Source organism: Rhinoraja longicauda, chromosome 22 (assembly GCF_053455715.1).
Source record: "Rhinoraja longicauda isolate Sanriku21f chromosome 22, sRhiLon1.1, whole genome shotgun sequence".
Classification (NCBI taxonomy): Eukaryota; Metazoa; Chordata; class Chondrichthyes; order Rajiformes; family Arhynchobatidae; genus Rhinoraja; species Rhinoraja longicauda.
The window spans coordinates 35,427,043-35,499,131 of record NC_135974.1 but is presented as its reverse complement, the minus strand read 5'-3'; the positions used below and the strand labels follow the sequence as shown (position 1 = coordinate 35,499,131).

The window sequence follows — 72,089 nt, the reverse complement described above, 5'->3', positions numbered from 1 at the left end:
TGAAACAACCATCTCTTAATCTTATCGAAACAAGGAACTGCAGATGCTGGCTTACTGTGAAAGCGCACAAAGTGTTGGTGTAACTCAGCAGGTCAGGCAGCAGCACTGGATAACATGGATAGGTGCCGTTGTGGGTCAGGACCCTTCTGCATGTCCTGACCCAAACTGTCATCTATCCATGTTTTCCATGAATATTGCCTGACCCACCGGGTTACTTCCACACTTTGTGAGTCTCTGATATCTCTTAATCTTATTGGACAATAGTTACGTTGTCTATTTCTGATTTGAAACCACGTGATTGGTATAGCAATTTGATTAACAGGCCATCCATCGTACTATAAGAAAGAAAATAGGTTTCATCTTAAATGATTATGTCTTGAATGTTATTGATTTTCATTTTCCTACATCTTCTTTTATATAATTTAAGACATTCTGCAAAAAAGTAATTTGAACAAGAACTCCAAGTAATCAATACTTCAGAATTGACAGTTTTTGTAATAGTTTGAAATATGAGCGTGGGAGTATTTCAAATGATTTTTTGAATACAAGCTGCAAGTTTTTTTGACAGAATAATCTTCCTAGCAAAGATGATGCCTATCATTGATATATTCATTGAGGAGCAACTGACCAGTGATAGGGTTGATAACATTGAACAGGATGGTATTCCCACTTCTGATGTCTCTGCTTTCTTCAGATCCCACTTTCTCTTCAGATTTACAAGCCACAAATGGCATTATTCAGGGGATTGGCAGAATAAATAGGAGGGGAAGGGTGCAAGTGGTTGGAAAGGAACTGCAGATGCTGGTCTACATGGAAGATAGACACAAAACGCTGGAATAACTCAGCGGGTCAGGCAGCATCTCTGGGGAAAAGGAATAGGCAACGTTTCAGGTCGGATCCTTTCTTCAGACTGGTCTCGCCACGAAACATTGCCTATTCCTTTTATCCGGTGATGCTTCCTGAACCGCTAAATTGCTCCAGCATTTTGGGACTTTTTTCTGTGCAAGTGGTGAGCAGGGCTTGAGCAATTTCACGATTTAGCTGCAGATCAAATAATAATGTAGGAATAGGAATGGGGCACGGGACTAGAATTTTTTTTTTAGGAGTCCTAGCTGAGCAGTAACAAAATCAAAAGGAGATAAGGACATAATCTCTCCTGTCTCAGGTGCAGAGATCACACTGGGGCTGCAAGGTGACTCATTGCTGAAAATGCTCAGTGAAATGACTAGTGCAATGTGAAACGACCAGAGGTGATTACCACATGTTTCACTCAGTGAAAAATTGGAATTCAATTAAAATTTGTTGAATCTAGTTTAGTTTAGTTTATTATTGTCACGTGTACTGAGGTACAGTGAAAAGCTGTTCTTGTTACATGCAACTGAATGCTAAGGCAATGTTCTTTTGGCAGAATCGTTGGACTGTTTATATTTCCAGAAGTTTCACAAGGCAATACATGGGCGACACAGTGGCGCAGCGGTAGAGTCGGTGCCTCACAGCGCCAGAGACCTGGGTTCGATCCTGGCTACAGGTGCTGTCTGTACGGAGTTTGTACATTCTCCCTGTGACCTGTGTAGGTTTTCTCCGGGATCTCCGGTTTCCTCCCACACTCCAAAGACGTACAGGTTTGTAGATTAATTGGCTCGGTATAATTGTAAATTGTGCCTAGTGTGTTAGTGTGCAGGGATCACTGGTCGGCGCGGACTCGGTGGGGTGAAGGGTCTGTTTCCGTGCTGCATCTCCAAACTAAACTAAACACCACAGTTTATGTCATTATCAATAATCATCCTTTCCTTATATTATACACTACTTAACATAACTTCTTAATTGAGAATGGTAAAACAGCATTCAACATGCCAGCAAAAGCTGCAGCAATCACAGTAAGGGAACCCTTGTGTATTTACCACTCTGATTTGTTGTTGTTCTTTTTCTATTCCACGTAAGAGGCTGCATTTTGCACGTTACTGCAACACGGCAATCTCAACTTTATCTCCTTCGTTAATGAGACAATGTCAAAAATCTGCCTTTTTAAAACTAATCTTACTTTTATATTTCAGTGCGGCATAACATTTGAAAGAATCATGCCCTTAGATATGTTGACTTATGAAACAGCTATTCAATCACTTAAAGTACGATAAAGGTGAAAGAAATTGGCAGCTACTATTATTCTGGGAGCAGACAAGCAGGCTGGCATTTTAGTCCTTGGGGAGGTTTCAGTGAAAAGCTGTGAACTTCTGGTAATTGTGTTCTTAGGAGAAGACTGCATTGTTCAGCTTCAAGTGCAGTTTGTTGATGAGATCAGAGCAGTTGCTGTTAGCCATGAGATGGCTTGCTGAGTGGTCTGTCTGCACCATAAGTAATACGGAGATAAGGAAATTAACCCGTTCAACGTGTGACTAATGCAAAGTATTGACATTAATGCAAAATACGATGTTAAGAACATTTCATCATCTCATGCCAAGAGTTCACCATTTTTCTTGAGACAAAATGAACTATTAACAATATTTAACAGCAACATTGAAGCCCGGCGAGCACTGGAATATGTTTTTAGAGATAGAGAAACATTCATAAAGAGTCATCATGAAGGCAATAAGACGAATCTAGGAAATGGGAGTGCAAAGGTGAAAGATGTGACCACACAAAAGCCTGAGAATATTTGTAAGGGAAGAACCTAGTGGGCTTGGCTGTGTTGGATAATAGAGTTAATGACATTTAGAGAGATACAGGTGGCAGTGGGGTAGCACAATGTGCAGTTGGCAGAGCTGCTGCCTCACAGTGTCAGAGACTCGGGTTCCATCCTGACCTCAGGTGCTGTCTGCGTGGGGTTTGCACGTTCTCCCTGCGACCGTACGGATTTCCTCCGGGTGCTCTGGTTTCCTCCCGAATCCCAAAGACGTATGGGTTTGAAGGTTAATTGGCCTCTGTAAATTGCCCTTAGTGTGTGGGTAATGTTTGTGAATGGAATAACATAGACCTAGTGCGAATGGGTGATCGATGGTTAGCGTGGACTCGGTGGGCCAAAGGGCCTGTTTCCATGCTGTATCTCTCAATTCAATTCAATAGAGCCACGCATCTTGAATTGTGCACCACCTTCTGTGGGAGAGAATTGCACAGATGCACTCTTGCTGGGCAAAGATATGTCTCCTATCTCTATTCGTAGCCTCAGCCATCAGAGACATCCTCCCTGAACTCTGAGCATGTAAATATACCCAAGATGTTACAATCATGTCTGTGCAGTGAACTAGAAGGTCTTGAAGATGGCCACGGTTCCAAAACCCCATTTCAGATTAAAGTTAAACAATAATTGTTATCGTAAGTAGACTTCCAGCTAGATTAGTAAAGTACATCCACAGGTTCTTACCTTTTTGAGAAGTGTTCCAAGCATCTTTAATATAGCTATTGACTGATGTGTTTCTTTCCAATGGATTTTCTCCCTGATAATACAAATGCATTTACTAGGATGTATAGAATGCTTTCTATTCATCACAAGATGCAGCAAAATAATATCAGACATTTAAATGATAATCTATTGTATCAAGGGAGCAATGATCCTTTCAAAGTGTGGCACTTTAGGTAGTTGCAATCCTGACATCAATCGAACCTGCACTTTTCAAAACAGCAAGTACCTCGATAATGATGTTGGAAATGAGCAAATGATGATCGAAGTGCTGGTGACAGTTAAAATAGACGTTGCAATTTAATATTCTGTGCTTTCCGTGAGTCAAGCCAATCAAATCATCCAGCTGAATTCCAAACACTCCGATATAAATTGCAGAACCAAATGAGTATGTAACCAAATGAGGGTCTGAAGCAGGGTCTGCACCCGAAACGTCACCTATTCCCTCTATCAGGAGATGATACCTGGCCCGCTGAGTTACTCTGGCATTTTGTGCCTGTCTTTGGTGTAAACCAGCATCTGTAGTTCCTTCCTACACATTGAGTATAGTTTACGAATTCACCCGTAGAAATGCTGTATGATTTGTGGTCTGAAAGATCTGTGGATCGTCACGCATACGATGGTAAATTCAAATAGTGATGTGCTGGTTTCAAGAGTCTCATGCATCATAATCATAATTCACATGTTTGCATTCTTGACTACCTATCAGTGGTCCACACACACTGTACCAGTCAGCATGCAGCCTGAGCCCCATACTTTAGCACTGAGTGGACACACCACTTACCCAGCTCCCTATATCAACCCTCTCTGGGTTGTTTAGTAAGGAACTGCAGATGCTGGGTTACACCGAAGATAGACCCAAAATGTTGGAGTAACTCAACGGGACAGGCAGGATCTCTGGATAGAAGGAATGGGTGACGTTTCGGGTCGACACCCTTCTTCGGACTGACAGTCAGGGGAGAGGGAGACACAGGTTTGACCCTCCTCACACTGAGACTCAAAGACACTTTGACCCTCTTCACAATAAACTACACATACCTAATCATGAAAGTTGAATTAAATCAGTTGGACGTTGTTCTTTTAACATAGTACTACTATGAGTTTTAAATTAATATATGAATTGCAGGTATTATCTCAATATTTAAGAAACATTTTGACAGGTGCATGGATAGGACAGGTTTAGAGGGATATGCAGGTGGGACTAGTGTAGATGGGACATGTTGGTCAGTGTGGGCAAGTTGGGCCGAAGGGCCCGCTGTATGACTATGACTCTATAAATTTACCGACTTACTCAGATGAATAGGGTCTACAACAACAGACAGTAGAAAGAAAGAACTGCAGATGCAGGTTTACAGCACAAATTCGTTCCCTAGAATTAAAAATAGATTGTTAGGGAAAATAACAGTACGTATGCGATCAAAGGGTTATCATGTGCCTTTCTCTACTGCAATCTGACCTATTCTGATAGCTGCACACAATTTTTTACTACAATCATGTGTGAATATCAGCTGCTGTGTAAATGTACATTGAAATTGTGGGTATTAGCAAACAGATCACAAGTGGTGCGCCACTATTTTAACTGTTGGAGACGCCATCTGCATTTTTATCAGGTATAACAATAACATCAGGAAAACTTACTGCATTTGGTGACATGCATTTATCCTCAAACAAACAAATGTTCGTAATGATATTTTGGCCTGTTTCCATGCTTAGCAAGGTTAATAGGAAGCAACAGTGGCCCTTTTCCTACTGTTAATAGCATGCATCCCCACTGGACAATGCCTTAACAGATCTATCTGGTTAAAGTCCAATAGGAAATTTCCTATGAGAAGGAGTGTGAGAGTTCAGATGCATGCACCTTCCCATAGAACACTTTATCAGGTCAATGTTACATAACCTTGCATTCTTAACAAAGGGGATATATAATTATATCAGAATTCTGGAGGTCATAGACAAAGAGTTCTCTGAAGTCCAAACCCTTGAGTTTAGTTCTTATATTTATTCAATATCAATATTGCTCATCTAATCGCATTGTCCAAAGTACAATCAAATTAAGTTACTCTAAGTACAGAATTAAGATAACTACATCAATCGAATTATGTCCTTTGAGTTTAGAATGCTCCTAATAACTTACCAATACTGAAACCACAAGTTAAGTTACAAGAGATAAATTATGGAGCTTCTATTCATACCATTTTGTGTATCATCTTTCTTTCCAAGATGAATATTTGACAATTGTTTTTTTCTCTCTACAGTTGAATTCCTCCTTTCACGTATTAAACTAATGAAAGTCTACAGGGACACTTTTAGCTAAGATTGAACTACTTTTCAAAATACATAATGTTAGAAGCATGCACTGAAATTAGAATAGAAGCTGAAATATGATTTGACAATCTTTGCAATTCAACCAAAAGCATTTTATTTGATGAAATTATGATACAGAAAAACTTTTTTAAAGAGAAAGATAATTTATGAAGTAGTAATTCTGGTTTAGTTTAATCACACTTTGTTGCATGAGGTTAAAATAACATTTCAAAGTATTCTGTTTAGACATGGTGTCCTGAATACCTGGAATATTCACCAATTCACTGATTTCCCCTGTTTCACTTTAAAAAAACACTAATCACTAATTTCCGCATTAAATTGATTGAATTGAGTCACAGCATGGAAACAGGCTCTTTAGCCAAATTAATCCATCGATCACCCATTCACATTCACATTCACATTGGTTCTATGATATCCCACTTTTGGATCCACTCCCAATATACTAGGGACTATTTACACAGGCCAATCAACCAACAAATCCACACATCTTTCCAATACGGGAGGAAACAGGAGCACCCGGAGGAAACCCACACAGTCGCAAGAAGATCATGCAAACTTCACACAGTCAGCACCCAACATCAGGATCGAACTGGGGTCACTGGCACTGTGAGGCAGCAGCTTTACCAGCTGAACCATTGTGCCACCCTATCTATCAGGCTGAATAACATTTTTCATAACCCTAAATTTTCACCTGAATGTGTAGCCAATTTGGAAATTTTACTTTGATTGATCAATGTCTATTTTACCGGACAGATTTTATTGTTTATATTTTTAACGGAGGTTCAGAGGCCCTCAGTTGACAAATTACTGCATTCCTTTTCAAAATTAATTACCTTTAACAGCAACATATGCTTTGGCAACCTTCCCACATCCTGTTAAAATCAGGAGGAGCCAAGTATAAATCACCCTCGATGCATTCAAGACACATTCTGGTTATTAAATCGTCATTCCACAGTCATGGAATTTGGTTAGATTCCATAAAAAATATAAAATCGTTAAAATGAAATTCACATTCTTTCTCAGGGACAAAAGAAAAAAGTCCTGCGGGGGAATTTTCTTTGCATTTTTCCTGTGCTATTTCTTTTTCATTGCAGAATTGAGACCCCCATCTTTACGAAAGATAACTGCTGACAAATGACAACCTCCACTGCAACAGGACTGCTAAATCATTGCCTAGAAATACGTCTTCCCTCTTCTTGTAGTCTGCCCTTTTAATGTGCTTGTATTACCTATTGAATAAAGATAACCCACTGTTATTTGAACAATGGAACAGTATTGAAACCATGCAATACATAGACCAATTTGCAGATGTTAAATTAGGAGTTAGGGCTGCAAAACTAAACTTCATGCGGGCCATTTAGCTTGAATTTAAGCATGCTGACCACACCCTTTGGTACTTGCATTGCCTGCCATAATCTGGAGGAATAGTGTAGTGCAGCATTAGAGTTGCTGCCTTTCAGCGCCAGAGAGATGGGTTTGATCCTGACAACAGGTGCTGTCTGTATGGAATATATACATTCTCCTTGTGACCACATCGGTTTTCTCTGGGTGCTCCGGTTTCCTCCCACACTCCAAGGACATACTGGTTTGTAGGTTAATTGGCTCTGTAAATTGTCTCTAGTAAGTAGGATAGAATTAATGCACTGGGTGATTACTGGTCGGCAGGGACTAGATGAACCTGAAGGTCTGTTTCAGCGCTGTTTCTCTAAACTAAACTAAAGGTAGCATGTGCATCATATACGAATGCAAGAGGTTTTTCAAGGTAGGGAGATTGTGACATTGTTCCTCGTGTCACACTCATTGGTGCTGGCCATTCAACTTGACCCGATCATCCAGGTGTTAAAGACAAACATAAACTGTTGGGAGTAACTCAGCAGGTCAGGCAGCATACCTGGAAAACATGGATTGGTGATGTTTCAGGTCGGGGCCCTTCTTCAGACTAATTGCATTTTGATTCAAGATGTTAATTAAGGTTACATGGAAAATGTAGCATTTATCAACAGGAAGAACAACTGCACTGCATTTTGTGTTAAAGTTATCATCAATAGCTACAAGTTTTTAGTGACAGAAGGGAAGAAGAATAGTTGGAAAGAAAATGGTCATGGACATTAGCTGGATGCTGACTTTTTGTATAATATTGGAGAGTTTTGGAGGAAAAGCTGTTACTGGAGGTGAAAATATTATGTAAAGCTTTTGCTATGCAAAATGGGAGTTTTTCTGGCTATTTCTTTGAAAGTGGACATGTTGGGAGGGAGAAGCTGCTGCAATAAATGGTTACATGGCTGAAAGGAGCAGAGGAGAATAGTATTTTGCTGTCTCCACCCACAAATGTGTTAGGGTCTCAACCTGACCAAAAAATAATGCACAAGGATAACTCACTGCCTGTGGGATGTCCTCAGAAATCAGTCCTGCTGAAGAGTAGATCCACATCAGAAGAGTAGAACTAGGATGCTTTGCCAGTATTAACATGAAAATCTTGTTGCCAATCAATTTCTATACTCTGGCATTTTCAAGATTGTTGCTCGTGCAATTTGTAACAATTCCCAAATAGGTGACAAAGACTTTTTTTGCATTGGAGTGCTAATGCTATTAACACGATGACACTTTTCACAATTCATGCATCTTTTGTTGGAAATAAACTAAAATAGTAGTCATATTTAAAATGGTAAATGGCATAATTCTGAGGGGTGGTTAGTAAGCCGCTCGCTTTGAAAAATTAAATTAGGTTGTTTGGAGTTTAGCTAAATTTAAAGTATAAATGCAGCCAAAGAGAAACACCCAAGCCGGGAACAGATCAAGCAACGCAATGTTTACATAAGTTCCTACAGGATCTAAATTCTGGTAATGACAGAAATATGTTGGCACTGTTAAAACAATCATATCAAAAAATGCAAAGAATGCTTCCCTTTTAAAATTTCCTTAAGTTTGATTTTATGCCAAATTTATCAGAAATCAAGAATAATATTGGCAGTGAAGTTGGTTTTCCAAAATGGAGATATTTTCCTAATTTTGTCAATATTCCAGGCCTGAATAATCATTAATCCTTTAAATTATTGTATTCATAATGTTAACAGGAATATGTTGAACAGATACATAAATAGGAAGGGTTTATGGGGATATGGACCAAAGGCAAATGGGACTAGTCCAATATGCTAACTTGGTCGGCATGGATTAAGCTGAAGAAACTGTTTCCATGCTGTATAGTATGCCATGCTATGACGCTATGTTCTTAAAGTTTCACCATTTTATTTAAACATTTGATGAGACAACAATCTTGCTCTGAATGCCAGCAGGAGCAAGGATGGGAAAGCTGAGGATCGACGGACCTGTCTTCAACGATGGGTTGATGGTGGAGAGTCAACTTCAAGTTCCTGTAGTTGCTTATCTCTGAAGTTCTGTCATGGGCCCAGCACATTGATGCAATCATAAAGAAAGCCATCAATGCCTCAACTTCCTTAGAAGATTGGGGAAATTTGGTATGTTGACGAATACTCTCTTAAACTTCTACAGGTGTATGATAGAGAGCGTATTGACTGGTTGCATTACAGCTTGGATTGGCAACTCAAATGCCTTGGAACGAGGAGATTACAAGGCGTGATGGACACTGCTCGGTCCATCACAGATCTCCCCATTATGTTGTAGGGCTAACAATGGAGAGAAATTTAGTTCCTTGTTTCTGCCCTGTTAATAGTCATGAAGCCTGGAACCAGGCCGTTTGGCTCAACTTGCCCACGCCAACCAACATGCCCAATCTATACTAGTCCCACCTGCCTGCATTTGGCCCATATTCCTCTAAACCTATCCTATCCATGTACCTGTCCAAATGTTTTTTAAACATTGTGATAGTACCTGCCTTAACTACTTTCTCTAGTAGCTCGTTCCATATGCCTACCACTCTTTGGGTAAAAAAGTTGCCCCTCAGGTTCCTATTAAATCTCTTCCCCCTCACCTTAAACCTATGTCCTCTGGTTCTTGATTCCCATATGCTGGGTAAAAAAACTGTGAATTTACCCTATCTATTCCTCTCATTATCTTATGCACCTCTTACACTCTTCATACTCCTGTGCGCCAAGGAATAAAGTTCTAACCTGCTCAACCTCTCCCTCCAGTGCAGCCCCTTGAGTCCTGGCAACATCCTCATAAATCTTCTCTGCACCCTTTTCTGCTTAACATCTTTCCATAACAGAGTGACCAAAACTGAACATAATACTGAAATGTGGCCTCACCAATGTCTTGTCCAACTGTAACATAACCTCCCAATTTCTATACTCAATACTCTTGACTGATGATGGCCGATGTGCCGAAAAAAGCTGTACTTTACTGATTTCATCATTTAAAAGTGGCGTGCAATGAAAATATTCAATAATTATAATTTTACTGGAATATTGACCATGCCATCCTGGGTTGTAAAAAGACGCATCAGTTCCTAAGTTTACTGATAGCAATTCAAACCAGCTTCTCACGAATGACTCAATGGGTTTTTCCATGAAAGCAGGTTAACTTAGGCTGAGGTGCGGTTTCCTCCAGCCATGAACCACCCAAACAGAAGCATAAAGTACAGAATGTCTGCTGCACACTCTAGGGGTTTTTCTTAGAGACACAAGTCTCATATCAGTGGAACCTGATGACATATACAATTTTTGTTTTGCTTGAATAACTTCCTTTGTCGTCTCATAAAAAGCCTCAAAAGATTGTTATTTATCGGTTAATTTCTGTTCAGTCATTAGACACTCCCTTCCTACTTCTTTCCTGGGGACATATTTATAGCTTATTTTATATTGTAATTGTTTAGAATCCAATTCACTTTTCATGATTAACTGGTCTTTATTGATAGACCACCACCAAGATGGAGCTGATATCCCATCAACCAAAACAGTTAAAGACTCCAAATATATGCATTTTCCATGAATGCAGAAGCACTTCATTGCAGTTATCATTAAATATTAAAATACTAGAATAAAATAAGCTTAGTTCAAAACAAGAAATAAGAGAGAAAAAAAACAGGAAATTACTGATCTTCATTTCAGCTTTAAGGAAAATGTTGGAATCTAAAATGAAGGATGCAACAACAAAACACATTAAAAAAAATTAATAGGATTCAGCAAAGGCAGTCTAGATTTATGAAAGGAAAATCATGCTGGCTAATCTTTGGGAGTTCTTTGAGGATATGACTTGTGAATTAGATAAGGAGAACTAGCATCTGTGTTATTTTTGGATTTTTAGGAAGTATTTGATAATGTCCTGCACAGGAGGTTGATTAGCAAGCGTACAAGAAGCTGGGGGTAATATACTGAATATTACTTGAGAATTGGCAATTGGATAAAGAGCGGGAATGAGTGGACCATACTCAATTTGCCAGCTGTGACTGGTGGAGTACCTTGGGGATTGGTGATTGGCCCCAGAATTTGCACAATCTTCATCAATAATTTAGGTGAGGGACTAAATATCATATTTCCACCTTTGTTTAGTTCCGTTTAGAGATACAACGCGGAAACAGGCCCATCGAGTACGCACTGACCAGTGATCCCCGCACACTAACACCATCCTACACACATTTGGGACAATTTACAATTTTACCAAGCCAATTAGCCTCCAAACCTGTATGTCTTTGGACGAACTCTACCACTGATAACAGAAAATAGAAGTATTAATTAAATGGCAAGAGGTTAGATGGTGTTGATGGTAAAAGAGCTCCAGATGTTCTTGTACATACATTGCCAAATTTCAGCATTTGATCAAGAAGAGAAATTGTCTGTTAGTCTCTACTGAGAGGATTTGAATATGTGAGTAAAGAAGAATTATGCAGGAATCTGGTAAAATTGCACTTGGAGTATAGTGAGCATGAGGTACTTGCATTTCAAAACTGGACTAGCAATGAGATTTCATTGAAATGTACACAATTTAAAGAACTTAAGAGGATAGATGACATTTTCATTTGCTGAGGCGATTCAGTCCACTGGTTCAAAATAAGGGTTGCCCATTTAGGCTGAAGATGAAGAGATATTTCATCAGAGTATGGAATTATTCAGACATTTTCTGCCAGCACAGGGCAGCATAGTGACATGACTGGCTGGCTACTGCCTCACAGCTCCAGAGACATGGGTTCGATCCTTACCTTGGTTGTTGTCTGTGTGAAGTTTGCGCATTCTTACCGTGACCGGGTGGGTTTTTTCCGGGTGTTTTCTCCCACATTCTAAAGCCGTGCATGTTTGTAGGTTAATTGGCCTCTGTGAATTGCCCCAGGTAGGTCAGGAATGGATGAAAAAGTGAGCTAACATGGAACTAGTGTGAACGGATGATTGATGGTTGGTGTGGTCTCGGTGGGCCAATGGTCCTGTTTCCATGTTGTATCTTTCAATTCAATAGTCACACCTAATCCTTCCTCACTGATTGATGGACAGACCAGACTCAGTGGACCGAAAGGCCTGCCTCCATGCTTTGTCCCTAAACTAAACTAAAGATTCAGTTTTGATGTAAAATATAATACTTTTATCGTGTTGCTAATATTTTTGTGCAATTTCAGCATTTTTGTGCAATTCAGCATTCCAATTCCAAGTTTATTAAATGTAGAGAAGAATTAGAATTTAGACAGCAACTTAAATCACTTTATAAACATTCACACAATTAATTGTTCATATTTTAGTTGTTCAATGAAGTGGAATGGGCTTGTTTTTACATACGGAGGCCTGAAATTTCCATAGCTGCTATTTCCTGGTAAATCCACTCTCACCAAGAGTGGTTAACTTGGAGAGAACTTTGGAAGGAATTAGTTCCAGGTTAATGGTAAGGAATGAAAAACTCGACAGTTGGTTAAGCCACACATCCAAGCAAATTTAGTTGCTAAAGCTACCAATGGGCTTACATGATTATAAATGTCCCACATATTCACAAAAAATAAATTAAAAGATAAATTAAAAAATAAGGCGGACATGGATTAATGATATATTAGGTCCGAACCCGAAATGTCATCTATCCATGTTCTCCAGAGATGCTGCCTGACCCGCTGAGTTACTCCAGCACTTTGTACCTTATCTTTCCAGTGTTATGTTTGAATATAATTCAATGACAAATATGAAACAATCTATGCCTTAAAGCATATTGAATTTGCATCATAAATTAATTCTGAAAATTAAGAGCTTCTCAAAGCAATTGATAAGAAAGCAAAGTCTTATGTGACAGAACATTTTCAATTATCCACTAATATTTGCCAATAAAAGGTAAAATGCTGCCATCGTGTGGTGTCTCTTATATCTAGCAAAATATGTAAAATAGACTATGTTTATATATTTAATTAAAACCATTTAAAAATGGCTCATTTTAGTTCTGGTGTGCAATTTAAACATACTTATTATCTTCATCATTAATAGTGCTCATCTGTAAGTACCTTTAGAACATTACAATGCACCATACCTGTGCGTCCAAATCACGTCATATAGACTTGAATACCGCACGCCTTTGTTTTCATTCTCTGTGTTCTATTTATGTTTGACCCGGGTGGTGTTCCTGGCCATGTTCTTAAAACCTGGCAGACCAACTGGCTGATGTTTGGTGGAAATCTTCAACAGCTCACTACTGAGGACCAAGGTCCCCATCTGCTTTAAAGGGGCATCCTTAATACAGGTGCCCAAGAAGAGTAAGGTGACATGTCTCAACATTTACTGACTGGCGGCACTCTCGTCCATTGTGATGATGTGCAACCAGAGGATAGTTATCCTCAAGAAGGCAGCTATCATCATCAAAGACCCACACTGCCTTGGCTACACTCTCATCCCGCTGCTACTATTGGGAAGAAGGTACTGGAGCCTGGGAGGTATTACCTCCAGTTCCAAGTACAGCTTCTTCCTATCCGTCATTAGCTACTGCACAGCCTTAACCACAACCTGGTGCAGATTGCACTACAGACATTGGCTTGCACTATAATCTGGTTACCTAATAAAACGAATAATTTATATTATTCTTTATTGTATATTTATTTGTTGTTGTTATAAAGTTCCCATGAAATAAAATGTTACATTTTCAAGGCAACTTATTGCAAAATTGATTCATAATTATTTAATTTTTTACCAATTCAAATGGCTTGCCTTCAACAGGTTGGGAAAAGCTTCAAAACTACATGATGATTTTCCTTAAACTTGATATGGACTAAAGTTGCTGTCAGTTCCATGGCGAATTGAAGGCAATTGTTAACAGGTTTAGTGATATTCAGGAAGAGTTATAATTAAAGGCAACTAGGGTTGTCTTTGCTGTCTTAGCAGCATCAACTGATTTCTATTTGGTTTCTCCATTGTAGAGGAAACCACACTGTTAGCTCTGAATTCTTGCTATGGAGGGCGTGCAGCGTAGGTTCACTAGATTAATTCCCGGAATGGCGGGACTGTCATATGTTGAAAGGCTGGAGCGATTGGGCTTGTATACACTGGAATTTAGAAGGATGAGGGGGGATCTTATTGAAACATATAAGATAATTAGGGGATTGGACACATTAGAGGCAGATAACATGTTCCCAATGTTGGGGGAGTCCAGAACAAGGGGCCACAGTTTGAGAATAAGGGATAGGCCATTTAGAACGGAGATGAGGAAGAACTTTTTCAGTCAGAGGGTGGTGAAGGTGTGGAATTCTCTGCCTCAGAAGGCAGTGGAGGCCAGTTCGTTGGATGCTTTCAAGAGAGAGCTGGATAGAGCTCTTAAGGATAGCGGAGTGAGGGGGTATGGGGAGAAGGCAGGAACGGGGTACTGATTGATAGTGATCAGCCATGATCGCATTGAATGGCGGTGCTGGCTCGAAGGGCTGAATGGCCTACTCCTGCACCTATTGTCTATTGTCTATTGTCTATTGAATGTAATTCACAAGGTTGGATGAAGTGCATGTGGACTGTTGCTCCTTTTGGAATGATTGTTGTGAACCCTGGATGGTGGTAAGGGATGAAGTAAAAGTTGTTGCATCTCTCATGGATGATGGAAAAGAGTTGTTTGAAGTGGAAATGGAAAAACAAACCTGAGTCACAAAGTAGAACACTCCCTTCTAAACTGAAAGCAGATTACATCAATTGGTTGTGTAAATTATAGATCTGATGAATGTGGAGGCCTGGGCAAAGATGGTGACAAGGGGAACCCTAATCTTGTTTTACCCAACAGGAGCGGGAAGCCCAAGTGCAAGAAATGGAGATGATCTGGTGGAAAGCATATGGTAGAAGTGAAACGATGGTAAAGGAAAAAGGAAGAAATCTGTGGAGAAAGTCTGGTCTCCTATGCAGATACGATGGAGATAAGAGACTGGGAGAATGACACTTAGACCGTACAGTACAGCCAGGTATAGTCATGACAGCAGTGGAAATTAGTGTGCTACAATAGATTGGTCAAACCTACCCAAGAGACAGAGATTAAAGACAGCATGAAAGATTGGAGATATGCTGAAAAGAGCGCAGAGAAAATTTAAGAGGATTTTGCCAGGACTCGAGGGCCTGAGCTATAGGGAGAATGGGCAGACTACGACTTTATTCCTTGGAGCACAGGAGGGTGAGGGGCAAACTTATAGAGGTGTACAAAATCATAAGGGGAATAGAGGGGCCACAGTTTAAGAATAAGGGGTAGGCCATTTAGAACTGAGATGAGGAAAAACTTTTTCAGTCAGAGTTGTGAATCTGTGGAATTCTCTGCCTCAGAAGGCAGTGGAGGCCAATTCTCTGAATGCATTCAAGAGAGAGCTAGATAGAGCTCTTAAGGATAGCGGAGTCAGGGGGTATGGGGAGAAGGCAGGAACGGGGTACTGATTGAGAATGATCAGCCATGATCACATTGAATGGTGGTGCTGGCTCGAAGGGCCGAATAGCCTCCTCCTGCACCTATTGTCTATAAGGGGTCTTTTACCCAAAGCGGGGGAATCAAGAACAAATAAACATTGGGTTTTAAGGTCAGCAGGGGGATGTAAAAGGGAAATAGACATAAATACAGGTATGTAGGTTAATTGGCTGGGTAAATGTAAAAAAAAATAAAAAGATTGTCCCTAGTGGGTGTAGGATAGTGTTAATGTACGGGGATCACTGGCCGAAAAGGCCTGTTTCCGGCTGTATATATATGATATGATATGATACTGGAGTAACTGGAGTAGCAGGTCAGGCATCTTTGGAGAAAATGAACAGGTGACGTTTCAGGTCGAGACCCTTCTTCAGAATATGTGAGTTGTGGATGAATGATGAGCGTATGAAGGAGGGGGAGGGAACAGGATGACAGGGGCGGTAGAACTGAGTGCACATTGGAGTGGATGGAACAGGGGAAAGAGAGAGTGAGGGGCATAACAGGGAAATATGTGACTCGAGAATGGAAGATGAGTTTACCAAGGAGGAGAAAGGAGCAGGGTGGGTGACCGTCGGTGGTGGTGGTGGGAGATGGAGAGGGAGACGGGTGCGCACTAGTGTGGGTGGCCCAGGCAAGAGAAAGTGGATTGGGGGTGGGTATGACTTAAAACCAGTAGAGAATTCAACGTTCGTAACGTTAGATTGTGAGCTACGCAAGTGGAATATGAAAATCTCTCAGTGTTTTTTGTTAGTATCCGTAGCCATGGGCAGCGCCACAGCCTCCACAAACCCTGATTTAAAACCGCAACAAACCGCTCACTTCGCCAGCACCAGGACGTGAAAAGGGTTTTCCGGAACACTAGACGTCGAAATTATTATTATTATTATTATTATTACTCTCCGACGTGAGGCGAATGAAGGCTCCTCACCTAGAGACGACGACTGGGGGAGCCGGGCGGCGCGGTGCGCGCCGGGAGTTGTAGTGCGGCTGGGCGAGCGCGACGGGCGGGGCGGGGCATCGGGGGCGCAGATAAGGACTACATCTCCCAGCAGCGCTTGCGGCGGCGCCCGGCCAACGGTCGCGGCCAGCGCCATGTACAAGAGGGAGAGGAGAAGCCCGCGCTCTCTCCCGGTGCTGATGTGAGCGGCCATTGCGTCCCGTTCTCCCCTCTCTCCCACCCCCTCCCTCACCCTCAAAAACAACAATACAAAACCCACGACGGAATGGGAAAGTTGGAGGAGATCGTGCGAATCGCCAAGAAGATGGATAAGATGGTGTCGAAGAAGAACACGGTGGGTGATGGCGCCGGGCTAGGGATGGCTCCTGGCCGCAGTGATGTCCACAGCACAGCCAGATAGAAGCACTAACCGGACTACCCGCCTCTGCTCTGGGGAAGGCGGACAGAACGGTGCATTAATATTGACATTGAGGATGGTGCCACGCTTGCAGTGTAAATAAACCTTGGGTTGGAATGCCCATGGGCTGAATTTTAATGCTTATGGATTTATTGGAATGCAATTCAACCTGCCTCGGACTGGAATACTTCTGGACTGAATTTTAAGTCTCAAGCTTAATTTGTCATCTGAACTGGAACAATTATTTTGTTTTAACTTGCTGTAGGAGAAGCAACAGCGATACATATACAGTAAATTATTGGTTATTCTAAGTAAGCTAGACCATGGTACAAAAACCAAATGACAACGATCAACGACAGTGATGCAATGGAGAGACAAAGAACTGCCGATTTTGGCATCTTGAGCAAAACAAAGTGCTGGAGGAACTCTGCAGGTCAGTTCAGTTTGCTTTATTGTCAGTTCTGAACTGACCTGCTGAGTTCCTCCAGCACTTTGTTTTTTCTCAAGATTCCAGCAACTGTAGTTCTTTGTGTCTCCATTGTCTTTCAGGCAGCATCCGTGGAGGGAATGGACAATTGGTCTGCTGAAGGATCACAACCTGAAATGTCATCTGCCCATTGCTTCCAGAGATGCTACCTGACTCGCTGAGTTCCTTCAGCACTTTGTGTTTTGCTTTAGTAGTTCAAAGACTGTAGTGATTCGGTAAGGTTGTGCAGTGTGGTTCAAGAACCTGATGGTTAATTGGAATAAGTTGCACTTGAACCTGGAGATTCTTGTACTTGGGCTCTTTTACTTCTTTCCAACAATAGCAGCCAGAAAATAATGAGGCCAAGGCGGTATGGGTCTTTGATGTTAGATGCTTCTCAGGGTAGTGCTTCATGTAAATCATTTCAGTGGTGTGGAAATCAGTACCTGTGATGGACTGCGGCACGGTTCATCACATTCTGCAACCTCTTCCATTCTTGAATGTCCATTTTCTGAACCAGGCCGTGATACAACCAATATGTTCTCCACCATACAGTTGCAGAAATTTGCGAAAGTATTTGGCATCATACTGAATCTCCTCAAACTTCTGAGGAAGTAGAGACATCAGTGAGCTTTTTTGCAATTATAATAATGTGCTGGGTACACCAAAGGGAATTAGAGAGGTGTGTGCCTTGTAACTTGAAGCAGTTGATTCTCCACCACCTCTGCGCATCTGCATTATATATATATGGCTCTAATTATTTAAAATAATGCAAACAGAACTTTCAGGTTTATTTTCAACTTTAAATTTTTGTCGTGATCATTAAACCCTTGCCAAAGATGAACATTGTAGAAGATGGTGCATGTTGTTCTCCACAGTAGTGTAAAAAGGCTCAGGAATTTGTTGTGGGTTTTGGTTTTAGTTTAAAAAAAATGCTATTTGACCTTTCCCTTTTAAGTAAGAGGGCATTTAACTATATTTGGTTGATATTTAAAGATGAATTTTGTAGACTTTGTTCCAATATTGATAAAAGAGCCTTTGCTTAGATACATTGTAACCTATTGGTTTGCTGAGCATTAAATGAAACATTGAAATGTTTCTGTAGTATCCAAAGGGGATGAAGGCCACCAACAATACGCTGAAACAACATTGCCTTCTATACCACTGAACCTCAATTCCAGGGTTAATGTTGTAAACTCATTTAGGAAAGACAAAGCCCAATTACCTTGAGAATGCGGATGAGGAAATGCTTGTGGTATATATATTAAAAATCCCCAAACAACTGATGTCAGTCTTTTGAATTTAATCATAAGATGGGAGCTCGTTCGTATATATGGAAGTCCGTAGGTCATGCATTCATAACACAGGGATGGTCTGTGTAGCTTTTGAGTGGCTATTCACAGACATTAGTTTGTATTTTTAAATACTTTTTGGATATGTTTTTCTGCTTAGACTTGATTATCTACAGCGCTACAACTTTTCTACCAGTAATAGATTATAATTAGGCGACTAAAAGCTGAGAGACGACTGACTGCTTTGTCTTTCCAGCTTTTTCAGTTCTTATTTATTATCAATACTTGTAATTGTTTCTTATTTTATGATTGCAAAATAATAATTCTGTAAGTTATGGGGAAATTACTTCCTTTCTATTAGTAAAGAGTGATTTCACAAAAACTTTTGGTTTATACCACTTCAACTAATACTCTGTTTCTCTATTAATTCTGCAGAATGGTGCTATCGATTTATTGAAGGAGCTTAAAAGCATACCAATGACTTTGGATCTTTTGCAGGTAAATTATAAAAATAACAAACAGTAGGAGTTGGACATTTTCAATATTGAGTTTGCTTTACAATTTCATAAGATCTCAGCTGATCTTCTGCCTTCTCTTTTGACTCCTCACTTCATTCAAATCAAATCCATGGTCACCTATATGGTCCCTAGCTACGCCTGCCTTTTCACCGGCTACTTGGAACAATCTCTGTTCCAAACCTTCTCTGGAGAACTTCTGGTTCTCGCTTCTCTGTAACATTGACTGCATTGGTGCTGCCTCCTGCACCCCTGCAGAACTCATCAATTTCAACCCCTTTGCCACTATCTTTCACCTTGATCTCAAATTCACATGGACTATTTCTTGCCTCTACAGATGCAACTTGACCTGCCGAGTTCCTCTAGCAGATTGTTTGTTTCTATCTTGTATACCATTTTCCTGTCATATCTCCAGTTTCCTCGATAGCAGTTAAATAAACAGAATAACCCTCGCCTTGTACCTGTTCCCAGTTTAGACTCTCCAGGCAGAGGAGTCTACATGGTCCAAGGATTGTACTGCCCCTACAAAGGTTGTCATGTAGCACAATCCATTAAGGCTTGCATCATTGACAAGCATCAATCCAATGCCACTAGTAGATTTGACTTAATCTAGCGTGGATTTCTACCAAATCCAGAGTACATAAAATCAATAAGCTTTGACTTGCTGCTGTAGAAATATTCTGCTGCATATATCTGGTCTACTTAAATTATGAATGTTTGTATTAGATTAATCCTGTAAAGCCTCTTCAGAATCTTGTATGCTTCATTAAAAGTCCTCCTGTTCTATTCTCGGAGTATCTGTCTATTTTGCTTGATCTTTCCTCGTAGGATAAAATTCATGTCTGGTATCCATCTCTAGTGCAGTTCCACCTCAAAGGCCAATGCATCCATTATGGGGTTTGAACCTCGTAATATTCCAGGTGAAGTCTTATCAAAATCCTGTTCCATTGCAATGAGACTTTCTAACTTTCCAACATACTTGCAACAACTTACAACTTTGCTAATTATTTGCATATATCCAAAACACAATTAGGCAATTTTTACTAACATTACACATTTAAAATGTTTTTGTTCTTGCTCGATCCGTTAATTTATTTGCCTCTCAATGTTGTCTGTACCTTTTCATCTTCATACCTGCTTTTCCCATGAGCGATGTATTATCTGTAAACTTGAGTGCATTATACTTGGACCTTGTTCTAAGTCATAATGTTCATTACAGATGACCATGCTGCATTTCCAATAATGTTACCCAAGTAGGATCTGCCTACCGACCTAACAATTTTCCCTATTAATCCGGCCCTCTGGGCTATTTTGTTTATTAACCAATCTTTTGTATAGGACAATGTCAGATATTTCTCAAAATAAAAATAATTTTTCTATTCATGGAGAATAGATTTTTAGAAAAATAATCTACAAATGTTAACATTGCAGGAGGAGTTTATGCTAAAATGTTTGTTTACTTAAGATGCTGCCTAACCTGCTGAGTTACTTCAGCACTTTGTCTATTTTAGTTTAATTAATCGAACTTTTTAAAAAAAATGCCATTGATTAATATCTACTCATCCTTCTAGTCCACACGGGTGGGGATGTCTGTGAATGCTGTTAGAAAACAAAGCACAGATGAAGAAATCACAACACTTGCCAAATCACTCATCAAATCATGGAAAAAACTATTAGGTAATGTTGGGTGCTCTAATCAAAGATAGTAGGCTCTAACAATGTATACTTAAACCAGCAAAGATAAGTAAGCATTTTTGTCATGTGCAGTATATGATCCTGATGGATTTATTTGTAATATGATTGAATGACAGTAAAGTCACAGGAATTTCAGTTGTAAAGTTAACTTTTTATCTTAATTAAAATCAAAAATATTCCGGAAAAAGGGGAATAATTGTAGCATAGTGATCTTAAAATGCAAATAATAATTGGGTAAGACTAACAACTTAAAGGCCATTTTACGCTTCCATTTATTGTCTGTTTTCAAGACCTGTGATCAAGTTGGACTCCACTTTTTGTCCTACAATTGCCACTGTCGTTTTTGTACTGCCATTCTAATTTGGTTCTTATCTTTTAAAACGATGCAGGATTTTATTACATTTAATGTTGAATTTGTATCTTTGCAGTTGTAAATTAAATTCAACATTTAACTTGAATCATGCATTATATTGTTCCAATCAGGACAGATTTTCTGCACTTGTATCAGCATAATAATTTAAGTATGAGTGTCATCCTATTTGTGAATCATTGTAATGTTAAGTATTTGTCCTGATGAGCACATTGTTGTTACATTACTCAAAATATTAAATTACCTGTGTGTGTGCATATCAGTTTACATTCTAATGTTTAGTTTTATATTCCAAAGATTTTTTTAGCAACATTTAATATGGTGCTTAAATCTTTCTGTGTTGCCTTTTGTTATATATTTTTATTGGTGCATTTTATTAACATTTAATATTTTAACGAGTTCATGTTAATACTTTCTGGTGCATTTTACCAGTATTACTTTGTAAAAGGTTTGACTGAACAATGAATTGTGTAAAATTTTGATTACCTCTTAAATTATTTAGAAAATATATCTTTTAAAAAAAAGTTATTAATTTGCACCATATATTGCACTACTAATTCTAATTTCAATCCCTGGATTCTGAGTTTGCTGATTTTTTAAAATTAAGGATACATAATTAATTTCAGTATTTCCAGTTTAAGGAGGGGATAATTTGCCCAGGGTCCCCCCCTCCTGATTGCTAACTATTTACCGTCTGTTGGAAAATTTGTGGTGGATATTTGGCATGGAGAGAATCAGTTTGGCTGTGATAACCTTGGATTAACAGCATTCAAACTCCTGTCCAGTCTCCAACGCAAATAGTGACCACACTGTAAAGCTTTGGCAACTGCTGCTGCTTGTACCTCAGTAAAAGTTGAGGGCCTTCAAGTGAGGATGAGTGATGAATAAATCACAAGGGGGTCAGATTACTGTTAAAGATTTGCACTGCATGCTGCTTAAAAGTTGGATCCATTTTTTTTGTTTTGTTTTATTTTGTGGGAAGGCATGAAGTTTCCTTGGGCTGATTTCTGACATTGTCGAACTACAGCAGCTGTGTGATGCTTGTCATGGATAGAGCTGGTGAGGCAAACCTTGCTTCCAAAAATGGCGTCTTGAAAATCTCCAGACCATTCCCAGTGGCACTCATCAGCAAACTCAGGTGAAATGTTAAAATAAAGCACTTGCATCATTTTTAAACCACCACTGGATTGAAGAGGTCCAGAAGAGCAGGTCAAAACTGCTAAAAGATAGTTGCAGTGAAAATAACTTGTGTTTAAGTTTTTTGTGAATTTAATGTTTATGTTAACTCTCTTAAAAGTCCTCTGGTAACAATAATATATAAGATTGTAAGGATGGTCAGGCATGTTTGCTTGAATTGTAACATATTTTACAACTGGTGTTTTATGCCAGTTGTTTCAATAAACAGAAACAGTCCACAAGAGGTTTGAGCAGTGGATAGATTATTTGAATTAGATGCAACATGGAATATCAGGCTCGAGCTTTTGGCCATCGAGGCTCTTATCCCCACTCCCCTTCCCTTGGAGTTCCCAACTCCCAGTTTCCTAGATTGATTATTTTATAGATAACGGGATCAAATTAATTGTGCTGATTTCTATACCAGTTGGATTTGCTTGGAGCTTGATTATTTGAGGTTGCAAAGTGATACAGTGGGTAGATCAGCCATATCACAGCTTCAACGGACCAGGTTCCATTCTGACCCCCTGGTGCTGTTTGTGTGGAGTTTGCATGTTTTCTTCTTTTTTTTTACTATGTGGGCTCCCGCTGGGTATTCCCATTTCCTCCACACATCAAAGATGTGCAGAAAGGCTAACTGACTGCTTTCAGTTTCGTGCTTTAGAGGCGAGTGGTAGGAGAATCAAGGGGTGTGGGAAGGCAATAACGGGCAGGGAGAATAGATTAGAGTGAAATAAAGGAAACTAGATCCTTAAAAAATTGGACAGAAATGGCATTGTTATTTATAGTGCAGCAACTCTGGGCCGGATTAAATGCCAAGCCATAGATGTTGTCATCCCTATCATTCCACTTTGTTTTGCTATTACTTTTGATAAGACATTCTATTTGCTTCTCAATTATGCTTGCCAAATCTGTTTTGCAAGATATAATGCAAATCGGTCATTTCAAGCATTATATGTTCTATAAAATGTGTGCAATAATGACTGTAACTTAACCATTAATTACAGTGTGATTTTATACTTCCTCTTCTTGTGTATCATGTTGGTTTTAGTGTATCTGATTTACACTAAGTTCTTCCCCTATTCCTTTTACAATCCTCCCTCCATTTGTTCATTCAGTTCAGATCGCATGGATACATTGCTATGTTGATCTGTTCACTTCCAGCAACTTAATGGACACATTGAGCTGTAGAATGCAGGATATCTAAATTAAAGCATAAATCAGATACCATAAGAATGCCCTGTTGTAGCAAAATCTGGGCTGATACTTCATCATAGTAAACATCCTGGTATTGGAGACTTTTATTAAATGCCTTAAAGATATTAAAATTGCATAGTATGCCTGTACTGATTACTAAGTTAGCTTGGAATTGTAACCAACATGGGACCCTTTAATTTTATAGAAAACTAGTTAACAATCAATTTTGATTTTATTGTTATGGTAAGCTACTCTTTAATGATATGAATAATATTGTGGAATTTCACTAAGGTTTGTTTCTGAATATAGTTTAGGACAGAACAAGAGCTGCTATTGAAGCAAATAAAATTTCATATTTGATGCTTGATATACATCAATTGGCTTGATGTAAAGTTAGAAACATGCTAACACTTAATTAAATAATTAGTTGCGGGGAGAAAAATATGACGGGCTGTTCAGAAGAAATAATAGATAAATACCTGTAAATTCAAATTGCATAAAAGCATAAAGTAATGTATCTCACTGCCATGTACTTTATTCTGTTCTCTTTTTAAATTGTCTTTTGACTTTATTTCATTTTTAGAGAAGAGTACAAGGCCTGGACCTTGCTGGTAAATGTTGATTGTTCCAAACAGTACCGATGGCATTTAGTTAGCACTAATCCAGGAGCTCTGCACAAGTGCAGGCAAAGGTGGACGTTGCAGAGCAGGGCAGAATACTGCTTGTCTCCAATTCTACACCAAGTTAGACATGGTGCTGAATCCCCACCCCTTTAATTTCCATGGGGTTTAGAAAACTGGGGCAAAGTAGGGGTTGGAAGTAGTGTCTTTATAATTGTGAACATTTTCAATATTGAGCTTTTTTAATAGCTCAAAACACCGATCGCTTTTTCAGGTAGCAGATTTGAATGTGGGGTTATATCAATTGTCAAAGCTTCAGTAGTTGGGTGGTATTGGGAGATGGTGTTGGGGCGGTGGCACTAGCACACTGCTTTTGGGCAAGTGAGGTTGGTCTTCTGTATCTGGTCCAAGCAAATTCCCTTGTAGGGTGACCGCAGGTAGCAGTCTAGGGCAGCCAGCAAGCACCCTTCTATGCTATTATTGTCTATCATTATGCAGATGTGCGTTATGCTAACCAACCTGATTTTCTAGACCTTTCTACATTTTCACCATTTGCAGTTGTTTGCCTTTCGTGAGCAATTGTTTTGCTGACTTTGCAGAATTTATTTAATTCTCTCATGTGACAGACATTGACAGCTTCATAATTCTTTTGTGCACAGAGTTAATGTTTGTTATTGCTCACATTGGGATGCCAGCGGGTGATATATGTTGCTAGTATAAATAGCGATTCTAATATTCTTGAACTTGGGTATTTTGGGTGTTCTTTTCCTGGAACTTCTTGAACTTATTTTTAGGTTGCAACATTTTTCTCTTGCATTGGATGTAGTTCAGATTGGTTAAAACTTGCTCATTTTTAAAGAACAAATAGTGATCTTTTGCTTTGTACTTTTCAATGAGCTTTGTATAGCACTTGTAAGTTTCCTAACCTTGACCTTTAAAGCAAGCTACTTACTATGTATGTCACAGCCATGTAAAGCAAACTATAGCTTGATCTTAAATTGTAAAAATATATCGGCATTTGGAATTGATACCACGTCAATTGGAAACTTATCAGTTGAGTGTAATCAAATAGACAGATCCTAAAATGTAATGACTTTCCAAAGGGCATTGCTGTCAGTGTTAAAGTGTTTATCTCCAGCAGTTTAAAATACATGTTGCCATGAGATAAATAATTTGATTCCATTGCAATGTCTTTGTAATGTCAATGTCTGTTGCAATTCACAAATGTCACTTAAGATTTCTAAAGATATTTCTATATTCATGTATTGAACTTGGGGAAATGGCATGTTGCTTGCTAATAACTGAATCTGGGTCAGTTTATACAGTAGGTAAGTCACTAAAACTGTGGATAACATGAATTAAGGGGGTAATTTGTGGTAAGCATGAGACTAGTTGGCGCACTTTAAACTTAAATCATGCATTCATTTGCAAGAACTTTCTTGACTTCTCAAGTTTAGTCATGCAATTTTGCTTGCAAAGCTCATGATTTTGATTTATCTTTTGCTCAAAGCTGGTTTGAGTTTTTTGGGAAAGTGATGGGTTTGATTCGAGTATGACTTAAGTGACTTTGGTAGTTAAACAATTTATCTGGTTGTTAATTGGGCATGTAATAAAAGTAGATATATAGCTGGCTGGCCAATTTTTTTTTTAAATAGACAATTGGTGAATTGTGTATTTAGATAAAATGCCTTTCCCAAGAATTTTTAATAAAGCTTTACAAATAAAATTATTTCTGTATATTAATGTGTAGCATATTTCAGCGAATACTGTATCGTGTCTTTTATTTTTTGGAATCCTTTAACTAGAAGAAGCATTTGATATATATGGTACGGATAATTTAAAGATCAGGATTAGTCAGTAGAGTAAATATAGCAGATTCAGAGTCCAGTAATTAATGTTTTCCGAAATCAATGCTTTGCAGATGGCCCAGCAGGAGACAAAGAGGCTGAGGATAAGAAAAAAGAATGTTCAACTTCCTCCAAAAACAGATCAGATTCCACAGAGCAAAGGTCATTGCAGACATTTATTTAAAAAATCCTTCAATGCACTAATTCCATTAAATAAAATAATTGCTTATTTATTCCTCGATGGTTAATTTTTCTTCCTTTGAACATAACTAACTGACCAAATGTCAATTAATGCTGCCCCCATAGTTAATTATGAGAAGTTTAAGGGATAATAATTTGCAGTAGAATAAGTACTAACTTTAGTACAATTTTCTCCTGTATGTTGTCAGTTTATTTGCTTGGATCGGTCTCCAGGGTGCTGTTATTTCACTGCTTCACCAAAGTAAGCGTGGCAGTGATTTGTTTCCTTATTGATTGTTTTTTTTTGTATGTGTGTGTATATATATTTTTTATTTATGTGTGTGTGTATATATATATACACACACATATATGTATTTGTGAGTATGCGTGTGTATTTATATACACACGTTGAACGTTTTTTCCTCTTGTTTATTATATTGTTTACAGTGTACCATGTTTACATATTTTGTTGTGCTGCTGCAAGTAAGAATTTCATTGTTCTGTCTGGGACATATGACAATAAAACACTCTTGAGACTACTCTGGCCACACATCTTCACTGACTCTCTAACAGGCCAGCAGGTATCTGTTTCGGTTTGTGTGGGTCAGTCCATTTAACTTTGGGGAGAGTGTGTGAGGAGGAAAGGATTTCCAATTTCATTGTAATTCCAATGGAATTGTGATTTACAATTCACTGCCGAGATTGGTTAAGATTTGAAGAATTTTGGAACATATTCATTTACCATGCGAAAATAACACTGTAATTTAATTTTTTAATCGGCTTGAAGGCTGTTCATGAGCAGATCTTAAACTTTCAACTCAAATCTTAATTGATCTTGTATATTTGCGGTATAACATCCCAAAGAATGAAACCTTTGATTTAAAAACAATAGAACTATTGATTTGAATGGAAATAGAATTCTACCCTTCAAATTAATCGTAGAGTTTGCACATCCTTTGAAGAAGATTTTTTAATAATTAAATGAATAACGTCCATCTCTTGTAGCTCTAGTAAGAGACCAGAACCAAGAACGCCCACTACTCCAAAGATGACTTCATTTCCACCTATTCCTGTTACCAGTGATACCGTCCGCAACAAATGTAGAGAGTTATTGTCAGCTGCTCTGCAAACAGACAGTGAGTAAAACTTGTAATAAGTACTTAGAGAGACAAAGTTCTATGATCAGGTGACATGTTGGCTCTCCAGCTAATGTTAGCTCACAGTAGCCTTTTCTTTTGTTTAACACATGATTCTTTTATTAAAAATATTACAAGAGCTCTTTGAAGCTATAACTAACAGGATTGATGGAGTCGATCTTTGAATATAGTGTACAGCAAATCATGGTTAATCTGGTGTGATTGTGGCATTGCCAGACTGGAGTCTACAGATGCTGGAATCTTGAAAAACAAACTGCTGGAGGAACTCAGCGGGTCAGGCAGCATCTGGAGGGAATTGGGCAGATGATATTTTAGGTCAGCATCCGCACGGAGAAATTGATGTTACTAATGTATAAGTTTTAAGTTCCAAAAGTCATCCAATTAGGCCCACGGGATGAGAGTAACACATTAACATGGATAAAAGATTGCTTGTTGACCATTCTTTTATCCAGAGTGGAATTAATGCTGGAAATCTGTAAGTAGTATTGAAGCTCTGGGATTAGTGCAGGGGCTCTGTATTTACATTATACTGGGTCCCTTCATCTAGCCCAGGGGTTCCCAACCTTTTTCGTCCCGTTTACCAGTTTGCAACTTTCCAAAAGTAAATTTACCCCCACCCTGTTTTGTTCAGTAATTTGAGTTTACACTTCTACCATAATAAAGCAACCGACAAAGGGGAAATTTAAAAATACTGTTTTTAACATTATTATTCCAAGTTCAAATAACAATAATAATAACATATAACAATGTTATTTCACTTATTTATGAACAACTAATGATGAACAGATGGAAATACCAGAACCAAACACAGTCAGTCAATATGTAGAAATCCAGAATTAACAAATGTACCCCCTGGGTAGGTGAAATTTATCCCCTGGGGGTAAATTTACCCCAGGTTGGGAACCCTTTATCTGGTCACTGATATATAATGTACCCAGGTTTGCTGATTGTACATAAGTTGAAAATAAGTCCAGGCATAAAGTTTGCAAAAATATACTTGAACTGTACTAGACCTTTAAATGTTGACAATAAACAGAAAATGCTGGGAATGGTCAGTATCTTTAGGGAGACAAACAGGATTAATGCTTTGGGTTGATGATTTTTCAAAGGAACTGGGGAAACTTTAAGCTCCAGAGAAGTGGGATGTTTGTGATAGAACAGAAGGCAAGAGAGATTGAATAACAAAGGTGATAGAGCCATCTACATGGGTGATGAATAACAAAATGTATTATTTGGGGTAAAAAAATATCGTGCTGGAGTAAATCAGCAGGTCGGGCAGCATTTCTGGAGAATGTGGATTGGTGACATTTTGGTTTGGGATCCTTCTTCAGACTAGAAGGGACTACTGAAGAGAGTCCCGACCCAAAATATTGCCTACCTACGTTCTCCACAGATGCTGGCTGACCTGCTGAGTTACTCCACTACTTTATCTTTGTTTGTAAGCCAGCTTCTGCAGTTCCTTGTGCCTTCGTTTATTATGGGTTGATTTAAATATGAGATGATTAATGAATTATTAACATTACTGGAAGAAATGGGAAAATTCAGAAAGGTGGGAATGGGAAACGAAGCTGGACATATCTAAAATTGCAGAAGGTTACTCTTGCCCTTGTTGGAACAGTGTACAATGCTGCAGACGTGGGTTGAAGTAGGTCGGAGTGAGTTGGAGAGTTAAAGTGATGAACGCCTTACTTTGGAAACATTATTTAGTGAAACATTAAAGCCTAGAAACAGTATATTCAAATTGGTAAATTAGAGGTTGACTTGGGTAGTGCATATGGAACAAACAACGTAGATGTATTTTCAAAGTTCCGTCAGGGGAAAATTAGCCCATAATCTGGATGCAAGACCCTTTTGCACTAGTTAATCTCTTGTGTTATTTGATGTTCCTACTGAAATACATATATCTGGAGTATTCACTTTCTCAATTTGTATTTTGATTACAGATGATTATGTTGCAATCGGAACTGACTGTGAACATATGGCAGCACAGATTGAAGAAAATATCCTTTTTATGTTTCTCTCAGTCTCCCTGCAAAAAAATACAATTGTTAGCTTGGTGTTCAAATGGCAAAGTAACTTTCTGCAAATAACACTTCTGCAATAACACTCCAAGAGCCACAGTTCAGAACTGCCTCCATATAACGGCATGCATTGAAACTTGATTGACTGTTTTATTGACTTTACTCATTTTTATTATTCTAATTTATTTAATGAGGTAAAGTGAAAAGCTTTGCTTTGCATGCTGTCTGACCAAACCAAATAATACTATACATAAAATCAATCAAGTCAAACTTGACTGCAATAGGTGGAGCAAAGGGACAGTATGGTGGCACAGCGGTAGAATTGCTGCCTTGCAGCACCAGAGACCCGGGTTCAATCCTGTTTACGAGTACTGTCTGTACGGAGTTAGAGGTGAATCGGACAGTACTCTAGCTTATGGAAGAATCCTTGGGAAGCCTGATAATAAAGGGGAAGAATCTGTTCTTGAGACTGGTGGTGCATGCTTTCAAGCTTATGTACCTTCTGCCTGACTGGACCAGGGAGGTGGAGGAATAATCAGAATGGGATACGTCTTAAATTATGTTTATGTAATTGTAAATTAACAAAGTGAACATTTTAAGGTGAAAATTGTTATATGTATTGTACTATAGTAAAGAGACCTTCACTCTTCATAACTGTTGGGTGTTTAATATGTAATATCAACATTTTTTATATTCTTGTGTTTATCAAGATGAACATTGATTTTTAACAGAAGTTGCATGGAAATGTATCTTATTTTACAACAATCAATTGACAATCAATGTTGGACCAATAAAGATCTATGATGTATACACTTCAGTTTCCATTAGTGTATACTGATTGTAGCCTATTTTCTGTAAATGTGGGCATTACAGATATTGATTGTGATGCAAAATGCCAGAAAAGCAATATTTTCCAATCATTGTTCAATGCAAAAACTCCAGCATTTAATATCAACTTATAGGGGTGACACAGTGGCGTAGCGGTAGAGTTGCTGCCTTGCAGTGCCAGAGACCCGGGTTTGATTCTGACTACGGGTGTTGTCTGTATGCAGTTTGTACATTCTCCCCGTAACTTGCGTTGGTTTTCTCCCACAATCCAAAGACGTACTGGTTTGTAGGCTAATTGGCTTTATATAATTGTAAATTATCCCTAGTGTGTGTAGTATAGTGTTCGTGTGCGGGAGTCACTGGTCGGCGTGGACTTGGTGAGCCGAAGGGCCTGTTTCCACTCTGTATTTCTAAACTAATCTACGAAAGTTAGGGTTGGTGGCGTAAGCTTAAAGAATTTAGTTTCAGGAAAATAGTGAATGCTAAGATTTATTCAACGAAGGCTTGACCGCTTGGGTTTTCTCCGAGATCTTTGATTTCCTCCCACACTCCAAAGACTTACAGGTTTGTAGGTTAATTGGCTTGGGTTTGTATACTTGATATAAGTGTAAATTGTCCCTGGTGTGTGTAGGATAGTATTATTGTGAGGGGATCGCTGGTCAGTGCAGACTCGGTGGGCCGAACGAAGGGCCTGTTTCTGTGCTGTATCTCTGAACTAAACTAAGTATCCACATCATTTTTGAAGGAAGGGGCTGCGGTTAAGTGCTTGAAATACCAATCGCCAGCTCTCATTGCTGTATTGCAACTGATATTTGTAAGAGCAGGAAGGATGGTCACACATGGTTTGTCTTTCAAACCAAAAATCACATGAGAATAAATGGCATTTGTCGGTTTCTCTGCCTAAGTTTTCTCTACGTGTGCCACGTTCCTCGAGTTGAGGCGACTTAGTGTACTTGTTTTAAGTGGAGGTACCAGATTCTGATGATGATTCCTTAATTTAATCGATACTAGTCTTCCAAGAGATGGGCAACACAGACATGAAATACAAAAACCGCGTGAGAAGCAGGATAGCCAACCTAAAGGACACAAAGAACCCCAATTTAAGGAAAAATGTTCTGTGTGGGAATATTTCAGCAGAGCAGATTGCAACGATGACAGCTGAGGTAAGTTTATATTATTACTGCAATTGTTTAATTCATGATACTTTATTTCCAAAGTAGAGAATATTTGCCGAGCTGCGCCAGGAACTATCATTAATTAGTCCCAGCATCATTTTATTAGCCACTGAAAAGCTAAATTGACTAACACACGTTCAAATCAATAATATTTTTCAATAAATTTTACTTTGCCAATGTCAAGTATAATTATGAATGGTACTGTTTTATGTATTTAACTTGCACTGTTAGGGTAGCAGGATGTATCATGATTAAACCATAAGGAATCATCTGTCCACTAGGTGTTGCTACTGCATTGTAAATCGTATACTAATATGAGTATCTCATTCCTTCTCTTCTGGCATCTTGCTCATTGTTCGGATAGCATCTCTGGAGTACATGGATAGGTGACCTTTCAGGTCAGGTCCCTTCTTCAGACTGATTTGCAAAGCAGCATCTGCAGTTCCTTGTGTCTACAATTTATTGTGTGGTAGTTGTGCAGCAGAAACATCTGATAAAGCTCCAAGCCAAACCTTCTGCATCTTTTCATCTTGTTACACTTCGAACGATTTTCACAAGTCAGAATTATCTGATTATCAACCTCCGCCATTTCAGTCTTATCTAACAATATAAGATGCCAGTGCCATTTCACATTGGGCTACAGACCTTTGGAGTTTTACGTTGGAGTTGCCAGCCTCTTCAAAATGATTGCTTGTGCACCAGGCTGTCAATAGGTCATCAGTTATCACGCACAAGAGAAGGCAAAGTGTTGCAGGGCAGTAGTAGGTCTGGCTGGGTACTGAACCATAGTGAGTTATTGCTTGATGTACCTCTAAGCAGTATCAGCTGAGCAGCTTGATGAGATGATGAGATCAGACTTGGTCAGACTTGCTCAGCTGTAAACTGTTTATGAAACTAGACATCTTTGGAAAGTTCTGTGCCCGATTTTAAGAACAAAAGCATCTTCTGGTATGTAATAGGTTGGAATTCTATATATTAACATTTTTATATTGAAAGATTATTTTTAAGTGGCTGTCTCAAACAGGCAGCCAGCATCATCAGATGTAGCCATCTACCCCACCCTGGCCACGCTCTCATTTCACTCCTGACATAGGGAAGAAGGTACAGGAGCCTGAAAACTAACATCCCGGTTCAGGAGCAGCTTCTTCCCTACAACCATCCAGGCTATTAAACACTACAACCTACAAATAAGCTCCAAACTTCATAAACTTAGGGACATTATTTATACTTGTGTTTATTATGGGTTTATAAGAGTACTATATTTACATATCTGTTATGCTGCTGTACGTAAGAATTTCATTGTTCTGTTTTGGGGCATATGACAATAAAACAGTCTTGACTCTTCATTTGAAGCCACCGTTTTAAGAGAAAGCTATGAAATCCTTGAATTAGATTTTTACCCAACAAACATTTTCTTTCCAATAAAAATAAAGGAAATGGCCAGTGATGAGTTGAGGGAGATTCGGAAGGCTTTAACCAATGAAGCTATCAGAGAACATCAGATGGCCAGAACCAGCGGCAGCGAGACCGATTTATTTGTTTGCGGAAAGTGCAAGAAGAATAACTGCACGTACACACAGGTAACCGCGGACAATGCAAGAACCAATTAAATGAATGTGCTCTAGTGCGTAGAGGAACTATTACATTAGCTTAAGTATCTCTGCCCATCTCATTTCAGTATCGATTGCAAGCTTTAGGGCTAGTTGATGTACGTTAATAATAACTACCATTTTGTTTGTCTATCTCTAAACAAAACTGAACAGTTGAAAGGCTTTTATTTGCATCCTATGAAATCATGCTATACATGAATACAATCAAGTTCAATGCTAGTCCAGAATTAAAACAAAATCCTTCAAAATAAGTTGATATAATAAATATTTTGCCGAAGTTACAATTCAGTTTTTGGCGGGTGGTAACTAATTTGACTTTGATAGTGCTATCACCTGAGAGAGTCGAAACGTTGCCCATTTATGGAAAAACCCGCTTTGTGATGTATAATTTCTCTCGTCGTTCTCCAGGTCCAAACACGAAGTGCAGATGAACCTATGACTACGTTTGTGTTTTGCAATGAATGTGGCAATAGATGGAAGGTAGGTGTTCACATGTTCACTCCCGGTGTAGACTGTGTGGAATAGAACTTGTAACATTTCACGAGAGCTCCACCAGTGGGTATCTGGTGGCCATGCCAGGGCAGAACCCAAGTGTCACCTGCACTGAGTGAGCTGGTTGCAGCTTTGTGGATACAAAAATCAACCCGATGCAAACATTTTAAACAAGCTCAAATAATCCAATAATCTTTGCGGATCCCCCCCCCTTCCCCTACTTGTGATGGGATTCTGTGTCTGGTGGTGGTGGGGGGGGGGGGGGTCCACAGAAAATCGGTTCATCTGAAAATTATAGGGTCCCTCACAAGTGAACATATACCCTCATCGCAATTTGTCTCAAACTCTAAATGTTTGCTTGACCCTTGATTAATTTGTATTTTATTCCATGTATTCCTGCCTACCCCCACCTGCTCCTATTACAATGGTCTACCTGCCACTTGATTATCAGGAAACCAAATGTACTTTCATGAATTTCTATCATGTAAGCTCGGTAGTGCCTCTCCAATCGTTTCTTTGACAGGTTTTGCCCTCGGTCCCATCCTCCCTGGTAATACCAATGTAATTGGGTGTATTGAATTAAAACTATTTAGAATGTCCTTAAATTAAAATGATAGGAACTGTCCATATTTCAGAAGTTTAAGGGCGTTGGGTATTTCCCACCTCATGAGTCATTTGGCTTGTTGCAACATATCACAATCGTTGAATGTGTAGAAAGGAACTGCTGATGCTGGTTTACACCGAAGACAGACACAAAATGCTAGAGTAACTCAGGAGAACAAGCAGCATCTCTGGAGTAAAGGAATGGGTGGCGTTTCAGGTTGAGAAGAAGGGTCTCGACTCGACCCAAAACGTCACCCATTCCATTTCTCCAGAGATGTTGCCTGTCCCGCTGAGTTACTCCAGCATTTTGTGTCTACAATTAGTTAAATGTTGCCCAATGTCGGATGTCAAGTCAATATTTAGGCTAAGGCCGCAATGTGGTCTTGGCCAGGTGACCAGACTAAGCTAGTGAGCATGTTATTGGACAATAAATGCTGCTTCGTAGCAGTGGGGTCAATGCTTGTGCATCCTCGGTACTGCAGCAGGATGTTGTCTTGCCCCAGAGATGTTGCTGTATCCACAGGTGGCCTCTGAAGTTTAGTTTATTTTCACATGTAACGAGGTACAGTGAAAAGGTTTTGCTGCGTGATATCCAGTCAGCAGAAAGACAACACATGTTTGCAATTGAGCCATATACAGTGTTAAGGGAATACCGCAAGGTAAACCCAGCAAAATCCGATCAAGGATAGTCCGAGGGTCACCAAAGAGGTATATAGTGCTTCAGCACTGCTCTCTGATTGTGGTAACATGATTCAGTTGCCTGATGATAGCTGGGAAGAAACTGTTCCTGAATGACAGATGTAGTGCCTCTTATCCCTTTAGAGAATGAATGAATGAATAAGTTTATTGGCCAAGTATGTGCATATACAAAGAATGTGCCTTGGTGCTCTGCTCACAAATGACAACACAAACATACAGTTAACAATTAAGAATAAAGCATAAACACATCAAAACAATAAGGATACAACATTACGGTCTAAACATGTGGATGAAACTGACTGAATTTACGACTGACTTTACAAATGAAACTGATGCCTCAAGTTTCAATGGCTGGATATCGGCTCCAACCCAGGCACTGAGTTGTGTGTAATAAAAGCATGGTGAAGAGTTAAACTTCATCTTACAAGAGATCTGCTTTGTACGCAAGGCTTAAAATATGTTTCTAATGCAGTAATAATTCTTAATTTATTATCAATTTTAATACATGGACATAATTGCAAGGGGAAATAATCTCACAATAATCTTCTCTTAGTTCTGTTAATAGATATTCAAAAGACCATGTTGAAGACACCTGGATCAGAAAATGAAAGTTCTGACTTTAAAGCATCATCATGTAAATTAAATTAATCATTTTGCTACACATATTGTTGTAAAGTAAACAATCTTTGATGCGACGATACTCCCTACGAACTGAGTATTCTAAAATTGTGCAGACCCTAATTGAATAATTTTGTTAATTACACATTGTATGGTACAAGTTGCACTTCAGTTTTAGACTGTATAATTTAAGTTTTGATGATCTGCCTTTAGCATCAGATGGATCTATTAGATCACTTTTTAATTAAAATGTGATGACTGTTCAAAGCAACTCAATTGCTTGCATATTTGTAAATTTTACAACTTCATTTTATATTTTCTCATTTTTTCAAATATTGTAATAATCTCTGTAGAAAATGTTTTAATTGCAAAAAAAATCAGTGATTCCCTTCATTACCACAACTGCATTCCTAGTATTTGATGTTACTGTGAGAAGTAAGTGCAAGATTTGTATTGATTGTGAAATGTACTTGGAAAAACTCACTAAAGATTTTTGGGGTGTTGAATGTAATTATTTTTAATTGCCGTAATCCATTTTAAATTCAAAAAAGCATATTAAATTTTCTTCTGTAATTTCCCACGTGTCTTTTAAACAAGCCAGTTGATTCCTATGCAAAAATGCAGGTTCTCCGTTCAAATGTTCAATTCTAAAAAATATTTTCCCTGCAATTTTGCAGGTTAGAGCTATTTCTTCTCAAACCTTTTGTTTAGACGTATATGTGACCATTCCAAAATGTACAAACTACAGTAAAATGATCTTGCTCAAGTGCAACAAATTTGTAGAAAATAGCACTTTAAACCAGGGTTTTGGTTCAACTGATTAAGATTTTTAATATGCTATTTGTGTATGTTGATGTGTTTTTGAAGTTCCTGAGAAGCAACATTCTATAAAATTGGTACGTTGAAGGAGACTAATTGTGTTGGGTTCCTCCATATTCACCATGTCTTCCAGTAATGGAACCCAAGGCGGCAGTGCTGTTGGTTGTGAGAAGTATCCCTTTGGTAATTACATTGATTTCATAGTTGACATTAACTCAATTCACCAGTCAACGATTCTGATGCAAGCAGAAGGGACGCATGGCTTGAATCTTGTGCTGAGGCTGGTTTATTTTTAAATGGTGATACCTGCTTCCTTTCTTTGTGTCCTTTATATTTTCAGATTGTTGGTGGCTTTCTTTGCTTCAAATTTAAACCGTATCTTCAATGGCCACTTTGTGGTTATAACTTCAACTTTAATAACCTGGTGTGTTGAAAGGTTTGATTGTTCTTCAAAAACTTCTTGAATCTCTCACACCATTATATTGATTTTTGCAATCTGTTTAAATTACTTTTCTTTATTCGTCATCTCAAAGCTTTTCAGTTTTGATTGGAAAAAAACTTCAGAGATTAAAATGCCACTGCTCTGATCCAGTATTGCATGCATAGGATTTATTGTTGTACAGATATTTGTGATCCATGTGCTTTGCAAACCAATGAACAAAGATAATCAGAGATGCGTTACGAATGCAATATCTCTGAATACTTTATTCAACAATTCCAAGTATTACCGTGAAGGCAACGTACCAGCAGGAAACAATCTTCATTTTGCAACCAGACTCTCAATCTTTTGTAAAGCCTGACATCTTGTGTACATGGTAATTGCAAATAAATCATCCGCTTCCAAACCCAATTTATATGGCATTAAAATTTGAATAATCCCGGGAATACCAAGTGACCTGTGAAGGTGAGGCAAGGACGTGATCATTCGAAAGTGATTGTGTGTTAAACTTGAAAGCTAACCATCTTTGCTGGCACCTTCATGACAAAGTAATTTAGCAGAGGTATTGCTGAATAGCAGGATCTCTTCTCCAGGATGATATCAGAGCCTCAGTAGTTGATCCTGATGGTGTAATCAGCATCTACATGGATTTTCCACATAGTTTTATTAAACAGTTTCCATTGTTGATCTATAGAAGTTCACCTCCAGAAATGAACTAGGTGACAAAACCAGAGGATGGCTGAACTGAAGGGCTTGAAATACATAAGAGTATAAACATTATTTCCAAACCATGTTAATTTTTGCCCATTGCGTTCAAGGCTATGTTATTCAAGGGCAACTTGCCAACCTGTTTTAATCAGTGTGGCCAAGTAATAGGAGGGGCTGAATTGCCAAAGAGCGACACAAAGTGCTGGAGAAACTCAATGGGTCAGGCAGCATCCCTGGAGAACATGAAGAGGTGATGTTTTGGGTTGGTACCCTTCAGACTGATTTTTTGGGGGAAGAGCCAAGCTTTGGATCAGATGATGGGGATGTTATTTTCAGTGTATAAGCTGTGCCTCTTAATCAATGTAAAGTCATTGTTTTGTTAATGAGTGGTAGGATCATATATTTTAGTTGTAAAATATGTATGCAAATCTTTTAGGGCTCGTTTCAAAGGGCCAAGAAAGCTTGGGGTGCGATTAGTATGACTGCAATTTAAAATGGTGTACATAGAACAGTGCTACAGCACAGGAGCAAGTCCTCTGGCCCACAAAGGCCACACCGAGCATGATGTCAGGTTAAACAATCCTCTATTCCTTGCATATCCATGTGCCTATCCAAAAGCCTATTAAATCCTGCTATTGTATCTGCCTCCATCACTACCCCGGGCAGCACAGTCCAAGGGCTGAGCACGTGTGTAAAAGAAAAACTTGCCTGCACATCTTTGAATTTTGCCCCTCACCTGCTCCCTCCAATCTTTGACATTTGCCCCTCTTATCTATCTGTAACCTCTACTCTTTGACATCTGTCCCTCTCACCTGCACCCTTAGTCTTAGACATTTAAAGTCCCTCTAGTACCTTGTCGGCACAAAATCAGCATGTGATTGGTCTGTCCCAAACTGACTGGGTGCTCCATTTTCACACTATTGATCCCTTCTCTCATCCAGGTACCTCAAATCGAAGGCCAGTAATATTGGCTGAGCCTGCCAGTGTCCGTGAACTGTAGGTAGGAATGCGTTTCAGACTTTGCAAGCTGTTTAAACCTTGTAATGAGTAAGATTCTTCCAAAAGGTCTGCTGTTTGAAAAGTGAAACATTTTGCTACAGGTGGTAGAGTTTGTCAAAATAGACAATAGGTGCAGGAGGAGGCCATTCGGCCCTTCAAGCCAGCACCGCCATTCAATGTGATCATGGCTGATCATTCTCAATCAGTACCCCGTTCCTGCCTTCTCCCCATACCCCCTGACTCCGCTATCCTTAAGAGCTCTATCTAGCTCTCTCTTGAATGCATTCAAAGAATTGGCTTCCACTGCCTTCTGAGGCAGAGAATTCCACAGATTCACAACTCTGAATGAAAAAGTTTTTCCTCATCTCAGTTCTAAATGGCCTACCCCTTATTCTTAAACTGTGGCCCCTTGTTCTGGACTCCCCCAACATTGGGAACATTTTTAACGTGTCCAACCCCTTAATAATCTTATACGTTTCGATAAGATCTCCTCTCATCCTTCTAAATTCCAGTGTATACAAGCCTAGTCGCTCCAGTCTTAGATGTTAGGGGTTTCACGAAAAAGATATTTTTCTAAAATGTAAAGTCCCCGAAAGAGGAATCTTATCTTCCTCACATGTACAACCCGCTCATGGGACCATGGTAATTGTAGCATATTACTTAAATTACTTGGATATAATTGTAGTAGGTGGGTTGAAAGTATGGTTAGAATGGTTTTTGGTGGGTGTTTCAAACATAAACTATACCAGATGTAAAAATAATAAAATCTTTGAATTTATTAAATAAATCATTTACATCAGATGGTATATAAATGTAGCTGCAATTAACCTAGCTTTGATATCTCTATACACTAATTTGTGAAAATGCTATTATGATGAACATAAAATTTCCATATGAAAGCAACAACATCTAATATTATAATTTTTAATTGACTTCTCTAAATTGGTGCCAAAAGATACTTGACATAATGAATAATAGATATATATGAATTAAATTTCCACTGGAATGAAACTTGATACCATTATTTATTGTCTGTCTAAATCAACAACAAAAAATCCAAGCATCTAACAAATAACAAGACTGGAGCCTATTTAAAAACATAGAGTGGAATAAAAAGAAAATACTGGGATCTGGTAGCACTGGGGAAGAGAGAACCCAAATGAATGTTTTTAGGTGACTGACCTTCCACCAGAACTTGAAACAGTTTAAGATCTTGGGTGCAATGAAAGTGGGACAAGATGAAGAAAAATGATGGAGAAATGTAATGACAAAAGGGGTGATGGTAGAGTGAAATATTCTCATTGGGTATGTAAGTGAATGCTCAATTTGGTGATGCGAAGAGAATATGCAATGGTACTGTGGTTTTAAAATGTTAAAAAAAATATTGGCTATCATCAAAAGGCCAACATATGGGGAGCATGGATTTCTCAGGGTTATAGGAAGAGGAATGAAGTTTCATTTAATTTGAAAATGAAACTTTTGAAAGTGGTTGTAAAAGGGTCATAGGTAAATGAACCTTTGTGACGTAGGAGTAGCATTTAATGATCTCAAGTTTAAGATGGCTCGAATAAGGGAGGTAATCTATTTTTACATGGTTGCGTTAGCTCAAGTCCGGTAGGAATGGATAAGGGCTTCAGTGTTAAATGAATCAAGATACAGAGATAGGCAGTGTTACAGTTGGCTCAAGAGTTTTCTGTGAAGAACATAATGTGAAAGAGGATACAACTTCTGAGATGAACTATTAACAACATCAGCCAACATTGGAGATAAAGAGTAAATTTGGAGTATACAAGTAGTGGGTTTAAGCAAATTAAGGAAAGGCAAGATTATAATGTTGCAAGATTACGATAAGGACGTTTTGAGAAAGTTGCATTTGGAATAAAATTTAGGTCAGCTATGCTTCATGAAGTGCATTAACAACAGTTGACACCAGGACCAATGCTTTCTGTGATTTTATTTTTCAATAATGAATTTAAAGGTGCACAGTGACTGGCAGATGGGTGGTATAAGTGACAAAGGCTAGAGTTGAAAAGACAGATGGGTGTCGGATAATGAAAGTAAAAGAGAAATGTAAAGGGTGTTGAGCATGCGATGGGTGCTTTACCCATCACAGTTAGTAATGTGTATGGTAATGTGACACACTAGTGTTTATATGTCGGCACATGGCTGAGATATTATTACATACGAACCCGAATGAACAATATAGATGGATTGTTGAGGTGGAATAAATAAAATATGGCATCTAAAAGCATTCACTTATTTTGATCTTTCAGCGTCTCAGGGCATTGCATCCAAGTCCTGGAGTCTTGCCTTGAAAGTCACCTCTTTCTGCCGCCTTTTGATAGTCTACACAAAGTCTTGCACGGTTTCGGACTGGATATCTCCATGGTTCTTGACTGTGATTCCTCACCCGCAGAATCAGCGAACCTGCAAACTATTGTGGAAGTAGGACATCTGTAAATCTGTAAATTTCCCCGGTGTAGGACGAATAAAGGAATATATTATTATCCGTTCTTCAATCCAGTTCTACACAGCGTTTCCCAGCACTGTGTTGGAAAACAACGGAGCCAATCTCTCCTGTTTCCATCATTCTTGAAAGCATTCCAGGGCAGAAGGTCTCCCAGAGTGCCTGCAGTTGCATGCTGTGGCCATAATGTATTGCCATTAGGAGGCGGTAGATCACGGCTGTAACAATTGTCGCACTGAGACACACACACAAGAACCTGCAGAGGCTGTTTGCAAAAGAAAAAGTCACAAAGTGCTGGAATAACTCAGTGGGTCAGGCGGTATCTCTGGAAAGCCTAGATAGGTGATGTTTTGAGTCGGGACCCTTCAGACAATTGTGATTATTCTTAGTGGTACTGCTAGCCATTCATGAAATTGGATGGTAAGATCAGCAGAGGCTATGATCTGGAGACCATGTTACTGCGAGAGTTGCATGAAAATGGTACAGGTTAATAGTGCATCACAATCTCACACCTTTTGGCAAGTTGTCCGGTTTAATCCCCATTTCCCCATATTTCCATATGAAAGACAAGGTTCATCAGATTAGCGATGTTATTTATTTAAATTTTAACACATTTTCTTAACCGTGCTTTAAAAACATTTTCAATTAATTTAAAAAATGATAGTAATGAAATGTCTTTAATTGCTGATATAATTATCGAATTGATCTTTTTCATCTTGTAGGTAAGCCTTCATGAATTTAAAGCCCTTTTGTTGACTACCTGTGACCAAGAAGAAAATTGCACAAATATAAACTATCATCAATATAACTGTAACAGATAGCTGGCTAACTTACCAATAGTCTCCTCTTTAAAGTTGCCGATGCAGCCTAATTGGGAAATGCTGCGCAAAAAATTGTCAACTACAGTATGCTGATAATCAAAAAGGTGAAACTTAACAAGTCTTGTGCATTTGCTCTTGAGTCCATTTGGTGACGTACACCTCAACAAGTTCATACGGTATAGAAGCAGAATTAGACCATTCGGCCCATCAAGTCTTCAACTCCATTCAATCATGGCTGATCTATCTTTCCCTCTCAACCCCATTCTCCTGCCTTCTCCCCATAACCCCTGACACCCGTACTAATCAAGAATCTATCAATCTCCACCTTACAAATATCCACTGACTTGGCCTCCACAGCCTTCTGTGGCAAAGAACGCCTTGGTTTCTTTTTGGCAAGGGTATCACGCTTACCACTCCATCGTCTCATTTTCCACATCCTTAAGAGGTTCTTTTGTGATTATCAAACTGAAGGAAATCTCTTGTTAAATGCTTGTGGATTGAAAATGGGGTTCAGTAATGGCTCCTGACCATTAGGAAGGGACAATCCTTAATGACCAGCAACCAATAAAACGATTAGCAGCAACAATGATGTTTCACAAAGGCAGGTAAGCGCTACGGACTATTTTAAATATTCTCATGTGTCATTGTGTTTTTAATGATCACGTTCTAATATAAAGGCCAAGAACACATCCCTCTTATCAACATCAGTTTCCTTTTTCACGTAAAGCCGTTCTGAAATTAATCTGATGATACATTATTTCACATATTATGTTGGGAAAGATTGTATCTGACTCTAACATTAATGCAAAACTGACCCATTCTACTAGGTTTATTTACAAATGTTTGCAACAACAAAAAAAAGAAAGACCAAAATCAGTATTATTGAAGCCATCACAAGAGTCTTGCAGTCTTTTAGTGCTTCTGGCATTTTTAGGCAACAGGAAATCAGTAGTAAAATAAACCTGAGTTTAATTTTTTCTTCTTCTTCTCTTGGTGATGACCTTGTGCCTGTTTTACTTTAAAAAATGAACTTTTTTTCTGTGGCATACAGTTGAAATATTTAGGATTCTGAAGCTGTACTGGTCGACCTCTGGAGCAGAGACGTGTAAATGGAAGAGTTCAGGAACCGTGGGTATGAGTCTCTGTGCATCAAGGTATAAATCTGGAGCTGTGCATCGTCAAATACCTGGCTTGACGGATCCTCCATCTTTTTGTTGATGACTTCACGCACTCGTGAATCAAGGCTGACCTGGAGGAAAAATAAAAGATAGACACACAAAGCTGGAGCAACTCAGCGGGACAGGCAGCATCCCCGGAGTGAAGGAACGGGTGACGCCTCGGGTCGAGACCCCTCCTCAGACTGTGTAAATTAACAGGAATCCGCATTCACCTTTAAAACAATCAATAGTCTGCACGGAGTTTATACGTTCTACTCGTGACCACGTGGGTTTTCTCTGGGGACCCCGGTTTCCTCCCACGCTCCAAAGACATGCAGGCTTGTAGCTTAAATAGCCTCTGCAAATTGCAAATTGTCCCTAGTGTGTCGGATAGTGCAGTTGTACGGGATTGCTGGTCAGTGCGAACTCGGTGGGCTGTTTCCATCCTGTATTTCTAAAGTCTAAAGCTTACGTAGAACTTGGATGACAATGTCGGGGGTATGGTTGGTAAGTTTGGAGATGGCACAAAATTGGTGGAGTCGTAGATAGTGCTGAAGTTTGTTTAAAGATACAAAGAGTCATAGAGTGGAAAGAGAACTAGTGGATAGAATTTTGTCCAGGCAAGTGTAAGGAACAAATTCCGTTAGGCCATATAGAATAAATGTCAGGGCTCTTTGATGTGCAGAGAGAGGTTGGGCTGTTAGACAGCACAGGTGGAATAGGATGGTGGAAAAGATATACAGAGGCTGAGACCTTGCCTATAAGAGTTAAAACCTCATGTTGCAATGATCAGACAATTTGCTGTGCTGGATTTAGTGTTGTGTAAGCCACATTATAGGTCCTTTATGGAGTCATACAGCCTGTTAGAGGCCCTTCGGCCCAACTCTACTGTGCTGACCCAGTTGCTTACCAGAGCCTTTTGTGTTTGGCCCATGTCCCTCTACGCCTTTTCTATCTGTGTCTAAATATATTTTAAACATTGTAATTGCACTCTCTACCACAATTACATCGGTTCATATTAGTTTCATTTTTGTCTTGTGTACTGAGATACAGTGAAAAACGTTGTTTTCTGTAAGTACCCAGGTAAAAACATCTATTCGCGATTATAATCAAAAGCAGACGTGCAACAGGCAACGCAAAGAGAAAGGAAGGAGAATGTGGAATGTGGTATGCAGCTGCAGAGGAAGTGCAGATTAAACAATGCCTAGGACTGCGGTGAGGTAGGTTGGGGGAATTGGGAATACATCCTTAGCTTGTGAGAGATCTGTTCAGTGGTCTGACAACAACTGTTTTCAAGTTTTTGTATCTTCCTCCCGACGAGAAAGGGGAGAAGTGAGAATGACCGCGGTGTGAGTGGTCCTTGATTATGTCGGCTGCTTCCCGAGGCAGCGTGAAGTGCAGATGGAGTCAATGTGGAGGAGGCTGGTTTGTGTGATGGACTGGGCTGTGGTCCACCACTCTCTGTTTCCTCTGCAGCTCATCCCATGTGCCCACTCTCTATGTATGAAGAAATTGCACCAATCTACCTCATTGCACCAATCTATCTCATTGCAGTACGTTCTCCCGGTGACCATGTGGGTTTTCTCTGAGATCTTCGGTTTCCTCCCACACTTCAAAGACGCACAGGTATGTAGGTTAATTGGCTTGGTGTATGTGTACATTGCCCCTAGTGTGTGTAGGATAGTGTTAATGTGTGGGGATCGCTGGTCGGTGTGGACTAGGTGGGATGAAGGGCCTGTTTCCACACTGTATCTCCAAACTAAAATCCCTCTAAACCTATCCTATCCATGTACCTGTCTAAATGTTTCTTAAACATTGCGATGGTACCTGCGTCAACTACCTCCTCCGGCAGCTCGTTCTACACACCCATCACCCTTTGTGTAAAGGTGATTTTACCCTGTAAAATAAGAAAATAACTGCAGATGCTGGTACGAATCGAAGGTATTTATTCACAAAGTGCTGGAGTAACTCAGCAGGTCGGGCAGCATCTCGGGAGAGATGCTGCCCGACCTGCTGAGTTACTCCAGCACTTTGTGAATATTTACCCTGTAATCACCCTGTTTGATTTTACCCTGTGATTTTAAAACCGAACGCAAGATATATAAAATTTACCTCTTTCGGAGAGAGTATTGAAATAAAGTCTTCATAGATAGCTCGTGCTTTGTCCGCAATAGCATTTATATTTGCTTCGGTTTTGAAATCCTCACAGGCTAGCCAAAAGAGCATGTTTTCTTCACTATATTCAGTTCTTAAGAATTCTCTGAAGGTGTTTCTCCCTGCGGGTGTTTTCAGCAGCTTGTCAAAGGATTGAGCCCATAAGTGAATCTCTTCCGCTGTCGGCTTGGCGCTGTGTGGCATAATCAGTGGAAAGAATGTGAGTCAATAGACGAAAGGCAGTATTGAAAATCTGCTCTGTTGAACTAGTAGTGGATTTTATTAGCATTCATTCATTTTACCAGATATCCATAAATGTGCATTTACCAAAAACTATCCAGCTGTAGATTTACCACTGATGTTTTTAGATTTTAGATTTAGAGATACAGCGCGGAAACAGGCCCTTCGGCCCACCGAGTCCGCTCCGCCCAGCGATCCCCGCACATTAACACTATCCTACACACACTAGGGACAATTTTAAAAAAAAACATTTTACCCAGCCAATTAACCTACGTCTTTGGAGTGTGGGAGGAAACCGAAGATCTCGGAGAAAACCCACGCAGGTCACGGGGAGAACGTACAAACTCCATACAGACAGCACCCGTAGTCAGGATCGAACCTGAGTCTCCGGCGCTGCATTCGCTGTAAGGCAGCAACTCTACCGCTGCGCCACCGTGCCGCTCTGTTGCAGAGATCCATGCTGTATTTGTGAAAAGCCTGACGTTTCAAGCTTAAAAGCCCACTGTCAATTTATATGACTTTAGACTTTAGAGATACAGCGTGGAAACAGGGCCTTCCGCCCACCGAGTCCCCGCTGACCAGCAATCAGCCTTTCCACCAGCACTATCCCACGCACTAGGGACAATAACAATCAACAGAAGCCAATTAACCTTCAAGCCTGCACGTCTTTGGAGTCAATAGGCAATAGGTGCAGGGGTAGGCCATTCGGCCCTTCGAGCCAGCACCGCCATTCAATGTGATCATGGCTGAGTGTGGGATGAATAGGTGATGTTACAGGTTGAAACCTTTCTTCAGACTCGCATCTCGGGTTGAAACCCTTCTTCGGACTGGAACCCGGACTGCAGAAAGGTTTCGACCCGAAACGTCGCCTATTCTTTTTCTCCGGATTTTCTTCGTCTCCCTACTGATTCCCTTGACCTGCGGAGTTTTTGCAGTGTTTTCTGATTTTTGTTGCTGATATTATTTTTTTTTTATCATGCAGTAAAATGGGGACTCGGTGAACTGCAGATGCTGGAATCTTGAGCAAAAATACAAGTGTTGGAGGAACTCAGCAGATCAGCCAGCATCTGTGGAGGGAATGGATGGACGACATTTCAATGGCCATGCTTCGTCATCTCCCTCTTCCAGCTTTCTTCTCCTACTGTGTGAAGGAGGATGTCGGCTTGAAACATTGTCTATCCATTCACTCCACAGATGCTGACTGACCCGCTGAGTTCACTGTTTAAAAAAAAAAACATGCTTTGTTTCTTTAAAATAATTGTAGATATAGTTTAGTTTATTGTCACGTGTACTGAGGTATGGTGAAAAACATTTTGTTGCGTGCTAACCAGTCAGCGGAAAGACTATACATGATTATACATGCAGTTGTACACGGCATTGGTGAGACCACACCTGGAGTATTGCGTACAGCTTTGGTCTCCTAATCTGAGGAAAGACATTCTTGCCATAGAGGGAGTACAGAGAAGGTTCACCAGATTGATTCCTGGGATGGCAGGACTTTCATATGAAGAAAGACTGGATAGACTCGGCTTGTACTCGCTGGAATTTAGAAGATTGAGGGGGGATCTTATAGAAACTTACAAAATTCTTAAGGGGTTGGACAGGCTAGATGCAGGAAGATTGTTCCCGATGCTGGGGAAGTCCAGAACAAGGGGTCACAGTTTAAGGATAAGGGGGAAGTCTTTTAGGACCGAGATGAGAAAGTTTATTTTTTCACACAGAGAGTGGTGAATCTGTGGAATTCTCTGCCACAGAAGGTAGTTGAGGCCAGTTCATTGCCTATATTTATGAGGGAGTTAGATGTGGCCCTTGTGGCTAAAGGGATCAGGGGGTATGGAGAGAAGGCAGGTACGGGATACTGAGTTGGATGATCAGCCATGATCATATTGAATGGCGGTGCAGCCTCGAAGGGCCGAATGGCCTACTCCTGCTATTTTCTATGTTTCTATTAGAAGTGAGCTATCCACAATGAACAGATACATGAGAAAGGTGATAACGTTTAGTGCACGATAAAGTCCAGTAAAGTCTGAGTAAAGATTGTCCGAGGGTTTCCAGTGAGGTAGATAATTTCAGACCACTCTCTAGTTTTTGGCAGGATATGTGCTTGTTGCATGTGTGATATGGAGCATATTCTCTGGGGACTGTGGATAACAGAATGCACATTCATGTCGACATGATACAGGTAATGAATAACCCATCACAAGAGTGGGGTTTATCCTGACTTTATTTTCTTGTTTCATCCCATATTGTGTTCTAAGTGGAATTGCCAAATGTTATCAACATCTTGTTTTACTACAGTAACCTCTGCATTTTCAGCACTGGTTTTCTACTTTATGCTAGAAATATATTTAAGGTTTTGCGACTTTTTTTTTTTTGACGTTGAGAATTTCCTTCCTGACTACGATCTCAAGTTTTCTTTGTGGATGGTGAGACATTATCATGTCCAAATTGGTGCTGGGATAATAACTCAATACCAATATCAAGTAGGATATAGAGACATATTTCGCCTGGGCAGTTTGCGGCCCGGTGGTATGAACGTCGACTTCTCCAACTTCAGATAGCTCCTCTGTCCCTCCCTTCCCCTCCTCCTTCCCAGATCTCCCTCTATCTTCCTGTCTCCACCTATATCCTTCCTTTGTCCCACCCCCGACATCAGTCTGAAGAAGGGTCTCGTCCCGAAACGTCACCCATTCCTTCTCTCCCGAGATGCTGCCTGACCTGCTGAGTTACTCCAGCATTTTGTGAATAAAAGGATGTAGAGACAGCTGGATGTCTTGTCTAGTCAGTGAACATAAGCCCAACAGGGCAAGAATTGTGTACAGTTTTGGTCTCCTAATCTGAGGAAAGACATTCTAGCCCTAGAGGGAGTAGAGAGAAGGTTCACCAGATTGATCCCTGGGATGGCAGGACTTTCATATGAAGAAAGACTGGATAGACTGGGCTTATACTCGCTGGAATTTAGAAGACTGAGGGGGGATCTTATTGAAACATATAAAATTCTTAAGGGGTTGGAGAAGCTAGATGCGGGAAGATTGTTCCCGATGTTGGGGAAGTTCAGAACCAGGGGTCACAGCTTAAGGATAAGGGGGAAGTCTTTTAGGACTGAGATGAGAAAACATTTCTTCACACAGAGAGTGGTGAGTCTGTGGAATTCTCTGCCGCAGAAGGTAGTTGAGGCCAGTTCATTGGCTATATTTAAGAGGGAGTTAGATGTGGCCCGTATGGCTAAAGGGATCAGGGGGTATGGAGAGAAGGCAGGTACAGGTTACTGAGCTGGATGATCAGCCATGATCATATTGAATGGCGGTGCAGGCTCAAAGGGCCGAATGGCCTACTCCTGCACCTATGTTCTATTTTTCTATGTAAGACTATGTCTGTAGTGGGTCAATGAGGGAAATAAGAAATAATATAGAACTCAAGGAAAGTGCCAATAGTCGGACAAAAACGGATGCAATTTTCACCATCCACTATATGGTGAAAATGCTTCGGATTGATTGAAAGCTGCAGCGTGGAAACAGGCCCTTCAGCCCACCGAGTCCACGCCGACCATCGATCACCTATTCACACTAGTTCTATGTTATCCCACTTTCTCATCCACTCCTGACACACTGGGGGTAATTTACAAAGGGCCAATTAACCTACAATCCCGCACCCCTTTGGGTGAACTTGGTTGACTGTCCCTGTGACTGCGTGCAAACTCCAGCCGAGGTCTGGATGGTGTCCGGGTCTCTGGTGCTGTGTGGCAGCAGCTCTACCAGCCACTGCAGATGATCTAGCACATGCATTAATATAACCTTGCTATGATTCTAACGGGGTTACAGGTCTGACATCCTTTATAGAGTTCAAACAGTGAAATAATAACCTCATTAATCTGCCACCTGGCAATATATATCGTGCTGCCTTCTTCCAGAATGTGAGCATCTTAACTTACTTGAATTCACAATTCTCCAATGTCTCCAGTGCAATGTTGTGAGATATCCTTCGGTTTCGATCCTCATCTTCTCTCCTAATAAAAGGTCCAGAGGTTAATAATTGATTTTATTTTTGATTCATTTAGATCATAGTGCTTTGCTTCCTGGCTCAGTTGAGCTGCATATTTTGATTTGACCCAGTTTAGTGTCCATGCTATGAATGTGTCATTTTGTACTTTGTGTAGTTTCGTTTAGAGATTCAGCATGCAAAACCGGCCCTCTGTGTTACCCCACATCCACTCCTTACACACTAGGGGCTATTTACAGAGGGCCAATTAACCTGTAAATCCGCACGTCTTTGGGATGTGGGAGGAAACCGGAGTGCCCGGAGAAATCCCACGTGGTCACAGGGAGAACATGCAAACTCCACACAGACAGCACCCCAGACCAGGATCGAACCCATGTCTCCTGTGCTGTGAGGCAGCGGCTCTACTGCTGCTGCCAGAGGAAGCTGTAGAAGCAGATACAACCATGACCAAGAGAGAGCTGGATAGAGCTCTTAAGGATAGCCGAGTCAGGGGGTATGGGGAGAAGGCAGGAACGGGATACTGATTGAGAATGATCAGCCATGATCACATTGAATGGCAGTGCTGGCTCGAAGGGCCGAATGGCCTCTTCCTGCACCTATTGTCTATTGTCTATCTAAATCAAATTCCGTAAGAATTTGCAGCCAGTTGTGGAAGCAGCCCAGACCATCACACAAACCAACCTCCCTTCCACTAACTCCATCTACACCTCGCGCTGCCTCGGCAAGGCCAGCAGCATAATCAAGGACCAGTCTCACCCCGGCCACTCCCTCTTCTCCCCTCTCCCATCAGGCAAAAGGTACAGAAGTGTGAAAACGCACACCTCGATTCAGGGACAGTTTCTTCCCAGCTGTTATCAGGCAACTGAACCATCCTACCACAACCAGAGAGCAGTGCTGAACTACTATCTACCTCGTTGATGTCCCTTGGACTGTCCTTGACTGGACTTTGCTGGCTTTACCTTGCACTGAACGTTATTCCCTTATGTATCTATACACTGTAATCATGTATTGTCTTTCTACTGACTGGTTCTCAGGCAACAAAAGCTTTTTGACAATAAAATAAAATGAACTGAAATATGACAAGTTCAACTAATTCCTTAAAGTTTTTCTTTCCCAGTTTAATAGACAATATATGTGCTTCTGCTTGGAATTTCAATTGAACACTATCTAACAACACAATACTATCTACAATCGACAAACCACTCAACTAGTGCATGATCCCATTTAACTTCCAATGTGCTGTCCAGAAGTGGTGTAGCACCATCTTGTGGAGGTTCAACACAGGGAGTTTAGTTGTCACAGGTATCAGGAATGGAGCAATTAAATTCGTACTTGTTGCAGCATCACACGCCCATCGAGTCCGCACCGACCAGCGATCGCCACGAAAAGCAAGGACCAATAAACAAAGGTTGAGCCCACACCGACCAACACGTCCCATCTACACTAGTCCCACCTGCCTGCATTTGGCCCAAATCCCTCCGAACCTGTCCTATCCATGTACCTGTCTAAATGTTTCTTAAACATAATGCGATAGTACCTACCTCCTCTGGCAGCTTGTTCCATACATCCATCACCCCCTGTGTAAAAAAGTTACTCCTCATGTTCATATTAAATCTTTTCCCCCCTCACCTTAAAACGATGTCCTCTGGTTCTCGATTCCCCTGCTCTGGGCAAGAGATTCAACATGAACTAAAGTTAATTCATAGATTAACAACTGGTGGCAAATCTAATCGTGTGTATTGTTCCCCAGTGTGTTGCAATGGTCTTGACAGGAAAGTTGTAGGAATGTAGCTGTTGATGATGTGGGACTTTAGGCTTCAATGACAAAGGATGCATTATCATTACCATGTAGTCAATAGGTTATATGAGGTGGGGAAATGATCAACATGTTTACCAACCATTGGTTTGCTAATAGTGCTGTGCTGAAGCTGATGTTTGTAATGGAAAACATAAAGTGCTGGATGAACTCAGCAGGTCAGGCAGCATCTGTAGAGAGAATGAACAGACAATGTTTCCGGGCGGGATCCTCTCCACAGATGCCGCCTGACCCGCTGAGTTCCTCCAGCACTTGATGTTTTGCTCAAGGTTCCAGCATCTGCAGTTCCTCGTGTTTCAGATTTTTGTAATAATGGTCTTGTGACAGAGTTCCCCAATGGTGAGTCATACAGTCAGGAATAAGTGTGGCAAGATTGATCTCATCAGAACTTGGTGCAAGTGTGATTTTGGGTAAATGACTACTGCTGCGTATGGACCTTATGTCTCATGAATAAGACCTTCTTCAGAGAAGACAATTAGCCTGTTTAGAGTCATGGAGCAAGGAAACAGGCCCCTTTGTCCAACTTGTCCATGCTGACCAAGATGCCCCATCTAAGCTAGTCCCATTAGACCATACGATTCTCAGAAAAGGTACTGGCCTGAAACGTCACCTATCAATTCCCACCTAGGGTTGCCATCTGTCCCGTATTAGCCGGGACATCCCGTATTTTGGGCTAAATTAGTTTGTCCCGTATGGGACCGCCCTTGTCCCCGTATTAGTAGGGTTGCCAACTTCCTCACTCCCCAAATACGGGACAAAGGGTGACGTCACCGCCCCATGCCCCTCGTGACCTCACCCAGCCAGTGGTCACGTGCTCCCGCTCCACCAATGGCGGCCGCCGTTGGTGGAGCGGGAGCACGTGGCCGCCGACTGGGTGAGGTCGCGCGGGGCGGTGACGTCACCTTGTCCTGTATTTGGGAGTAAGGAAGTTGGCAACCCTGTTCCCACCACAGATGCTGCCTGACTTGCTGAGTTACTCCAGTACTTTGTGTTTTACTCAAGATTACCCCCCAGTACTTGCAGTTCCTTTTGCCCCCCATTTGGCCCATATATACGCCTCTAAACCTTTCCTGCCCACATACCTGTTCAAATGACTTTTAAAGATTGTTAATGTATCTGCCTCAACTACTTCCTCTGGCAGCTCGTTCTATATCCAGACCACCCACTGTGAGGAAAATGCTTAATTGATGGAAACAAATAAAACTGGTGCTTCTCAGCTTCTGGGATTTGTTTTTAACCTGTTAAGATGGAAAAATTGAAGCCCTACTTGCATGGTTTACTGAAACTGGGTCAAACATTGCATGTATAAGAGAGTATATGCAAACAGAACCACACGCAAAAGTGTATTTAAATACAATGAGATAGGATTAGAGTTGATCGTCCTAATATTTCTTTAAACACCTCCTTTAGTCCTTCCTCTCAGATTAAACTTTTAGTCTTCTGCAAATAGCTCCTGGCCGCTGGCTGGGTGAGGTCACGTGGGGCGCGGGGCGGTGAGGTCACCCTGTCCCGTATTTGGGAGTGAGATAGTTGGCACCCCTAGTTGGTAGTGTTGGTGTGAAGATGATGTTGACACAAAAATAAGGGACCAGATGGCTTCCTTTGGTGTTAAAAATGTCTATGATTTTATAAGCTGCATTCAGGGTTCAAAAATTCTGAAAGGAAGATTTGGTTAACTTAAGATGAATAGGTTTCTGCATCTTGTAATGATGTAAATATTTACCCATGAAACAGAAAGTTTCAAATGGAAGTGTTTATTTAACATTCAAACTTTTGCAGGTTGCAAACCGAAAGATTCATGTAGGAAGGAACTACAGGTGCTGGTTTACACCGAAGATAGACACAAAAAGAGCCTATTGTCTAACTTGTCCAAGCTGACCCAAATGCCCCATCTAAGCTGGTCCCATGGCAAATTTCCCTCTCGACCCTTCCAATCCATGTACCTGTCCAATTGTCTTTTAAATGTCACAGTACCTGCCTCGACTACCTTCTCTGGTAGCTTCTCTGTACCTTCTCTGGCAGCTCATTCCATATACCCACCATCCGGTCCATCAAGTCTACAACGCCATCCAATCATGACTGATCTATCGTGTAGGAAAGAACTGCAGATGCTGGTTTAAATCGAAGGTAGACACAAAATGCTGGAGTAACTCAGTGGGACAGGCAGCATCTCTGGAGAGAGCGAATGGGTGACAGAGATAAGGAAGGGTAAGGTGTGAAAAAAAGGTTTCCATCCGAAACGTCACCATTCCATCTCTCCAGAGATGCTGCCTGTCCCGCTGAGTTACTCCAGCACTTTGTGTCTATATTCGATTGAAACCAGCAGCTGCAGTTCTTTCCTGGGCATTTTGATTGAGTTAATTACTAAATTGCTTGCTTGCCGAGAGGGGATGAGTTATTCTGCACTTCAGTTCAGATCATCAGTAGGATTCTTGATGAGCAAAAAATGTGTAAATGCACAAAAAATAATCTTCTTTGTCTAGCTTTTGGCACAGGGAGATTTTACTGTAAGGCCCATTAATAACTATTTGGCACTAGTTTTGGATCAAGCATCAAGAGTCAAGGAAGGAAGTTTAACACTCAGTTTAGTTTAGAGATACAGAGCTACTTGTTATTCAATTTTATCTCTGGACAGAATCAGGGCCTGAACCAAAGACACAAAGTGCTGGAGTAACTGGTAGAGTCACTGCCTTACAGCACTTCCAGGGCAAGGGACCCGGGTTCGATCCCGACTACGGGTGCTGTCTGTACGGAGTTTGTACGTTCTCCCCGTGACCTGCGTGGGTTTTCTCAGAGATCTTCGGTTTCTTCACACACTCCAAAGACCTACAGGTTTGTAGGTTAATTGACTTGGTATGAGTGTAACTTGTCCCTAGTGTGTGTAGGATCATGTTAATGTGCTGGGATCGGTGCGGAAGAGCCTGTTTCCGCACTAAGTCTCAGCGGGCCAGGCAGCATCTCTGGACATCATGGATAGGCGACGTTCCGGGTCGGGACCGTTCTTCAGACTGATTGTGGGGGAGCAGGAAACAAACCGGGATGTGAGGAGGGGCAGGGTAGAGCATGGCCAACAACAGGTGAACACAGGCAAGGGGGTTTGTTGATGGGCAAGTTGTTGGACAAAGGCCAAAGATGAAAGACAGGTGTGAGCCGAAAATGAGAACACGTTCCCATAATAATTTTGATTCAGTTGTTTGGTAACGTTTTAAGGTAATGGATTCCAGGAAACTAATTTTTCTTTATTTAAGATTGGAATCTACACTATAGAATACAGTAATTCAGGCACTAATCTAACAAGTTAAACAAGTATTACTTTTACATATCCAAAGAGGAAAACAGTTTTGAATTTTCCAGTGTCATTTGAATGTCAAATTTATGTTCTAAATTATGATGTCATCTTGGACATGGAGATATGGAGATGTATTCTGTTATTCTTTTAATAAATTGATCAGAGTCATGGAATTATACAGCAATGAAACTTGCCCTTCAGCCTAACAAAAAGATCATAAGTGATAGGAGTAATTAGGCCATTCAGCCCATCAAATCTACTCTGCCATTTAATCATCTGCTGATCTATCTCTCCCTCCTAACCCCATTCTCCTGCCTTCTCCCCATAACCTCTAACGCCCGTACTAATCAAAGATGTCCAAAGTCAGCTAGTTCAATTTACACATGTTTGGTCCATATCTCTCTGAGAGCCTTTCCTATCCATGTAGCTGTCCAAATGTCTTTTAAATGCTGTTATTGCATCTTCCTTAAAGACTTCCTCTGGCAGCTTGGTCCACACACCCACCAGCCTCTGTGCTAGCCAGCAGTCAATAGGATTGCCACATGTACAGTGTAAATTCTTTACAATCCACTAAAGTCATACTGGCAGAATGATAAGTAAGAGTGCAATAATGGAGTGTAAAAATAGTCACATTTACTGAGGCTTTACTCAAAGAGTGGCCACATTTCCAGCACCAAAGTTCTTAAAGATATCGAGTCTTAACTTGGCTTTAGAGGCCTGTTGTGATAGTTAATGAGGACTGTGTTAAAATGTGGATGTTAAACCACATTTACGTCGCTGTCAGGATAATTTCTTGGGTTGGGAAGGGATGAAGAGGGATGTGTTGGTTGGCTCCACTGACTCTGGAGTTCACATTAACGTGTGGCGATCTCATAGAGTCGTGGATTCATACAGCACGCAAACAGGCCCTTCAGCCCAACTTGTGCATGCTTTAGTTTAGTTTAGGTTAGAGATACAGTGAGGAAACAGGCACTTCAGCTCTGGTTTCTCCGGTTTCCTCCCACACTCCAAAGACATGCAGGTTTGTAGATTATTTGGCTTCTGTAAGTTGTAAATTGTCCCTAGTATATAGGACAGTGTTAGTACATTCTCTCCGTGTTCACGTGGGGTTTCTCCAGGTGCACCAGTTTCCTCCCACACTCCCAAAGACGTGCAGCTTTGTATTTTAATTGGCTTTGTTAAAAATTGTAAATTGGCCCTTGTGTGCAGGATAGTGCTGGTGTCCAGGGTGATCGCTGGTTGCGCAGATTTGATGGGCCGAAAGTCCTGTTTCCGCACTGTCTCTCTAAACTAAACTAAATATTAGGGGCATTAGGGACCGCATGACGTGTTGGGCTGAAGGGCCTGTTTCGCTGCTGTCTCACTCCATGATTTTTTTGATGGATAGAGTGGGTTTGAGGGGCTCTGTGACCTGGTCTTACTCTGCTTATTTTCATAGAAACATGGAAACATAGAAAAATAGGTGCAGAAGTAGGCCATTCGGCCCTTCGAGTCAGCACCGCCATTCAATATGATCATGGCTGATCATCTAAAATCAGTACCCCGTTCCTGCTTTTTCCCCATATCCCTTGATTCCTTTAGCCCTAAGAGCTCAATCTAACTCTTGAAAACATCCAGTGAATTGGCCTCCACTGCCTTCGGTGGCAGAGAATTCCACAGATTCACAACTCTCTGGGTGAAGAAGTTTTTCCTCATCTCAGTCCTAAATGGCCAACCCCTTATTCTTATGCTGCCAACATATAACTGTACTAAAAATAGAGTGTGTTTTCTTTTGGAGAGAGTGTGATGTTTTGAATGTTTGATTTTCATTTACATACAGGAGTTTGGAGCCTCAATAAAAGTGTGGTTTGTGAATAATAGAGTTCAGGACAGCATGCAAAGTGGGTAAGAAAAACACAAGGGATTCATTATCAGCCTAATGGTGCATATGTATGTATGTATGTATGTATGTGTATATATGTGTGTGTGTATGTGTGTATATATGTATATATATGTGTGTGTGTGTGTGTGTGTGTATGTGTATATGTATGTATATATGTATATATATGTATATATATGTGTGTGTGTGTGTGTGTGTGTGTGTGTATGTGTATATGTATGTATATATGTATATATATGTGTGTGTCGTTTCGGGTCGAGACCCTTCTTCAGACCTCAGTGCATTTTGTGTCAATCTTTGGTGTAAATCTGCACATTCTTCCTTCCTGCACATTATATTTTTGCTATATATATATATATGGTAATATATATTAATGGTATATATATATATCAATCACCCGTGCACAATAGTTCTACGTTATCCCACTTTCTTCACCATTCCCTGCACACTAGGGGGTGATTTACAGAGGGCAATTAAACCCCGTGATCAGTCAGTGTGAACCACCTTTGCGTTAAAAGGTCAAAGGCTCAAATCCCCTTCTCGTCTCCAAAATCTAAAATGATGCATGGATACTGTCCGTTGATGTCCTCCACTTCAATCTGTCCTATCAAAGATCCCAGGGTGCAGTTTCAAAGAGCGCTAGGGGATTGTTCCAGCCAATATGCCTTGTACCATATCACTAAGATTAGATGAAGTGATCTCATAGCCGCATGCAATCTGACTGCCACATATCCCACACATCGGAGATTACACTTCAAAAATACTTCATTTACCATAATTACTTTGACAAATCCTGATCATGGCGGGTGTGAAACAAATGCACTTTTTCCTCATTGTGGATCTAACACAGTGAGGAAAATGAATTTAAAAGAGAGTTAGATAGAGCTCTAGGGGCTAGCAGAATCAAGGGGTATGTGGAGAAGGCAGGCACGGGTTATTGATTGTGGATGATCAGACATGATCACATTGAATGGCGGTGCTGGCTCAAAGGGCCGAATGGCCTACTCCTGCACCTATTGTCTATTATGATCACAATGAATGGCGGTGCTGGCTCGAAGGGCCAAATGGCCTCCTCCTGCATCTATATTCTATGTTTCTATGTAATAGTGTCCGAAAGTTGTGAAAAATGTTTCTCCTGTTTGAGAGCATCTCATTAAAAAGGGGCTTTCTTGGAGGTTTGTTGGATATTAAACACTTTAAAAAAAACTGTGCCCTGAAAGCAACTTAAAACTGCTGAAAGGAAATTTGAAAGAAAATATCCCTTTCATGTGGTAATTAACAGTTGGATGAATTTCCTGCTAATGCAAGCAAAAATCACAGACACGTTTAACACTCAAACAGCCAATTAGCTTAGTCAGAGGACTTCAGCACAACCAATTCGCTTCCCTTCTCAATATTTATTTTGCGATTTATCTACTCCAGTGAAGGCTGGGGGTTATATAAAGATTGCTTGAAATGGTTGGAAAATGCAGACGTTTATTTAGAATAAATAAAAGCAAAAAAAGGGGCAAAGTTTTGAAAAATAATTTGCAGTTTCATTTCTCTTTAAATTGCAAAAAACTGCCTTTGCAACGGAAACCACAGTAGGAACTAAATTTCCTGTTTCATTTCAAAAAATGTCTTCCTTTACAAGTAGGCACCAACTGAACTGGCCCTCGGCTCACTTCCCCAAAATGGTTCTCAATAAGGGTGCATTTTCCTCCTTCAGTGACTTCTGACAACCCACTTCTGCTTCAGTGTGCAAGGATTGTGCAAAAAAAAACAGATGAAATTTAATTTTCCGCGATGTCTTGCCCAAAGAGTCCTGCCGCCACTACCTCTGTTCGTATTTTATCTTTCACTCGTTTAAACTCAATTGAAACGAATATCACTGCACCTGTACATTAATATAATAACTATGATATTTACAAAGCACAATTGACCGATTGAAGGATGCAACGTGGAAACAGGCCCTTGGGTCCCCCGAGACCATGCCCAGCATCGATCATTCAATCGCACCGGTTGTTCCACTTTCCCTACACACTAGGGGGCAATTAACCTACAAACCCGCACGTCTTTGGGATGTGGAAGGAAGCTGGAGCACCCGGAGAAAAACCACATGGTCACAGGGAGAACGTGGAAACACCACAGACAACGCCCAAGGTCAGGATCGAACCTGGGGCTCTAGTGCTGTGAGGCAGTGGCTCCACCAGCAGTGCTGCCATGATGCCACAGAGACCTGTTGGTACATGACTAGGGGTTTAAACTATTAGGTTACTTTTAGCGTCAAGGGTTGTTCAGTGATAACGTTCGTGCCTGAATACATAGGTCTCAGGTTGAATCTAACTCTGCTGACTTAGGTACATATAAACCAGATTGGCAATTTATTGAAACACTGTGAAACCTACGTCATCTCTCGAATGAGAAATTCAATCAAGACTTTCTTATCACGGGTGGAATATTCCTGTGAGGAATTCTCCTGTTACTACTATTTCTTTGTCAACTATAAATGAAATTGTCTGGTTATTTATCCGATTATTGTTTGTGAGCGAGCTGTTTTAATACACGCTGCCTTTTCCTACATTACAATAATGACAAGAGTTTAAAAAGAACTTCATTGACTGCTGGCACGTCCGGAGGCCGAGATCTTTCGCAAGGTCTTTCTTTAACTTCCTGTTATTTTTTTCTTTCATTTCAAAATATACTTTATTTGAGAAATAAATATATCCGACACATGATCCTTCCAAGACTCCATCCACCATTCTCGGTGGCTATACATACATTCAATTTTACCACCCTCCCTTGCCACTCATGTGGCCCACTGGCATGGAAACCCTTCCCTTATGTTGAGGGGTGTCTCCACCACCCCACCCCCCCCCCCCCCCCCCACCCCCCATGTCCAGCTGTGGTCCTCCCCCACCTGTTATAACAGACTGAACTCCTGTTCCACGACTTATTATGGGACATAGGTAAGGAATTGGATTCCTTAATGGGGACCAAAATCAGGCCTGAAGAAGGGTCTCCACCCCAAAACCTGAGTTTAGAAGGATGAGGGGGGACCTCATTGAAACTTATCGAATAGTGAAAGGCTTGGATAGAGTGGATGTGGAGAGGATGTTTCCACTAGTGGGAGAGTCTGGAATTTAGAAGACTGAGGGGGGATCTTATAGAAACATATAAAATTCTTAAGGGGTTGGAGAGGCTAGATGCGGGAAGATTGTTCCCGATGTTGGGGGGGTCCAGAATCAGGGGTCACAGCTTAAGGATAACGGGGAAGTCTTTTAGGACCGAGATGAGAAAACATTTCTTCACACAGAGAGTGGTGAGTCTGTGGAATTCTCTGCCACAGAAGGTAGTTGAGGCCAGTTCATTGGCTATAATTTAAGAGGGAGTTAGATGTGGCCCTTTTTGCTAAAGGGATCAGGGGGTATGGAGAGAAGGCAGGTACAGGCTACTGAGCTGGATGATCAGCCATGATCATATTGAATGGCGGTGCAGGCTCGAAGGGCCGAATGGCCTACTCCTGCACCTATTTTCTATGTTTCTATGTTTCTAGGACCAGAGGGCACAACCTCAGAATTAAAGGGCATTTCTTCAGAAAGGAGATGAGGAGGCATTTCTTTATTCAGAGGGTGATGAATAGTGGACTTCATTGCCACAGAAGGCTGTGGAGGCCAAGTCAATGGATATTTTTAAGGCAGAGATAGATAGATTCTTGATTGGTACGGGTGTCAGAGGTAATATGGGGAGAATGGGGTTAAGAGGGAAAGATAGATCAGCCATGATTGAATGGCGGAGTAGACTTGATGGGCCGAATGGCCTAATTCTGCTCCTCTCACTTATGAAAACATCGCATCATCCATCTTCTCCAGAGATGCTGCCTGACCTGCTGAGTTACTCCAGCACTTTGTGTCATTTTGGGGCCCAACTTATTTGCCTCCCCTGAAGTTTTCACTTGCCAATTAACATTTCCATTATATGGAGAAGAAAGCATGTAAAATGCAAGCAGAGAAATTGGTTCATGCGTGTGATTTACCATGTAGAATGTGCTTGGATGATGTTGTGCCAAGTCCACAATACAGCAGCCACTACTCAGAGAACCTGGCACGCAACATTAACGTGCCAAGCCTTTCACCTTGATTTCATTGTCAAGCTCATCCCATCCATTGCCTTAGGGATCACCAACACAATATTTCCAGTCCAACTCTACACTTATTTCCATCCATCTAAGAGTGCAGGTGCATCTTTAGTCAATAAAGTGTTGAGAAGAGTTGAAAACTGTTCCCAATTTTGAGGGAGTCTAGAACCAGGGGCCACAGTCTAAGAATAAAGGGGAGGCCATTTAAAACTGAGGGGAGAAAAAAGAATTTCACCCAGAGAGTTGTGAATCTGTGCAATTCGCTGCCACAGAGGGCAGTGGAGACCAATTCACTGGATGGATTTTAAAAAGAGTTAGATAGAGCTCTAAGGGCTAGCGGAATCAAGGTATATGGGGAGAAGGCAGGCACAGGTTAGTGATTATGGATGATCAGCCATGATCACAATGAATGGCGGTGCTGGCTCGTAGGGCCGAATGTCCTCCTCCTGCACCTATTTTCTCTGTTTCTAAACGGTCAAATTTTGTGAGAATCCTGCATTGATTAAGTCCAGTCAGTGGTGACTGAGGCCGTATTTACCCTTAAGGAGGAGATCCCCTGAAACTTGGTAACACTTTCCGCTGGATTATAGTTTAGCTTGGTTTAGAGATGCAGAGTTGAAACAGGCCCTGTGGCCCACTGAACCCCGTACACAAGCAACGTCCTACACACTAGGGACAATTTACAATCTCTACCGAAGCCAATTTAACCAACAAACCTGTACATCTTTGGAGTGTGTGAGGAAACCTGAGCACCTAGAGAACGTACATGCTCCGTACACACAGCACCCGTAGTGAGAATTGAACTCAGGTCTCTGGCGCTGTGAGGTAGCGAATCTACCGCTGCGCCACCATGCCAGTGGAAAGCATGGCAGCTAATGGCTGAGAACAGGTGCAAGGCCACAGCTTGGGACACTTTGGTTGCCATGGCAGCGATGGAGAGAATAGGCCTCTCCCGCAAGAAATTCAGGGATTGAAGAAGAATGGAATGAAAACAGCACCAGAGACCCAGGTTCGATAAGTATGAAAACAGGCCCTTCTGCCCAACTTGTCCATGCTGACCAATATGCTCCATCTGCACTGGTCTTACCAGTCTGCCTTTGGCCCATATCCTTCTGAACCCTTCCTATCTATGTCCCTGTCCAAATGTCCTAAATATTGTGATAGTACCTGCCTCAACTATCTCTCCTCTGGCAGCTCATTCCATATACTTGCCACCCTTTGTGATGGAAAAGTTGCCTCTTAGGTTCCGATTAAATCTTTCCCCTCTCACCTTAAACCTATGTCCTCTGTTTTTTAAAATTTCCCTACTCTGAGTAAAAGACTGTGCATTCACCCTATATATTCCCCTCACCATCTTATACACTTCTATAAGATCACCCCTCAATAGTCAATAGTCAATTTATTTGTCACATACACATAAATGTGCAGTGAAATGAAAGATTACCCGCAGTTCAACAATAAGGCCAATAAAAATAAGCAATAAAAATATGCAATAACACATACAATCATAAACCAACACCAAACAAAAGAAACATCCATCACAGTGAGTCTCCTCCAGCCACATCCTCACTGTGATGGAAGGCCAGAATGTCTCCTGTGCTCCAAGGACTAATGTCCAAGGCTGCCTAACCTCTCCCTGTAGCTCAGGCCCTCGAGTCCTGGCAACATCCTCACAGATCAGTTTTAGAGATACAGCATTGAAAGAAGCCCATCGACCCACTGAGTCCAACGATCACCCTACACCACTTCTAACCTGCACACTGAGGACAATTTACAGAAGCCAATTAACCGACAAACCTGCACGACTTTGGAGTGGACCAAAGCAGCTTTGGAGAAAAGCCACGCGGTCACGTGGAGAACGTGCAGACTCCGTACAGACAGTGCCCCGGGTCGGGGTCAAACCCGGGTCCCTGGCGCGGTGAGGCAGCGACTCTACCGTTTCGCCACTGTGTCGCCAGATTGGCAGATGCCAGAATGTAGTTAGATGAAGGCTTAGTCGTACTGTAGGGAATAAAGTGGAGAACCTACCAGGAGTTGCTGCAGCAACAGCACCAACATAGACAGCACGCGTTTGACCTGCGACCGCCACCGGGTTGTGTGGTGGTGAAGTTCCCATTTTGCGACATCTGACGGTCGGTCCCTTCTCGCGCTTAGACCTTGTGCTCTAGAATAAGAGAGACACCATTTGCAAAGCCCTCACATTGACACACACTCATTGTGCTCTAGAATAAGAGAGACACCGTTTGCAAAGCTCTCACGTTGACACACGCTCAATAAAACCCCCTTCTCACGTACCTGGTGCAGGGAACAAGGCAGAAGCTCTGTGATTGTACACAAACGTGAACCTCCAGATATGGCACATTTTCTGCCAATTTCTGCACCAGAGCACGCGTCAGACAACCACCCACTTCCGATAGAGCTTTACGCAGTTTCCTGTGGCATCATATGACATCTTCTTCTTCTTCACCCAGTACAATTACATCCTCTTTCTTCTGCATATTGTCTGCAGCAATTGAACTTAGAGGCATTTATCAACAATAATCACCAGCTTGCCCAAAGCATTTTCCAACGGACAAAGGAAACTGGTGCAGAAATATACATTGTTAAAGCTGATGATGGCATCCATTACTTTGCTTAAAGCAAGGCGAAAGACAAGTAGAAACTCTGCAGGAATTATGTGCATGGTCCTTATTGCAGTTTAGTTACTAACAGCACGGAAGCAGGCCCTTCGACCCACCAAGCCTACAGTGGCACACTAACACTACTCCACGCACACTGGGAATATTTATTTTTTTACCGAGCCAATTAAACTACAAACCTGTACGCTTTTGGAGTGTGGGAGGAACCCGAAGATCTCAGAGGAAACCAACACGGTCACGGGGAGAACTTACAAACTCTCTACAGATAAGCACCTGTAGTCAGGATCGAACCAAGGTCTCTGTGAGGCAGTAGCTCTATCCACTGCGCCAACATGCCGCCCTTAACTGTACAGGAAATGTTGTACTAGCAAGATCTCGAATGGACTCAAATTGGGAAGGGTGACATTTCGGGTCGAGACCCTTCTACAGACTTGATAAAGACCCGAAATGTCACCCATTCCTTCTCTCCAGAGATGCTGCCTGTCCCGCTGAGTTACTCCAGCATTTTGTGTCTATCTTCGGTTTAAACCAGCACCTGCAGTTCCTTCCAACCTAAGACATGCGAGTCGGTCCGTTAATTATCTCGATCAACTGCCCCTAGTGTGTAGTTGAGTGAGTACAATCTGGGAGAACTGTATGGAATGTGGGGAGATTAAAAAGTGGGATTAATATAGGATTAGTGTACGTGGACGATTGATGGTCAGCACAGACTCAGTGGGACGAAGGGCCTGTTTCAGTGCTATATCTCTGCATCACCCTATGACTCTATGACTGCATGACACAAAAACATATTTGACCATTTCTGCATTTTAATATGAATGCAACAAAAGTTGCTATCATTATGATTTGCATTTAGGAAAACACGAGGGTCATGTCAGTTTTTTTATCTGAGACAAAACTCATTGATTTACAATTAGAAACTTAAACAGGAGGAATGTAAGAGCCTCATAGTTACACATCAGTATTCAGCAGCTACATGGGATTGCTGTTAGAAAATCTAGAAATATGTGACGAGCACAGAAATCTATCAAGAATAATTAAGAGGTACTAGCAGAATGATGGGAATATCAATAGACAATCGACAATAGGTGCAGGAGGAGGCCATTCGGCCCTTCGGCCCTTCGAGTCCCACCGCCCACCGCCATTCAATGTGATCATGACTGATCATTCACAATCAGTACCCCGTTCCTGCCTTCTCCCCATACCCCCTGACTCCGCTATCCTTAAGAGCTCTAACTAGCTCTCTCTTGAATGCATTCAGAGAATTGGCCTCCACTGCCTTCTGAGGCAGAGAATTCCAGAGATTCACAACTCTCTGACTGAAAAGGTTTTTCCTCATCTCTGTTCTAAATGGCCTACCCCTTATTCCTAAACTGTGGCCCCTGGTTCTGGACTCCCCCAACATTGGGAACATGTTTCCTGCCTCTAATGTTTTCAACCCCTTAATAATCTTATACGTTTTGATAAGATCTCCTCTCATCCAGAACCATCAAGAAACAGCAGGTGACATTGGTGCAAGACACAAAATGCCAGAGTAACTCAGCGGGACAGGCAGGCAGCATCTCTGGAGAGAAGGAATGGGAGAAGGAATTTAGTTATTCTGCCTGATTCACCTCTGTCCCTTTGCGGACATTGGACCTTGTCTATGGAATTGATGCACTACAATGCTGAGAACTATATTCTGCACTCTACATCTTTCTCTTTGCTCTACCTATTGCACTGGAATTTCACATGAATGTATTGTAGCTCTCAGTCTGAAGAAAGGTCTCCACCCAAAACATCACCCATTCCTTCTCTCTAGAGATGCTGCCTGTCCCGCTGAGTTACTCCAGCTTTTTGTGTCTTTCTTCGATTTAAACCTGCATCTGCAGTTCTTTTGTACACGTTGATGGGAGGAATATGAATAAGAAAAACGAGTTATTGTGGAGAAGAGGTGCACAGTATTCTAGCAGCCGGGCATTTGAACAAGAGCACATGATGAATCTTCAAAGTAACAAAGATCATCATGAAGGGAACAGCTTCAAATAATTGAAGTGTGTAGCTGAATTATTCTGAGTAATAACAGAAATCACCAAATAACAAAGGAGTGATGTGTATCCCAGGAACACACTGATGAGATCAATGAAATGCCCGATCTGAACCAGATCTATGAGAAAGTTGTCAAATTCAATGGAATCCCTGTAAATGTTAATTATCCGGGGGACTACTGTGAGTGTGATGTGAAGAAAAATCCAAACCTCATGAAAAATGCTTCCAAAAATGAATTAATTTAAAAAGAAGTGAATATTGAATACGTTGCTGGAATAAGTGAAAATGTGGAAATATATCTTCTTTGACTGCAGAGGCATTATAACATAATGGAAACCTTTCTTATAGTTGCACAGCTGGTCAAGGCAGCATCTCTGGAGAACGTGGATGGGTGACGTTTCAGGTCAGGCCCCTTCCTCAGACCCGAGACATCACCTATCATGTTCTCCACAGATGCTGCCTGACCCGCTGAGTTACTCCAGCACTCTGTGAAACGTCACCTATCCATGTTCTCCAGAGATGCTGCCTGACCCGCTGAGTTACTCCAGCACTCTGTGAAACGTCACCTATCCATGTTCTCCAGAGATGCTGCCTGACCCGCTGAGTTACTCCAGCACTCTGTGAAATGTCACCTATCCAGTTTCTCCACAGATGCTGCCTGACCCGCTGAGTTACTCCAGCACTCTGTGAAACGTCACCTATCCATGTTCTCCAGAGATGCTGCCTGACCCGCTGAGTTACTCCAGCACTCTGTGAAATGTCACCTATCCATGTTCTCCACAGATGCTGCCTGACCCGCTGAGTTACTCCAGCACTCTGTGAAACGTCACCTATCCGTGTTCTCCAGAGATGCTGCCTGACCCGCTGAGTTACTCCAGCACTTTGTGGTTCCACATCGGCAGTTCCTCGTGTTTCCTTTCTTTGATCTCCTGTGCCCAGTGAGTCCAAAGAGGCACAACTGAAAAGGTTGGTATAACACCAAACTGTTGATTCTTTTGAGAACATTTCGTTTTTGACATTTTTATCACAGTGTATAATGATCAGTGAAATTGCTCCTTTACAGTGAGATAATGATATTAATACACAGGAAATTGTCTTTGTGAGATTGCACTGAAAAGCAGCCATGGAGTATTTTGATAACAGGCGTATGATGGAAATTGTTGAGAAAGTATTAGTGTTGTGAAAGCGAAATACTGTGAAAATCTAAAATAAAAAAAATAGCTGTTAGTGCAAATGGTCCAACAGATCTAGGCAGCAGGCAAGTGCATACACCTACCTGTCACTGATCTCCAGACTGCTTGAACTGATTAGTGAGGCCTCTGGGAGGTACTTGCTGGATGAAGGTGACCATAGCTTTAAGAGACAGATCCGATAGTGACATTGAAGAGACCTTTGGAGAGGCACATGGATATGGAGGTGCCTCACATGTCACAAGCGGATTACGTTCTTGAAAAACAGCATGCATTTCACAAACATGTCATTTAAACATATATGCGTTTCAGCTGTGTGGGAAGGAACTGCAGATGCTGGTTTAAATCAAAGATAGACACAAAATGCTGGAGTAACTCAGCGGGACAGGCAGCATCTCAGGAGAGAGGGAATGGGTGACGTTTCGGGTTGAGACCCTTCTACAGACTGATGTCAGGGGAGTGGGAGGTACATATATAAGGAAGTGTAAGGTGTGAAAACAAGACAAAGGGAATGGAGCATATAGAATAGATTGCTATGTTGTTACATTTTCCCAACTAACAATGATCTATTCTACATTTTCCTTGAACTTCATTCCCTTTGGCCTGTTTTCACACCTTACACCTCCTTATTTATACAGTTCCTTTTCTATGTACCTTCCACTCCACTGACATCAGTCTGAAGAAGGGTTTCGACCCGAAATGTCACTCATTTCTTCTCTCCAGAGATGCTACCTGTCCCGCTGAGTTATTCCAACATTTTGTGTCAACATGCATTTAAGCTGCCACATAAATTTAAATTTAACCACATAATTTTAAAAATATGAGCATGTAAATTAGGCATTGGCATTAATTAAACAAGCATGTTATTTCAAAAGCACATAAATCAAACAGGGCGGGACGGTGGCGCATCGGTAGAGATGCTGCCTGACAGCGCCGAAGACCCGGGTTCCATCCCGACTACGGGCGCTGTCTGTACAGAGTTTGTACGTTCTCACAGTGACCGCGTGGGTTTTCTCCAAGATATTTGGTTTCCTCCCAAATAAATATAAGATATTGTCCCTAGTGTGTGTAGAATAATGTTAATGCGCGGGGATCGCTGGTCAGCACGGATTCGGTGGGCCGAAGGGCCTGTTTCCGCGCTTTATTCTCTAAACTACTCGAAACAAACATGAGTAAAAATGCAGTCTGAAGATGGGTCTCGACCCAAAACATCACTCATTCCTTCTCTCCAGAGATGCTGTCTATCCCGAGTAAGTTACTCCAGCTTTTTGTGTCTATATATGTATTATGCAAAGGTAGGTAAAATTGGCTTTGGTAAAATTGTAAATTGTCCCCAGTCTGTAAGACAGTGTTAGTGTACAGGGATCGCTTGCTTGACCCGAAGAATATCATGTTATGACAATTTCCTGAGTATTTGTTTGCGAACGACATTTCTCAACATAAATGTGTCAGTCTTACATTAGACCAAAGTGCGGTGCTGTGGTTACTTTAGCTTCTGTCAAATGTGGATCAAAAGCCCACTTTACCCTTTTAGTTTAGCTTAGAGATATAGATTTTTTAGTTTAGTTTAGAAACAGGCCACTTTGGCCCAGCAAGTCCACACCGACCAGCGATCCCACCACATTAACACTATCTTCCACCTACTAGGGACAATTTACATTTATACCAAGCCAATTAACCTACAAACCCGTACGTCTTTGGAGTGTGGGAGAAAACCGAAGATCTCGAAGAAAACCCATGCAGGTCACGGGGAGAAGGTACAAACTCCGTACAGACAGCACCCGTAGTCGGGATCGAACTTGGGTCTCTGGCACTGTAAGCGGTGTAAGGCGGAAACTCTACCGCTGCGCCACCATGCACCCTTGTTTTACTTTACTTCCCAATTTCCAAATCAAAAATTATATTGGCAGAAATGCAAAATGCTCATGTAATTTGCTGTTGTTTCACCTCTGCCTCAGGGTAAAAATCATCAACTACGCTCACCACAATTATTTTGATATTTTAATATTTTAGGACAGGTTGCTTTTCTGGATAAGAACAGTTCAGTTATTAGATTTACATCCTCACTTCACTGTCAAGGTGTAAATCAAAAAATCTCTGACAACAACAGTGAATTCAACAGTTTTACTGAATTAGCCTTTATATCGGAAAGGCCATTAATGTGTTGCATTAATTCCAATTTTCACCTTCCAGACATGCAGCCTGGACTGCTAAGTATAAGGTAGAAGTAAATCAAGTGAAATAGAGGAGTTGGTGCTGGAATGATTGTATCATTTGCAGATGATACAAAGCTGGGTGGCAGTGTGAGCTGTGAGGAAGATGCTATGAGGTTGCAGGGTGACTTGGACAGGTTGTGTGAGTGGGCGGATGCAAGGCAAATGCAGTTTAATGTGGATAAGTGTGAGATTATCCATTTTGGTGGTAAGAATAAGAAGGCAGATTATTATCTGAATGGTGTCAAGTTAGGAAAAGGGGATGTACAACGAGATCTGGGTGTCCTAGTGCATCAGTCACTGAAAGGAAGCATGCAGGTACAGCAGGCAGTGAAGAAAGCCAATGGAATGTTGGCCTTCATAACAAGGGGAGTTGAGTATAGGAGCAAAGAGGTCCTTCTGCAGTTGTACAGGGCCCTAGTGAGACCACACCTGGAGTACTGTGCGCAGTTTTGGTCTCCAGATTTGAGGAAGGATATTCTTGCTATTGAGGGCGTGCAGCGTAGGTTTACTAGGTTAATTCCCGGAATGGCGGGACTGTCGTATGTTGAAAGACTGGAGCGACTAGGCTTGTATACACTGGAATTTAGAAGGATGAGAGGGGATCTTATCGAAACATATAAGATTATTCAGGGTTTGGACACGTTAGAGGCAGGAAACATGTTCCCAATGTTGGGGGAGTCCAGAACCAGGGGCCACAGTTTAAGAATAAGGGGTAGGCTCCCACTGATTGTCGCCGGAAGCCTGTGCCCTTCTCCGGACGGACGATGGTAGTGGTGTAACATTTAAATGATGGACACGCAAGAAGAAGAGTTCTCCCTGCACCTCTGGCATTCCAGAGAAAACAACCCTAGTCTGTCCAACCTCTCCCTGTAGCTAATACCCACTGATCCAGGCATCATTCTGGTAACCCTCCTCTACACCTTCTCCAAAGCCCCCCTCACCCTACCCACAATGGGGTGACTAGAGCAGCGTGCAATACTCTAAATTAAATGATGCTGCACTGTTTCAATGCACTGACGTACTTGCTGCCTTGTAAGCAGTGCAATGCATCTGCAGTTTGTTCAGTGGCATTCAAGATCATTATCTGTGCACTTGGCAGCAAGACTAGGAAACAAGTGCCTGCTGTGTTTTCCTACCCCCTACACTTATTTGCATGCACTTTTGCTGCGTGAATTTCCCTCTGCAAACATCTCTGAATAGGTTGCGTGCATGTGAAAATGGACCTTCAAAATAACAGTGAGAAATTAACAAATAAATAGTCTTCCTGAGGATGCAACAAGTAGGATAGATAAAGGGAACTGGTGAGTGTAGTCTGTATCAATTGATAACAGATAACTGATGAGGCTTTTCCGCACAAAATGTACATACAAACATACTAACAGTAAAGTTAGGTCTCACCAGGTTGGGTTAACCAAAAGTTAGAAAACAGAGTGAGTGTGAGCAGGTCTGTCTCAGTTCGGCTTGTGTTACTGGTAGAGTCTCACAGGTCTGTTCTCTGCCCTGCACGTCTTGGGAATGTGGGAGAAAACCAGAGCACCCGGAGGAAACCCACGCGGTCACAGGGAGAACGTGCAAACTCCACACAGACAGCACCCGTAATCAGGATCGAACCCAGGTGAAGTCTGTGCGGAGTTTGCACGTTCTCCCTGCGAGCGCCTGGGTTTCCTCTGGGTGCTCCGGTTTCTTTCCACATCCCAACGACATGTAAGCTTTGTAGGCTAATCGGCCTCTGTAAATTGCCCCAAATATTTAGTGAGTGGATGAGAAAGTAGGATAACATGGAACTAGTGTACAAGGGCGATCAATGGGCAGCATGGACTCGGTGGGCCGAATGGCCTGTTTCTATGCTCTATATCAAAACTTAACTAAAGGGACCAGCCCTTCACCCTGCGGACTTATTTAACGTGCGTTTATGGGTGTTCGTGTGAGTAAGAATTCTAGTCTAAGCAAATAAATCTTATCTTTCCTCATGACGTCATTCTCTGCCGTTAGGTACACATGGGGTTGTCTATAATCTGAACGAGTGAGATCTTGGCTGATTACAGAAACACATCAAAAAGGAGTACTTTTTTTTGATGATCAACCTTCAGTTTAGATAGAATAGAAAACATTTCCTATAAGAAACTTGATCTAATATTCACGATGATATAAAGACATGCTGTTATTTGAAATATAAAATTTACGTCATATTACAACAGCAAAATGCTTCTTGTGTGTTGCATGTTAAACAAAAAAGTCCTGTTTTCAGGGCAAATCTTACTTTATATTCATATAATTGTAAAACTTCCAGGTGATTTTAAAAGACATTTCAATTTTCCAGAACCAGGGGCCACAGTTTAAGAATAAGGGGTAGGCCATTTAGAACGGAGATGAGGAAAAACCTTTTCAGTCAGAGAGTTGTGAATCTGTGGAATTCTCTGCCTCAGAAGGCAGTGGAGGCCAATTCTCTGAATGCATTCAAGAGAGAGCTGGATAGAGCTCTTAATGATAGCGGAGTCAGGGGGTACGGGGAGAAGGCAGGAACGGGGTACTGATTGAGAATGATCAGCCATGATCACATTGAATGGTGGTGCTGGCTCGAAGGGCCGAACAGCCTACTCCTGCACCTATTGTCTATTGTCTAATTGATCAGCCATGATCACATTGAATGGCGGTGCGGGCTCGAAGGGCCGAATGGCCTGCTCCTGCACCTATTGTCTATAATTGGTGTATGGAGAGGAAGGATTTAAAGGACTATGGGTCAAATACAGGTATATGGGACATTGCCCAGTATGCCAACTTAGTTGGCATGGACAAGGTGGGCCGAAGGGCTTGTTTCTGTGCTGTATAGTTCTATGACTCTGTGGAGGGTCCCGACCCAAAACGTCACTTATTGATTCTCTCCAGAGATGCTGTCTGACCCGCTGAGTTACTCCAGCACTCTGTGAAACGTCACCTATCCATGTTCTCCAGAGATGCTGCCTGACCCGCTGAGTTACTCCAGCACTCTGTGTCCATCTGTACTGTCATGGATTAGTTGGACATATGGAAAGTGGTGGATGTGGCCGTTTCTAAGTATCATTACTGCTGTTTCTGTGCTAAACAAGAAAAATACCTAACCATAGCTTTGCTTTGGAGACAGTTTGCTAATTCATTCACCGGCTTCTACAAAGGAAACCACAAAGTTTGCATTGAGTTTATCTTCCAGTGTTTCAGCATTGCTGTGGTGCACACATTGAAACATAACTTAGAAAATAGGTGCAGGAGGAGGCCATTTGACCCTTCAAGCCAGCACTGCCATTCATTGTGATCATGGCTGATCGTCCCCAATCAATAACCCATGCCTGCCTTCTCCCCATAACCCTTGACACCCGTTCTAATCAAGAATTTGTCTATCTCTGCCTTAAAAGTATCCACTGACTTGGCCTCCCCAGTCTTCTGTGGCAAAGAATCCCACAGATTCACCACCCTCTGACTAAAGAAATTCCTCCTCATCTCCTTCCTAAAGGATCATCCTTTAATTGGCCCCATTGCAGAAGTGTCCGCTTGGCGGCGCTGGAAACTGGAAGTGTCCTGAGCTAATTCTTCTACCACCATCGTCTACTGTACAAGTGGTACCCCCACTGATTGTCGCCGGAAGCCTGTGCCCTTTTCAGGACGGACGATGACAGTGATGTAACATTTGAAACATGTATGATGGACACGA

General features: G+C 41.1%; 1 protein-coding gene and 1 pseudogene across 9 annotated transcripts; one reads left to right on the top strand and one right to left on the bottom strand.

Moving 5' to 3' along the window:
- Window positions 1-15,768: 15,768 nt before the first annotated feature.
- On the top strand, window positions 15,769-37,269 carry tcea2 (transcription elongation factor A (SII), 2). Of its 8 annotated transcripts, XM_078419132.1 has the most exons (11): window positions 16,973-17,302; window positions 17,419-17,571; window positions 19,063-19,125; window positions 20,714-20,819; window positions 26,119-26,206; window positions 27,230-27,360; window positions 29,325-29,381; window positions 31,239-31,393; window positions 32,839-32,985; window positions 33,424-33,495; window positions 35,363-37,269. In XM_078419132.1, exons 3-11 carry the CDS (start codon window positions 19,105-19,107, stop codon window positions 35,369-35,371), a joined length of 786 nt encoding a protein of 261 aa, XP_078275258.1. In that variant the 5' UTR covers window positions 16,973-17,302; window positions 17,419-17,571; window positions 19,063-19,104; the 3' UTR covers window positions 35,372-37,269. The 8 variants fall into 8 exon arrangements, with proteins under 8 accessions (XP_078275261.1, XP_078275256.1, XP_078275262.1 ...); XM_078419135.1 differs by lacking the exons at window positions 16,973-17,302; window positions 17,419-17,571 and adding an exon at window positions 15,769-15,893; XM_078419130.1 differs by lacking the exons at window positions 16,973-17,302; window positions 17,419-17,571 and adding an exon at window positions 16,585-16,806.
- A 1,933-nt stretch (window positions 37,270-39,202) lies between these two features.
- On the bottom strand, window positions 39,203-62,776 carry LOC144604559 (regulator of G-protein signaling 20-like; annotated as a pseudogene). Its single transcript, XR_013548740.1, has 5 exons — window positions 62,627-62,776; window positions 62,360-62,495; window positions 49,163-49,237; window positions 44,950-45,184; window positions 39,203-42,929 (listed from the first exon to the last, which is right to left on the bottom strand). The product of XR_013548740.1 is annotated as a regulator of G-protein signaling 20-like (transcript).
- Between the last annotated feature and the right edge of the window lie 9,313 nt (window positions 62,777-72,089).

Excerpts from the sequence above, each read along its gene's own strand:
- tcea2 (XM_078419130.1), top strand. The coding sequence starts at position 16,738 with ATGGGAAAGTTGGAGGAGATCGTGCGAATCGCCAAGAAGATGGATAAG. Across the intron at positions 20,820-26,118 it reads ATCATGGAAAAAACTATTAG|ATGGCCCAGCAGGAGACAAA; the intron begins GTAATGTTGGGT and ends AATGCTTTGCAG. Across the intron at positions 32,986-33,423 it reads ATAACTGCACGTACACACAG|GTCCAAACACGAAGTGCAGA; the intron begins GTAACCGCGGAC and ends GTCGTTCTCCAG.